The sequence below is a fragment of the Aegilops tauschii genome, chromosome 2 (assembly GCF_002575655.3).
Source record: "Aegilops tauschii subsp. strangulata cultivar AL8/78 chromosome 2, Aet v6.0, whole genome shotgun sequence".
NCBI classification, from domain to species: domain Eukaryota; kingdom Viridiplantae; phylum Streptophyta; class Magnoliopsida; order Poales; family Poaceae; genus Aegilops; species Aegilops tauschii.
Window position 1 is genome coordinate 362,925,324 of NC_053036.3, and position 72,089 is coordinate 362,997,412.

The following is a 72,089-nucleotide window of genomic DNA, read 5'->3' on the forward strand; positions in this document are numbered from 1 at the left end:
CTCCTCATTGTCGGAGATATCGATGACGATTGGCTCCTTGGACATGGAAGAGGGCGAGGCCTCCGCATCATGGGTGCCCTGTTGTAGTGGTGAGTTGCCTGAGCCGCTCCGGGCACCAACCTGTTGGCTCTCGAAATGAGGTAAGCACGTGCACGCTGAGAAAACACCTCGTAGTCTTCGTCGAAGGCACCGACGCTGGCCTCGAGAAAACGCCACGAACTATTGTTTAAAGCAGCCAACCGCATCACAGCGTCGGTGCGCGAGGCGTCAACGGTGGCCTCGACGGCGAGGTGCTCCTTCAAGATCTGGGGGTCAGCATGAATGGCAGCCATCGCGACCTCATCCGCGCGTGTGGCCGCGATTTGCTTCTCCGCTGCCAAATGCTCCTTGAGGTCCTGGCTATACTGTGTGCACCATGGCTTAAGCTGGCGCTTATTTGGTGGAGGGGTCGGTGATTTGGGTGGAAGGTGTCGCGCTCGCGCCGGCGGTCGGGGCATGTGGGATGTGGAAGGAGGAGGAGGATGGGGGTCGGGTGTGGATTACCTGGCTGGATAGGCGAGGCCGAGCAGCGTGAAGGAGGGTCGCCGACGAGGAGGCGGCGACGCTGCAAGCAAGGAGTGAAGGTTTCAACTTGGAAAGGAAGGCGAAAAGGGGGGAAATGTGGCTTTTGGTAAGGGGAGGGGGCGGGGAGGTAGATATTTCCACGGAAGCCGAAAATTTAGAATCGCTTCAGACAGAAAACTGGCGCGCAAAGTGTCATCAGACACGGTCCCTTATTCAGACACGGTCCGAAGATATTTTGTGCTGCATCTCACACAGTTAGTTATAATAAACTGTGTGGGATCTATTTGATTTTTGGTCTTGCTTTGAATTACATAATGGGGTCACAGCGGCCATGGACGGTGTTTGAATTGCTAGACCTTTTATCTGAAGTGATCATAAAAGAATTGGAATTATTCAGGGTTTGTTTTGACATTTTTATGCATTAAGTGAGTTTTCAATGCATTTATGTGCATAATTCAAATTTGAACTACATGCACATGCTCCAGTGCATATAAATTCGTTGAAAAATCAAATCTTTGTCCTTGGGTGCATGCTTAGGTCCCATGCAAGAAATGGGAATGAATGTCCAACACCCTGCCACCGTCAGTCGGCTGCAAACATTGAGATACCTGGTTCTTAAATTCTAGTAAATCCAAAACTCGTCTGAAATTCATGAAACTTGGCATGCTATCATGGAGCGGCATCAACATGTCGTGGTAAAGTTTTTGTCCCATTTGGGGAAGGTTTGGGTATATGCTTCTCACAGACCAGAGCTTCTCACAACAAGCATGATGGTTTCGGTAGGGAACCCCCCACCTTTGGGGACGAAATGACATCCATTGCCTCTTATTGCTTTCAATTTTTTTTCTTATGTCAACATAGTACAACAGGAGTGTTGTGTTATTTTTTGTGATTTTTCGGGGTTCGTTTGGACATTTTTATGCATTAAGTGAGTTTTCAATGCATTTATGTGCGTAATTCAAATTTGAACTACATGCACATGCTCGAGTGCATGTAAATTGGTTGAAAAATCAAATATTTGTCCTTGGTTTCATGCTTAGGTCCCATGCAAGAAATGGGAATGAATGTCCAACACTCTGCCACCGTCACTCGGCCGCAAACATTGAGATACCTGATTTTTAAATTCTAGTAAACCCAAAACTCGTCTGAAATTCATGAAACTGGCATGCTATCATGGAGTGGCATCAACATGCCGTGGTAATTTTTTTGTCCCATTTGGGGCAGGTTTTGGTATATGCTTCGCACAAACCAGAGCTTCTCACAACAAGCATGATGGTTTCGGTAGGGAATGCCCCACCTTTGGGGACGAAACGACATCCATTGCCTCTTATTGCTTTTAAAATTTTTCTCGTGTCAACATAGAACAACAGGAGTGTTGTGTTATTTTTTGTGATTTTTCGGGGTTCGTTTGGACATTTTTATGCATTGAGTGAGTTTTCAATGCATTTATGTGCATAATTCAAATTTGAACTACATGCACATGCTCCAGTGCATATAAATTGGCTGAAAAATCAAATCTTTATCCTTGGGTGCATGCTTAGGTCCCATGCAAGAAATGGGAATGAATGTCAAACACCCTGCCACCGTCACTCGGCCGCAAACATTGAGATACCTGGTTTTTAAATTCTAGTAAATCCAAAACTCGTCTGAAATTCATGAAACTTGGCATGCTATCATGGAGCAGCATCAACATGCCTTGGTAATTTTTTTGTCCCATTTGGCTGTGCCAGATGGTCCACGACGCTGGCCTGCGGCATGGCACCATGGATCGTCTGCACACAGTGTTGGTGACCGGCTGGTGGATGGCCGCCGTCGACGCCAACTACGACTCTCAGTACGACTAGATGATTGTTGCACCACCTATAGGTTCACCATCGTCAAGAAGCTCGCGGACGACATCGCTGTACTCCTCCAGCCCGCGCACCCGGGATCCTCATTGCCTGCCACCCTAATCGGCCTCCATGGTCGGAACCTCTTTCAAGCACTGGTGGCCCTGCGACTGCTCGCCGACGCCACGAATAATGTCCACCTAGAGGTTGCGCTCACCGCGAGGCGCCTCGCTCTGCAAGAAACCGTCGACCTACACATCCATGTGTACGAGCGAATCATGTACATAGGTATCTACAAGGCCAGTGAGGACTCTACGACGTTGGCCTTCTTCAACCGGCTGGAAGCCTTGGATGCCTTTGCTGAGAAGCACCTTGACCTCGCCACAAAGGCCGCCGCCCCTTAGCCGTCGGTCGGTGGCCCGGCGCACTGAGTTGAGGAGGAGGTCGTACGTTGATGGACACATCTTTCTTCTTGCCTCCTGTAACCACCACTGCGATCGCATCATCATGGCCTTAATTCTTATTGTGCTATTGCATTCTCGTTCTAGTCAATACAGACATGTGCGATCCCTTTGCTTAATTATATGCATCACTGTAACTATTACTCCATCCGTCAATTTATAAGTTGTGCTACCAGTGTTTGGGGCTGGCGCATGATCACACACGTTCGTGTGCATGCAGTTGCGCCGGGCACGGCGCGACGATACAGTTACCCGCTGCAAAAACTGCCATGCGGGGGACGTGGCATTGACCATTGGGCGGCAACAGTCGGTCATCCGGGTGCCCAATAAAGGATGTAAAGAGGGATCCTACAATAGCAAGGACCAGCTTCGCTACCGATACCTCATCTAACAGAACTCCCAAGTTAAGTGTGCTGAGGCTGGAGTAGTCATCAGATGGGTGACCGGATGGGAAGTGGCCTCGATGTTAAATTAACTGATGTGATGGGTCACTGCAAACATTTAATTGCGTTGAATGTATATAGTGCTCCATCATATTAGTTGAATTAACCTCGAGGTCCTTGTGTCGAGGTGGGCGCACGGCAGATGCCAAGGGATGCTTAAAGAGAGGAGGAGGCTCGATGGCACTGGTGGGCTCCAGAGGTGAGGTCGGCATGAGCGAGCGAGGGACGCAAGACAAACCCAGGTTCGGGGCTCTCCGGAGAGATAACACCCCTAGTCCTGCCGAGTGTGGTTTATATGTAACAATACATAGTTGCTCCTAGAGCTGTATGGAGGAAGAAGGAAGGCCGGCCAAGGCTTAGGCAGCTTCCTCTCCTTGGGTGCTGCCTGCTAGGTGAATGTGTGTGATCGCCTGTGCGAGTGATGAGGTTCCTGTGTGAGTTCTCGAGTTCGCCCGTATGCATGAGGGCTCCTAGGGGGTTTTATAGGTCAACCCCCCAGGGGTACAATGGTAATGTTACAAGGTTGTAGGGCCCGGTCATCAGTGTCCGGGAACCCGATGCTGGGATCCGCCAGGTACCAGGACTCGCCAGGTTCCTCGGGCGTGGGACCCGCCGGGTACAGGGGCATTGTTGGCCATCTTGTCGATCGTCAGGGAGTGGCCGGATTGAGTTGGCTACAGTGGCGCTCCGTCAGGTTGCCGCTTGCCGGCGTCATGGGTGACGACGATTGCTCCGAGGCCGCACCAGCCCTGGTCAGCGGGTAGTTGGTGTCGGCGTTCTGGGAACGTGGGTCCCCAGACTTGCCTTCCTGCGGCCCACGGCGTGGCTTTGCTAGCAGGCCCATACGACCCATCTTCATCAACAAGGCATCCAAGACCCTCGCGAGGGGCCAAGCCTCGTGAGGCGGATGACGCAAGACCTCCTCAGGAGCGGCCTCGTCAGGCAGGCTCGCGAGGGGCGGAGAGATCAAGGCAAGGCAAACCTCGCGAGGTTCTCGTGACGTGAGCCATGATGATCGAGACCAGGCGGGCGCCAGCGCGTGCAGCGTCCTTGTTTTCTCTTTGGTGCAAAGGAGGCAAGCGTAGGCGTGGAGTACCGAGGCATCAAGCAAGGGTTTCCATATCAGTGCAACGAGACCAAGACCAGCAGGGCGGCAAGTTGGAGGTCACCATGGAGCCCAAGGCGGCGTCACCACCAGAGCCTTTCGCAGGCGAAGACTACTTTTGTCAGGATAAGCTGTACTAGCTGTCCCCTTTCAAATTGGCTGTTGTTGGCTCCCTTCCCGCTCAATATTTGGGGAGAGGACCAGGGCCTCTATAAATAGGACTAGCCACCATAATAGGAAGCAACTCATCTGAACTGAGCCTGAGCTGATCGAATCCTCACCCACACAAGTTTGCCAAGCACAAGAACACCTCAACCTTAGGAGGCTGTTCTTCCCCCTTGTACTGTTCATCCTCAGCCCAAGAGGCAATCCACCACCACCACACTGGAGTAGGATATTACACCACAACGGTGGCCCGAACCAGTATAAATCTTGTGTCCCTTGTGTTATGAGTTCATCGAGTTAGACCGTAACATCTTAGCAAACCTAGGACGTGGATCGGTAGGGGGGAAATCTTCATGCGCACCCCAGTGTTCGAACCTTGAGGGTTTTGCCGAAACCTGTGATCCGACATTTGGTGCGCCAGGTAGGGGTGTGCCGAAGCCTCCCTCCCTTCGATCTGCGCTCCGTTGCTTCATCGTCTCCATGGCGGACGCTCGCCGTGCTCGCGCAGAGCGCCGGGCTGCCCTCGCCGCCCGTGTTGCCACTCGGTCGTTCTCCGTCGCCTGCCGCCAACGCCGCCACCGGCCCGATGGGGAACGAGCAGCAAGCATCCTCGCTACACCCCTCGGCGCGGCGGGACGGCCGCACCGCCACTCCATTGCTGACCCCGGCCGGTTCGTCATCCCATGCTCATCGCGCTCCCGTGGATGCGCAGGCTGCTTTGTGCATGGCGCGCGAGCTCCTGCGCTACTGCCCCACCGACGACCTCTAAGAGGACTGGCTCGACCGCATCGCCGAGCTTGTCAGCGCCGCAGGGGGCTCCCCTGCGCCGTCCCTCTCGCTGCCTCGTCCTCCGTCAGCCATGGGCGGCGTGGCCCACGGAGCGCCTCCGCCACCTCTGCCCCAAGACGGAGTCTTGGCACCAAGGCGAGTGGCCCCACGGCGCGACCTGCCTCGTCCGGCGCCCGTGCAAGAAGAAAAAAGCTGCCAAGAGGTCCCACGGACACGAGAAAATGCCCCCGCGCTCCCTGCACCACCACGGCAAGACCGCGCGCCACCTGCGGTGGTGGTGCGCGGACCCCATCAAGAACAAGTTCTCCACCAGCGTCGAGTCCCTATGACCACGGCAGGTTGCCGCGCCTTCACCCCTGAGCTGTGTAGCATCGCCTGGCCCGGCAAGTTCAAGCCGGACCTGCCTCCTCGCTACGATGGCACCCCCGACCCCGCGGAGTTCCTGCAGCTCTACGAGCTGAGCATTGAGGCGGCCAACGGCGACAAGAAAGTCATGGCGAACTGGTTCCCCATGGCTCTCAAGGATGGCGCCCGCTCCTGGCTCTTGAACCTGCCTCCAGGCTCGATCTCCTCCTGGGACGAGATGCGCAACCGTTTTGTTGCTAACTTCCAGGGCACTCGCGACCGCCCGCCGGCCGCGGGTGACCTGCGCCGCGTCAAGCAACAACCGGGAGAGACCCTCCAGAAATACATCCAGCGCTTCAACAACGTTCGCCTCAAGATTCCCAAGGTGACGGACGAGGCCATCATCTCCGCGTTCTCTGATGGCGTCCGTGACGTCAAGATGAAAGAGGAGCTCACCATCCACGAGGAGCTGTGCACATCTCTGGAGCTGTTCAACCTAGCGACCAAGTGCGCAAGAGATGAGGAGGGGCACCTCTCCCTCCTCGAGCTCCCGGCTGTAGACCCGGAGGAGAAGAAAGCCAAGGCCAAGGACGTGAAGCGTAAGGGAGCAGCCGTGCTCGTGGCGGAGCCGGACACGAAGCGCGGCAGGGACCAGCCCGAGTCATCCAAGAGCAGCCGACCATTCTGAGCCTTCCATAACCTGCATAGCCACGACACCAGCGACTGCTAGGAGCTCAGAGCCATTCGAGAAGGACGCTTCGGTCGATGCCCCGAGCGCAACGACCGGGGCTACGGCCGAGGAGGAGGACGTGGAGGCAGACGCTGGGATGACCGCGGCCCGCGCCAGAAATGGCGCGACCGACCTCATGAGGACCATTGGCAGGATCAGCCTCGCGAGGGCTCCTGGAGGGATCAGCCGCGTGAGGATCGTCCCCAGGGCAACGCCGGTCTTCCTCCGCTACCACCACCACCAAGAAGGAATGCCGACCTCCATCAAGATGAGGGGGCTGGGGCTTTCAGGAGCCACGTGCTATCGCCGGCATCTTGGGCGGAGCTCAAGCCCCAGCCTCGCAGCGTATCTTCAAGCAGTTTGCTCATGAAGTGAATGCAGTCCTCCCCAAGCTCGAGGCCACATGCCCGCTCAGATGGTCGAGTGCCCCATCACCTTCAGTTCGGCAGATCAGCTCAAGTGCGCAGCTACTGCAGGCGTCCTCCTAATGCTTTGTTCACCAGTCATCAGCAACGTGCAAGTCACCAAGACCCTCATCAACAGCGGCGCAGGGCTCAACGTCCTGTCCGTCGACACGTTCGACAACCTCCAAGTGACGTATGACCAGCTTCAGCCTACCAAGCCTTTCTCAGGAGTGACCGACGGTTCCACCACACCGATAGGGCAGGTCCGCCTCCCTGTCACCTTCGGAGAATGCAACAACTACCGCACCGAGCTCATCGACTTCGACGTCGCCTACATCCGCCTGCCATATAATGCGATCCTCGGGTACCCAGCCCGGGCCAAGTTCATGGCGGTGACCCATCACGGCTACAATGTCCTCAAGATGCCGGGAAGCGGCGGAATCATCACAGTCCCGTGCGAAGAAAGAGATGCGGTGTGCTCCCTCGAGCGTGCCTTCCAAGCTGCAGCAATCGACGACCCCGACAGCAAGGGCGAGCGCCCTCCTGAGGCCACCCCCAAGAAAAAGAAGCAGCTGCACCGTGCAGGACCTCAGGCAAGCGGCGCCTCATCAGGATCGGCGCCCGCACATGGGGGCCTCCCTCCATCGCATAGGAAAGCGCGCTCGACGCCCCTCTCGGGCAGGGCTCGGGGGCTCTCTTTTGGAGGGCCTCAAACTTTGCCAACATCACGAGGGAGGCGCTTGGGCACCACTTGGAGGCGTGCTTCACGGCACATTTCCCTCAGGAGGACACAGGGCGAGGAGCGCCCACCGCTCAGGAGTTCATCACCAAGACCACTCAGGAACTGCAAGACGCAAGGGCCATGCGCGGCGGCCGCCGCTCACCAGGCGCAGCTCCCCATCCAGGCGAGGATGCCAGGCTGCGCGTCTGCATCGACGTCCCAGGGCTCAACAAGGCCGCATCTCAGGAGCTTTTCTGTCCTTCGCGCATGGGACGCTACGAGGGCCCACCTCACAGCTACATTCGCATGCCTTTTGGCCTGCCGAGCGTGGCGTCCGCCTATCAGCGCAACCTGCGGAGCATCCTGGCGGCCCAGGAGGCCAGACATCATGCCGTCCTGACAGAGATGGAGACGGTCCTCAAGGAACCACCGGGACCCCCAGAGCCTCCCGAGGCTCAGGGCCCCGGTGGCTTATGAGGAGCAACCCCTTCGCCGCGTAGCTTCAGCTGCCCCAACTCTCCTTCATCAACAGAACCAGGTGACAATTTCCAAGTTTATTTAGCTGGGAGCGCCCCCAGGGCTGCATCATTCCCAGGCCGCGTGGGTCCGTCCCTGTGGCGTGTATCCCTTTTATGTCTTTAGCTTACCTCGCTGGGAGCGCCCCTCGGGCTGCATCATCCCCAAGCCGCTCGGGCTTGACCCAGTGGCACGTATCTTCCCTGCATTTACTTGAACTAGTTTGCTTTCCATGCTTAACCTACCTATGACTATCGCTTGTTCAATCGTCACCCACCACGGGGGCTACTCACGCTGGCACGACGGTTGTGCACGGGTCTGTCCCTGCAACGTTGACAAACCTGAGCGGCTGAGCTCTGGCTCGCGGCGCGCCCCGCGCACGTCACCTCACCAGGCCCTCAGTGCCGTTATTCCCTTGCGGAGCAACCGGCGGCCGACCGACAACCATGATGGCAAACTGTGTTTCTCCTTGTGCTGGCTTGCAGGAATCTCGTGAGAATGATAGCAGGCGGCACCGCGAGCTCCCTCTTCTCACGTGCAATCCGCTTGCGCGTTAAAAGGGGGGCTCCTGAGCATCGTGACTCAGGAGCTCCTACTGGCTCTCCAGCCCTCACCCCCTAACCTTGACCAACGCACGCGACTGGCATACTAGCGGTGGCTGAGCTCGCTCGAGGGCCGGGACCTGAGGACGTAGAGCATGAAGGAGAGCATGGGGAAGAGTGGGAGGCTCGTATGGGCCTGACCTGGCTACTCTGTGGACGCCTACGCACGAACCTGGTGCATCGCGAAGAATTAACCCCGACTTGTCAAGATAAGTCCCGCGCTCAGACCGGCCAATCGTTGGAGTCTGGGGGTCATGCTTGCCGCAGTCCTGTTGCGGCAACGCGGCCTCCCTTTCTTACTTTACCACGGCTGCTTGAGCGCTAAAGGGGAACCCCTAAGCATCGCGCCTCAGGAGCTCTTACTGGACCTCGGGCCGCTCACCTCCTGGCCTTGACCACGGCACGCGACCTGGCATACCAGCGACGGCTGCAGCTCGCCTGGGGACCGGGACCTGTCAGCGCAAAGCAACAAGCCGTCGCGAGGTTGGAAAGGGCAGACCGAGCCTAAACAGGACATGCGTTCACAAATTTCAATAATAAGGATAATATCAACAAAAGGCATTACAGACCCTTTACGCGCCCTCACGGGGTACTACTTGATTCCTCGCAGGGAACAAAAGACGAGAACTTAGGGGAATCCTATCTACACGCCCCCGCGGCCGACGTCATGATCAACAGTGGGCCACGGGAGGCCGGTGCCAACCCCATCCAGATCAGCGACGGCGGCGGCTGGACGCTGCAGCCTTGCTCTGGGCACGACGAGAGCTCGGGGGCACGTAGCTGTCGTCGCTCATCTCCGGAGTCTCGTAGAGCTCAGGAGAACCGCTGGACTCCCAAGAAGTGCTGCTGCTGGAGGGCTGCTGGCGGGGCGCGCATCGTCCTGGCGCTCCCCACCAGGGCAGCACTCCAGGCGGTGGCCCTCCGCATTGAAGACCTTGAAGGACAGCGTGGAGGCGCCGTCATAATCGAAGTGGATCGCGAGGGCGCCCTTAGCGCGGCAAACCCACGTGACCTCACCCCAGCCGCGGGTCATGAAGACTTTGCCGGAGGAGACCGCTTCAACCTCTGCTCCGGTCACCGGAGCGTCGCAGTCGGCGTGCTGCAACCAAAGCTCGAGGGGTCCCCTTGACGACATCACGTCGGAGAAGAACCGCAGGAGGCGGATCCAAGTGCTCGGGGGCATCGCCGCCCACAACAACAAGCTCACGCGAGGAGTCCATGGCGTGGGCAGCGACCCGCGCCGCGGCGGCACGTCGACCTTGGCCAAGGCACGCGCGCCGACGCTCGTCGCCTCTCCCTCCTCAGCCCTCGGCTTGGGCGTACAGGGGTAACGGATACCCAGGAGGACGCCGCTCACACCAAGGCCTCGTCACCACCTGCATCGCCGCTGTGTCGCGGCGGTGAACCGGCCTCTTCTTCGGCGGGGGCGGCGCCGGCCCGTCGAGGGGAGTCTTTCCTTTCTCCGCAGCAAAAAACCTTCGGATGGGCGCCATCGATGTCAGCGGTGAAGCAGAGGAGGAAGAAGCAAGAGGAATGGGAAGAAATGGTGATGGGGGCTCTGCCCCCTCCTCATTTTTAGTAGGAGAAGGCCAACCAGCGCCCCCACGATCACAGGTAATGATGGTTTTCCTTGCATGTCGCAGGGACTTATCAAATTGGGCAGTTGCCGAGGCAGCATGGGGAAGCGGAAACGCCAACATCCAATCAACCGCCACGCGTCGACCAAGGCCGCAGGCTATTGGGGCCCGCGATGCTCCATACTTGACCTTTGGCTTTGCCTCGAAGCCAAGCCCGAGCGCGCCTTGGGCCCGGGGGCTACTGTCGGCGTTCTGGGAACGGGGGTCCCTAGACTTGCCTTCTTGCGGCCCACAACATGGCTTTGCTAGCAGGCCCGTACGGCCCATCTTCATCAACAAGGCATCCAAGACCCTCGCGAGGCGGACGATGCAAGACCTCCTCAGGAGCAGCCTCGTCAGGCAGGATCACGAGTGGCGGAGAGATCAAGGCAAGGAAAACCTCGCGAGGTTCTCGTGACGTGAGCCATGATGATCGAGACCAGGCGGGCGCCAGCGCGCGCAGCGTCCTTGTTTCCTCTTTGGTGCAAAGGAGGCAAGCGCAGGCGCGGAGTACCGAGGCATCAAGCAAAGGTTTCCATATCAGTGCAACGAGACCAAGACCAGCAGGACGGCAAGACGGAGGTCACCATGGAGCCCAAGGCGGCGTCACCACCAGAGCCTTTTGCAGGCGAAGACTACTTTTGTCAGGATAAGCTGTACTAGTTGTCCCCTTTCAAATTGGCCGTTGTTGGCTCCCTTCCCGCTCAATATTTGGGGAGAGGAACAGGGCCTCTATAAATAGGACTAGCCACCATAGTAGGAAGCAACTCATCTGAATCCTCACCCACACAAGTTCGCCAAGCACAAGAACACCTCAACCTTAGGAGGCTGTTCTTCCCCCTTGTACTGTTCATCCTCAGCCCAAGAGGCAATCCACCACCACCACACTGGAGTAGGGTATTACACCACAACGGTGGCCCGAACCAGTATAAATCTTGTGTCCCTTGTGTTATGAGTTCATCGAGTTAGACCGTAACATCTTAGCAAACCTAGGACGTGGATCGGTAGGGGGGAAATCTTCGTGCGCACCCCAGTGTTCGAACCTTGAGGGTTTTGCCGGAACCCGTGATCCGACATTTGGCGCGCTAGGTAGGGGTGCGCCGAAGCCTCCCTCCCTTCGATTTGCGCTCCATTGCTTCATCGTCTCTATGGAGGACGCTCGCCGTGCTCGCGCAGAGCGCCGGGCTGCCCTCACCGCCCGTGTTGCTCAGGCGGCTCCCGTCAGCGGGCCACCCGGTCGTTCTCCGTCGCCTGCCGCCAACACCGCCACCGGCCCGATGGGGAACGAGCAGCAAGCATCCTCGCTGCACCCCTCGGTGCGGCGGGACGGCCGCACCGCCCCTCCATTGCTGACCCCGGCCGGTTCGTCATCCCATGCTCATCGCGCTCCCGTGGATGCGCAGGCTGCTCTGTGCATGGCGCGCGAGCTCCTGCGCTACCACCCCGTCGACGACCTCTACGAGGACTGGCTCGACCGCATCGCCGAGGTTGTCAGCGCCGCAGGGGGCTCCCCTGCACCGTCCCTCTCGCTGCCTCGTCCTGCGTCAGCCATGGGCGGCGTGGCCCACGGAGCGCCTCCGCCACCTCTGCCGTAAGAACCGGTATAAATCTTGTGTCCCTTGTGTTGTGAGTTCATCGAGTTAGACCGTAAGATCTTAGCAAACCTAGGACGTGGATCGGTAGGGGGGAAATCTTCGTACGCACCCCAGTGTTCAAACCTTGAGGGTTTTGCCGAAACCCGTGATCCGACAGTTGGGGGGCACTGTTGCCACGCCCGGCTGACCAGAGGCATGGGCAGGGCACTGTTGCTTTGATCATCAGTTGGTGGAGACTCGTCCCATCGTACGGCTGGGATGGGATGGCCGCTGACCCTTGGCCGGGTTAGAGAACACGCCAGGGGCGGAGCTAGCTTGTTGGTGATGTCTTGGTGCGCCGAGCTTGGCTGTCTTGAGCTGGTTGTTGGGGCCGAGTCGAGGAGTCCGGCCGGGTAGAGAGGCTTGGCCAGGTTGGGCAACCCGGCCAAGCGCGAGCCGGCTTGAGGGGCGATGCTGGCCCCGTCGTTTTTGAAAAGAATCCGGGTTCCGTTGCCTGCCCGGGATTCATCCCCCCGACACCTTGTTTTGTAATTTGTTACATTTTTTGTTTTTGTACACATGTTGATTGGCTTGAAGAAGGTCTATCTTGTTACTTTTTTATAATTTTTGTTTTTTGAACACATATTGATTGGCTTGAATGAAGGTCTATCCCGTTAGTTTATGACATGTTTCCAAACCATGGACCTCGAGGTTAATTCAACTAATAGGACGGAGCATTATATACATTCAACGCAATTAAATGTTTTCCAAAAAAAGTGATATGATTTCTATGAAACTTATAAGTCATGTATGTCAAATTAACCTCTGTGTACTTGTTCTCGAATTAACCTCCGGGCCTTTTTGTCGCGTATCACACACATCTTGTTAAGTTGCACCATTTATGTTCTCTTCTCTAATCGAAAACAGTTCATTCGACTGAACCGTATGCCGTATATCACACACACCTTGATCTGGCTGACCGTTTCTATTGATTTCCCTAATAGAAAACAGTTCATCGGAGCGAACCGTATGCCATATATCGCACACGCATTGATATGGCTGCCCGTTACTGTTGTTCTGTCTAATCGCAAACAGTTCGTCTGGATCAACATTATGCCCTGCTTCACACACCCAACTAAAATTTAAACCGTGTTTGATGCATTTGTCATCGCAAATGTTGTGCACCTTTTTTGATGGTTTTTTACACCACCATTTGCGATTATGGCATGTCACACCGTTTTGTCGAAGGGTCTCTGATCGTAGTGTCGCGTTAGCAGCATCTTGCAGTAGTGAGTGAATACGTTTCGCCCACAAGGGGAACACGTTTCCCTATCGGAACCACGAGGCTTCTTTGAGAGAAGCTCCGGTTTGTAAGAGGTTTGTAATAAAGCTTGGCCCAGATTGGACAATGTTTTTACCACGACATATATGAGCCATGAGTGACACCATGCCACCTTTGATGACTTTCCGGTGAGTTTAGGATTTACGGGGATTTAAAAACCGAGCTTCCAAGTGTTTGAGGATGAGCCACGACGCGGGTACGGTTGTAATGCGTTCCCATTCCTGGCATGGGAACTAAACATGCACCCAATGACACATGTATAAATTTCTAGCCATTTGGTGAATTGGAGCATCTATTTGAAGTTCAAATTTGCATTATGGACATTAAATGTCTAGGAAACTCAATTAGTGTATAAAAAGGCCAAACGAACCCTGAATAAGTTTAAATTTCAGCACGGATATCCTGTCGTTCCATGTTGCCCGTAGAAGAAAATACAAGGCGAAAAGAGGCAGTGATTACGCTTCGCCCACAAGGGGGACACGTTTCCTTATCGGAACCACCAGGAGTCTTAAGCTCCGGTTTCTAAGAGGCTTGTAATAAAACTTGCGCCAAAATGGACGAAAAAAATTCCTCGACATATATGTGCCATGTCGTGATACCATGCCAGGTTTCACGATTTTCGGGTTGGTTTTGGATTTACGGGGATTTAAAAACTGAGATTCTTCTCACGAAATGCTTTCAGATAGCACACGGTTCACTCACGAAAGCTGTGTGCCTACCAAACCGTGGCCGATGCCCTCCTCCCCCTGCTGCGCGCATGATCTGAGTCGTGCGTTCTGATTGGCCAGAACCCAAACCCCACGGATCGTACGTGTGCACCATTGGATGCTCCCAGATCGAACGGCAACCCTGAGCCCTTTCGACAGCACATGCATTCTTTCCTGAGCACGTGCGTTCTGACTGTGCACATGCGTCATGCTGCTCACGCTTCCTTCTCTACTAGGTTTTCTAAACATGCTACCATTTCTCGCCACTCCTCTCATCGGTTTCCCACCTCTTCTCAAATCATTTTCCCGCTACCATTGTCAGTGCTCATTGAACGCTAGCGGCGACACACCGGCCATGTAAATATCCCACACAGTTTCTAAAAGCACAAATGTGTGTGATAGGAGGGAGTAGGTCCCATAGGGTGACCAGCGTGAAACGCCTTAATGGCAAGGAGGAAATTCTTATCAGCAGGGGGCGGCTTGCCGTCCGCTAGTCTAGTCGAATAGAACAAAGAAGTTAAGCGTGCTGGGGCTGGAGTAGTCCAAGGATGGGTGACCCGATGGGAAGTTGCATATCTCAAGCTTCATTTACTATGTTTTTATGGGTTACTTTTTGCTCTAAAAAAATTAAAGAATGATTGACTTGATTTGTCATGGCGATTATATAAACCTACTACATTTTTATGGGTTATTTTTTGCTCTAAAAAATTAAAGAATGATTGACTTGACCTTTCATAGCGATTATATAAACCTTTTTCAGGTTGCATGGAGAGTATTGGGGGCAGGGTATTCTTCTCGAGCATGTCTCCCTTGTCCGGCTTATAGACGCGGCACATATCTGTGGGCTCCCCGTGGTATATATACTTTCCTTTACCGACAATTAGGGGGCCCCACACAATCTATCCCTTTGACCCAACAACGAGAAGGGTTTGACCATGTTAGTTTCCTATTGATAATAGTAAGGTACATGTGCATTGCACGCATGAGATTTGGTAACCAAATTATGAATAAATACCACACTATAGCATGTAAGCTTTGAGTCATATATGCATGATGTAGATGTTCATTTAATTCTTATAGTTCATCTCATCCAAAATCAATTAGTTTTATAATAAAAAAAATCTATTTTAAGATTCATGGAATTGTGCATTGCAAAGCATAAAGTAAAAACAAAAAGTGACAATTCATTTAGAAAAAAAAGTTTGGGCAATTAAGATATGGAAGATTCTAGAGAACAAAGGAGAAGTGCTTGTGTTTTGAGGTTTGTGCATTATGTTTAAGTTCAACCATGGAGTCTTCTAGATTGTATATGTGGCAGAATCTGGTGGAATGTAGAGACAACGGCCAGTAGTGCTCGGATTTGCCATCTTTGTACCGTCGGATTGGCTTCATCCAATGACCAACTTTCAAAGTTTTTCGCACACTATATAGGGGTATAGATATAGATGTGTCCCATGCTAGACCAAATAAAGTTTGAGCGCATGCGTGGGACGACCCCCCTGCCGCTGCCGCCTCGAAGTTGGGAAACTGACATCGTACGTACTGAACCAGGCTTGGAGTCGGGTACGGTGTTCGGTTTGTAATGTAGTTGGTGGCCCATCGAAGTTGTGCATTTGGGATTTAAACACATCGCACACTACCGTACCCATACATATTTTCGGGCCGCATGCAGTGTATACGGGGTCTTCTGATCGACCACGTCTCCCTTGTGCGGTTTTTGTGACGACATGCATATCTGTGGGCTCTCTGAGTGTGTATATATCATCCCTTTGACCGATAACGAGGGGTACGTGTTGGCCATGAATGGATTCCTCCTAGTTCGTGTTAGGGCCGGTCACCGTCACATGTCGCTCAACCAAAGCTCGAGCTCATGCGTTGTCAGGATTCCCTCCCACATGCTCAGATTGCTGGGTTCGACCTACATCATACCTTGTGTATCTCGTCCTTAACTACCTTGCCTTCATGGTTGTTGTCTGTATCGAGAGGTAGGCACCACATCTGAATTGTACATTATTTTATATTGAAAACACACATCACCCCTTGCCAACGTACACTATTTTGGGCTGCATGCAAGTGGTGCTGGTTTTGTGGTCCCTCTCGTGCGATTTTTATGATGGTTCAATCTATTCGCCCAAGCGGTTTATCGACAACAACAGCTGTCGTTTGGCCAAACGATAGATTCATTGGTCCGTCTTATGGTAGGTCATGGGGACATGCATGTATGAACAAAGTATCGATCATTACGTGCATCCGCCCCGCTGACACGAAGTGGGAGGTGGTGGGCCAAGCATCCTAGCTAGTTATGACATTATGTCATTATCTCTCTCTATGTATATATGCATTGTGTATTTAAAATTTTAAACATCCCCAATATTCCTACATATATTTGGCCACTTCCAGGTGGTTCTTGACTTCTAGCCCCTCTCATCGATCTTCGGCGATGCGCCCAACCGTGGACCCGCGCGGTCAAAGTTGTGCATTGGAATTTTGAACATCACATACCACCCTTTTCACTCATATATATTTGGGCCACATGCTGGTGTGGCTGTCTTCTGACCCTCTCTAACGCTATTTTTTGCTACAAAGACTCTGATGACGCTCAACGGACACGGGTATAATATCTTAACCGTGTGCGATACAAGTGCGTTGTGAATCACCACGCCTGCGCAAGCGCGAGCAAATTAAGGTGGATGTACTGGCTCAACCGTGTGCGATGCAAGTGCGCTATAAAATCACCACGACCGCGCATGCGCGAGTAAAGGGTGGACGTGCTGGCTTAACCGTGTGCGATGCAAGTGCGCTGTAAACCACCACCTGTGCAAGCTAAAGGCGGGTAAGTTTATTTGGAAATTAGGACAAACTGTGTGCGATAGACCAGCTAGCTAGAAATATAAAACAAACTACCCGCCTTGAGCGTTGCAAAAATCGGCGGTTCCGCACCACTTTTCCTTATTATCATACACGCATATTGTTATTGGACCGTCCGCGATCTTGGGCACTCCCGCCTCGCATCAATTCCTTTACCCAAATTTTAGTAGCCGCCGTACTTCAACCGTCGCCCACACTCCTCCAGCACCGACCTTATAGTAAAATTGCAGTAGCCGAGGCATTTGAACCGTCGCCCTCCCTCGTCCACGACCATCTCCACCCACCATTACTAAAAGGGCTTCAGGCTTCCCGCGAGCGGCTTCTTCCGCGACTTCCTGGAGTTCTTCGGGCTCCAGCCCCATCATCTGGGCGTCGGCGCCATCGTGCAACTGTCGGGCTGCGTCACCCTTTGCGAGGGGTACCTGGGGGTCGAGCCTTCGATCGACCTCTGGGTGCGCTTCTTCTCCCTGAAGTAGCAGGGGCCGAGGGCCGGGGAGATGTCCGAGTGCGGGGCCGCCATCATCTCCAAGCGGTCGGGCGCTGACTGCCCGAAGATTCCGCTGGAGGATTCTGCCAAGAAGTGGCAGAATTCCTTATTCTACGACCGCATCCTCGGCGCGGACCGCATCAGCTTGCCGCCCTTCGTCAATTCGCCGACGAGGGAGAAGCAGAACTGGGGGTACTACCCCAAGAACCCGTCGCAGGAGGTGCTCAACCTGTGCGAGCGGGTGTCGGTGATGAAGGAGTAGGAGGGGCTCACCGGCACCGACCTCATCACCGCCTTCATCGTCCGCCGGGTGCTGCCACTGCAGTAGCGTAGCCATCTCATCGGCCAGATGACCGGCCTCCAGGACCCCAACCGCATGGCGGACTTGCGGCTGGGGGCGGACCAGGTTGCACGCCGGGTTAACGACATCTCCAAGGGCAACCTGCGGGATGACTGGCAGTTCGGGAAAGCCCCGTACAGCCGCGTGAACCCGACACCGATGGTGAGTCCTAGGTCTCCATATTTCGCTGCTACTTATCTTCTTATTCGTCCCGACGCGACGCGGGAGGTGCTTCTGAACGCCATCCGGCATCCTTACGACCGGGCGTGGGTGCAGGTGGTGTGCGTCGCCTCGAAGGAGCCCGAGGCCCACGGCGAAGAGGAGGAGGTGACCGCCGACGTGGGCGTAGGGCGTCGAGTCGCTAAGTCTCGTGTTTTCTTCTTGAGTTGCCGGTCGGGTTATGGCGTTGGGGGTGCTGACGTGGGCCGTTGATGTAGCGGCGCCGGGTGGAGGAGGAGGCGGCGTGGCCGGAGCCGGGTCGTCTCGGGGGCGCTGGCGGCGAGGCGATCGCATGGGAAGGACAGCGTCACGCCGCGAGCTCCGGTCGCGAAGCGCGCGGCGGACCCGGCCGGGGTGGTGAAGCCCCCCACCTAGAGGAAACGCGCCGTGCCGCAGGAGAGGGCGGCGAGGCCCACCGTCCCGGTGGTGCCATGGTGAGTTTCACTTTTGGCTTGGACCGAGTTGCCGAGTGACTCTGCTTGGCCTGTTATTCAGTTTTTCTTGTGTTTTAGGTCGCCGATCTCACTGGCGCTAGCGGCGGCGGACGTGGCGTCCATCGAGGGCGCCGTGTTCCGAAGGAGCCGGTCCGGCACCGTCGACCGGGACGAGGAGGAGGAGGAGCGGGTGGACCCAGACCTTGGTCTGGACCCGACCGACGCGGAGGGCTTGGCCTGGCGGGACTGGAACCAGGCCGAGGCGGAGCTAGAGGCGGCGTCGACCCAGGCCTGGTTTAGCGTCGCGGCGACGTGGGCGGGAGCCAGCGAGGAGCCGACGTGGTCGGAGATGCCGGCGGGGACGGTGGTGGCGGTTACGGTCTTCGTGCTGTCGTCGGAGGGGGAGCACGGCCAAGGCAGCCGTGCGGACGCGATGGACCTCGACCGGGAGGTCGTGATCGTTGGGGACGACACCCTGCCGTGAACCAACGTGGTCGAGCGAGCGGGGGCCAACGGAGGTGGCGATGACGCCATTTTGGGGGAGGCGTCGCGGACGGCGCCAGAGGGGGCGGCTCGGACGCATACGAGCGAGGCGCCGCCGATGGTGGAGCCGCAGGTCGCTTCGCCCACCGAGCCGGCGTCGATGCCGGAGAGGGCGCCGGCGGAAGCGCCGGCCTCGGGGGAGGCGGCCAACGGGGAGTACACCTGGTGCTTAGGTCGGGAGGTCGTCGGTCCGCCGGGTCGCAGCCGACGTGGAGCGGGACCGGCGAGGTCTTCTTTGGGCCTCCAACCCAGGAGGAGGCGGCGATGGCCGCCGTGACCCGGCACCTTTGAGGGCGGGCGGACCGGATCCAGGCCTTCGCCCAGGCCAAGGTCGAGGCGACGCAGGAGCTGGAGCATGCCGTGTTTGTAAGTTTTCCATTGCCTTCTGCTTTGTGGGGGTGCGCCAGTGCACCCACTGGGTGTAGCCCCCGAGATTCGGGCCAACTGCGTAGCAGTTGGGTCGAATCTTATCTTGTTGTCTTGTATTGATCGTCGCTTTCTGCAGCAACTAGACTCCTACCGGGATTGTCTTCAACCGGCTCCTTGAGACGCACCGACATCTAAGGAAAGGATCGCCGCCAAGGAGGAGGAGCTTCGCACCGCGGCAGGTACTTTTCTTGCATGCTCTTTTTTAGTGGGGGTGCGCTAGCGCACCCACTGGGTGTAGCCCCCGAGATTCGGGCCAACTGCGTAGCAGTTGGGTCGAATCTTAAAGTAGTACTTTGTTTCTGAGTCTCTCTCCTGCAGCAGGTGTTGTCTTGGAGGACCCGGCTAATTTGGGCCGGCCTTCACTACGACCGTCTTGTTGCAGACGTCGGTCGGCTTGGAGCCGAGGTGGAGAAGGCGAGGGCGGAGGCGACGGGAGCCCGGCGGGAGCTCGTTGAAGCCAGCGAGCTGCAGGAGTAGCTGGTGGGCGACAAGAGCCGTCTGGAGGCCGAGGTGGAGCGCCTCAAGGTGGAGGTCGCCAAGGTGGTGGAGGCGCAGCAGGCCCTTGCCAAGGCGGACCAGCAACGCAGCAAGCTGGCCGACGACAAGGGGCTGCTCTAGGCCGAGGTGGAGCGCCTGAAGGCGCTGGTGGCCACAGCGGAGGAGACCCGGCAGGGGGAGACCCGGCACCGCGAGGAGGCCGTAAAGGCGGCCGAGGATAAGGACGCCGAGCTGAAGGCGGCCCTTGCCAAGGTCGCCGATCTTGAGAAGACGCTCGAGGAGCGTGACCGCACCATCGCCCGAGAGCGGCGCGGTACATTGCTCGATGCGCAACAGCTGGAAGAGTCCTTCTCCAGTAAGTGCTTTTCTTTTGGTTTTGCTGTTGCCGGGTTGGGACTCCGGCTTCTTGCTCTCGGTGACTTTTCTTCTGACTTGCTTTTCTTTTCGACAGGGGCCTTCCCGGAGACGCGCCAGCTGGCGGAGGAGGCGGTCCGCTTTCAGCATGACCCGCAGGGGATCGTCGGCTCCGGGTCTGACCCGCGGGTGGCCTGGACCTTCCCGAAGATCGTGGCCGCTGCCGAGGCCCGTCTGCGAGTCTTGAGCGAGCAGATGGGGCGGCTCTCTGAGGCCGGCGCGGCGATGACGGCGGCCCTCTGGCCGGGTGCCGTCGCGCCGACCAGCTTCACGCGGCTGGCGCGGTGGTTGGAGGCGGGCCCGGACCGTCTTCATGAGTGGCGGGTTTCCGCCGCTCATGCCGGCGCCGAGATGGCGCTCAGGTTCGCGGTGTCTTGGCGGACCTGGCGCTGGACGCGCTGATGGGCCATTGACCCGGCTCGGAGAGCCAGTTGCAGGCGGAGGCCAAACGGATCGCCGCCCGGGCCAGCTACATCGTCGGGTTCACCTTCCATGACGAGTTCCAGCCGGAGCGGGCGGAGGATGGCGGAGTCATGCCTGCCGATGACTACGGCCTGCTTCTGGACGACCCGGAGGGCAGCTCTGAGGAGACGGACGTCTACCGCGACACGGACGCCGGGGAGGAGGATACCAGCACCTCAGCGGACCCGGGAGCTGCGCGATCCGGCGGCGGGGATGCCTGATTTTAACTTAGTAAACATTTCTGTTAGGTAGCAGGTCCACCCACCCACTGGGGGTTGACTGGGTGTAATGAATTCTGGCCTTGGGCCTGTTTCTGAATTTTATGATGTATAATCTATGTGGATGTTTGCGCCTTTGCTTTTCGTTTTTTCGAGCCGTTTCCCTGCACTCTCCCCTCCCAGGTTTCTCCCCCGCGAGTCTGACGGCCGAGGCTCCGGTCCGTGACAAGGGGTTCGGCCCTTGAGAGGAGCGTGCAGTACTTAGGCTTTCCAATGTTGAGCGCGAGCGAAACACCCACTGGGCCGGCTGGCGGCAATCCGGCGGAGCCGAGTTGGCGAGTGGCCGGTCGTGCAGTAACTTAAAGTGGCGAGGCCGGGTTGAGCGACCCGGCGGTGTGTAAAAACTTCGTGGATGCCTGCATTCTCGTTTTTTTGTTTCTGGAGCCGTTTTCTCGCAACTTTCCCCCTTTGGTTTCCCCCCGTCGAGTCTGACGGCGGAGGCTCCAGTCCGTGAGCTTTTGGGAGGAGCGTGCGATACTTAGGCTTTTGAAACATTGAGCATGAGCAAAACACCCACTGGGACGGCTGGTGGCAACCCGGCGGGGCCGGGCTGGCGATCAGCTGGTCGTGCAAAAACTTAAAGTGGCGGAGCCGGGTTGGGCGACCCGGCGGTTTCTGACTTAGTGTTCGTGGCATGCTGATGCTTTGGTCTCATGTGCTTGCCAGCCAATATCTGAAGCCGGTTCTGTGGCTTACGGTGAAGTGAGAGGCCGTGGCGATCCAACGCGTCAGGAGCCGCTAAGGAGAACGAAGGGTGGTTAAGCCGGCCAGCCCCCGAGCCCCCGGGTCGAGCTAGTCGATCCGGTGGTCGGGTTGGCTTAAGAGGAAAGTAATGCACAGATGTAGGAGACATAATAGCTTGGTCGCAACAAGGGCAGCCCCCGAGCGTCGTTCGGGGATCCCATAGTTTCCAGATGATTACAAAAGGCAGTGATACATTCGTGCACAGGGCTAACTATAAAACGTGCGAAGGAGCTCTGCATTTCATGGCCGGGTTGTTTCTTCGTCGACGGTGTCCCTCTTGCGCTTTTTGACTTGCGGGCGTCGATGAGGTAGTATGCGTTGCGATTGCACAAGGCCTTGCTGATGACGAAGGGGCCTCCCATGGGGAGGACAGCTTGTGTTGGCCGGTCTGCATTTGGACGAGCCGGAGGACGAGGTCTCCCTCCCGGAAAGCGAGGGGCTTGATCTTCTTGCTGTGGTAGCCTCAGGCCTTGCTGGTAGATGGCTGAAAGACTGAGTGCTAGGATACGTGCTTCTTCGAGCAGGTCGACGCCGTCTTCGCGGGCTTCCTTTGCTTCGGCTTCGGTGTACATCGTGACGCGCGGCGAGTCGAACTCGACGTCGGTCGGGATGATGGCTTCTGCTCCGTAGATGAGGAAGAACGGGGTGAACCCGGTCGACCGATTTGGCATGGTGCGGAGACTCCTGAGGACGGCCGGCAACTCATCGAGCCAACTGCCGGGCGGACGGATGAGCGGCTCGACGAGTCGCGGCTTGATGCCGGATAGGATGAGGCCGTTGACCTGCTCGACCTGGCCGTTGGACTGCGGATGTGCAACGGAAGCCAGGTCGAGGCGGATGCCGCAGACGGAGCAGTACTGCGCTAGCGCGCCCTTGGCGAAGTTGGTGCCGTTGTCCGTGATGATGTCGTTCGGCATGCCGTAGAGCACCGCGATGTCTTTGATGAATCGAACGGCCGTTGGCCCATCCAGCTTCTTGATCGGCCTCGCTTCGATCCATTTGGTGAACTTGTCCACCGCCACCAGCAAATTTGTCATGCCGCCTCAGGCGGTCTTGAAGGGCCCCACCATGTCGAGTCCCCAGATCGCGAAGGGCCAGGCGATCGGGATGGTCCGGAGTGCCGACGCTGGCTAGTGGCTGCGCTTGCTGAAGCGCTGGCATCCTTTGCATTTGAGGACGAGCGACTCTGCATCTTCGAGGGCCGTGGGCCAGTAGAAACCATGGCGAAAAGCCTTGGCCACCAGGGACCGCGAGGCGGCATGGTGCCCGCACTCGCCCTGGTGTATGTCGAGGAGGATCTCAATGCCCTTGTCTTGCTCGATGCAGCGTTGGAATACACCGGTGGAGCTGCGCGTGACGAGCTCGTTGTTGATGATGCTGTAATCGGACGCTCGGCGCTGCACTTGCCGAGTTTCTGTCTCGTCCATGGGGAGGACCCCGTTCTCTAGGAACTCCGAGATGGGCAGGGCCCAGGATGGCGCCGTCACCACGGCGAAGACGGCCACCATTTCGGATTCCGGGGCGGCAGCCCCAGGGCCGGGTTCAGCAGCCCCCGGGTCGGATGAAGCAGTCCCTGGGCCGGGTTGAGGTGCGGCCGGGTCGGATGGAGCAGTCCCCGGGCCGGGTTGAGGCGCGGCCGGGTTGGATGGAGCAGTCCCCGGGCCGGGTTGGGGCGCGGCCGGGTCGGATGGAGCAGTCCGCGGGCCGGGTTGAGGTGTCGCCGGGTTGGATGGAGCAGTCCCTGGGCCGGGTTGGGGCGCGGCCGGGTCGGATGAAGCAGTCCCCGGGCCGGGTTGGGGCGCGGCCGGGTCGGCTGGGACGTAGATGGACTCGGAGTCCGGAGACGGCTTGATGGACGGCTTGTGCAGATGCTCGAGGGAGACGCCGGACGGAACGTGCTGTCGAGATGAGGCGATCTTGGCGAGCGTGTCGGCTGCCTCATTTTCTGCACTGGGGACGTGGAGGAACTCACAGCCCACGAAGAATCCAGATAGCTTCTGGACGAGGAAGCGGTAGCTTGCCATGTTGGAGTCGTGGGCGTCCCACTCACCGGAGCTCTGCTGCACCACCAGGTCCGAGTCGCCGTAGCACAGGATGCGCTGGATGCCGAGTTCCTTGGCAAGCCGGAGGCCGTGCACAAGGGCTTCGTATTCGGCGACGTTGTTGGAGGCGGCGAAGTGGATCTGCAGTGCGTACTTGAGCCGGTCGCCCTTGGGGGAGGATAGCACGATGCTGGCCCCTAGGCCGAGTCGCATCTTCGAGCCGTCGAAGTGCATGCGCCAGTGCGTCGAGTCTGGTGGCGGCGGTAGGTATTGGGTCTCGGTCCAGTCGACGAGGAAGTCAGCCAAAGCTTGGGACTTGATCGTGGTGCGGGGCTCGTAGAGGATGGTGTGGCCGGCTAGCTCGAGCGCCCACTTTCCGACCCGGCCAGAGGCATCCCGGCACCCGATGATTTCGCCGAGAGGGGCCGTGCTGACCACGGTGACGACATGCTCTTGGAAGTACTGCTTCAGCTTCTTGGCGGTGAAGTACACGCCGTAACACATCTTCTGGTAGTGCGAGTAGTTTTGCTTCGAGGTGGAGAGCACCTCGCTCAGGTAGTAGACGGGGCGTTGGACGGCTTGGACCTTGTCCTTCTCTGGTTGCTCGACCACCAGCACCGTGCTGACCGACCGCGAGGTTGCAGCAATGTAGAGCAACAGCGGCTCCTTCTTGGCCGGTGCGGCCATGACTGGTGCGGTGGAGAGCATGCGCTTGAGATCCCGGAAAGCTTCATCCGCCTGGTCGTTCCATTCGAATGGTGTTGTCTTCTTCATCAGCTGATACAGGGGCAGGGCCCTCTCGCCCAGCCAGCTGAGAAACTAGCTGACCGAGGCCAAGCAGCCGGTGAATTTCTGGACATCGCGCAGCCAGGCTGGCTTGCGCATGCGCTCGATGGCCGTGACCTTCTCCGGGTTTGCCTCAGTGCCGCGCTCCGAGACAAGGAAGCTGAGTAGCTTTCTGGCCGGGACGCCGAAAACGCATTTCTCCGGGTTGAGCTTGACCTTGTACTCGCGCAGGTTGGCGAAGGTCTCCTTCAGATCGTCGAGGAGCGTGAGGTGCTGCTTGGTCTTCACCACGATGTCGTCCACATAGACGTGGATATTGCGGCCAAGTTGCGGCAGCAAGCATTTCTGCATGCAGCGCTGGAAGGTGGCGCCGGCGTTCTTCAAGCCGAACGACATGGTGATGTAGCAATACGCCCCGAAGGGCGTGATGAAGGACGTCTTCAGGGCGTCGGTCGGGTCCAGCTTGATCTGATGATAGCCGGAGTAAGCGTCCAGGAAGGATAGGAGCTCACATCCGGCGATGGAATCGATGACTTGGTCGATCCGCGGGAGGGCGAACGGGTCTTTGGGGCAGGTACACACACGCCAGGTCTTGTTCTTCTTCAGGACGAGGACTGGGTTGGCCAGCCACTCGGGGTGAAACACTTCCATGACGAAGCCGGCCGCCAAAAGCTTGGCGACCTCTTCACCGATGGTCCTTCTCTTCTCTTCGGAAAAAACGTCGCAGGGGTTGACGAACAGGCTTGGCGTCCTTGCAGACATGGAGTTTGTGCTCGGCGTACTTCCTCGGGATACCTGGCATGTCCTTTGGGGTCCATGCGAAAATATCCCGATTCTCACGGAGGAAGTCGACGAGCTCGCCTTCCAATTTGCTGTCGAGGCGGGTTCCCACGACAACATACTTGCTGCAGCTGGGGTCCCCCGGGTTCAGCTTCACTTTCTTGGTCTCCTTGGAGGGCTTCAACGAGGCTTCGTCGGCCGGGTCCACGGCCGGGACCGGCGCGGCCGACGCTTCTTGGGCCAACGCGACAATCCGGTCGAGCTGGCGCTGCTCCTCGGCTACGACCAGTGACTCGGCCAGCTTGGCGCTATCTCGGGCGCACTCTATGGACTTACGGTAGTCGCCGGTGACGGTGATGAGGCCCTTCGGACCCGGCAGCTTTATCTTCAGGTAGGCGTAGTGGGGAACCGCCATGAACTTGGCGAGCGCGGGCCGGCCCAGATGCGCGTGGTACGCGCTAGACAGGTCCACCACCTCGAACCAGATCGGCTCGCTTCGGAAGTGGCTGCTGTCGCCGAACAGGACGTCGAGCCGGATCCGGCCAATCAGGGAGCAGGAGAGGCCAGGAACGATGTCGTGGAAGATCGTCCGGGTCGGTTCCAGGTCCTTGGCCTCGAGGCCGAGCTTGGTCATGGTGTCGCGGTAGAGGATGTTGATGCTGCTGCCGCCATCGATGAGAACCCGGGAAAACTTGCACGTGCGCCGAGGCGCGGTGATGGTGGGCTCAAGGACGAGGGCGTAACCACCCAGGTTCGGCATGACGGCCGGGTGGTCCTCCCGGATCCAGGTGACCGGGCGCTCCGACCACTGCATGTATTCCGTCTTGGCTGGGATGACGGTGTTCACCTCCTGCCGAAGGAGGCGCTCGCTGCGCTTGTTATCGCCGAGGCTGGTGAAGACGAAGTAGGCCGCGTTCTGAGCTGGGTAGGCGTCGTCGCGCGTCACGGCGCCAGCCGGTGGCGGCGGAGGGGGTGGAGGTGGCTGCCCCGCTCCTGGAGCCCAGTCCGGAGGAGGCGGGATGTTGTCCCTCAGGATGCGCTTGGTGATGGTGCACTGCCGAAGCGTGTGCGTGGACGGCCTCGCGCCGCTGTGGTGCTTGCAGGGAGCGTCGAGCATCTCCTTGAAACTCATGGCGGGTTGCCACGTCGTCTTGCCGGTCTGCCGGCGCTTGGCTGCCGGGTCGGTCGCAGGCCCCTGCTCAGCGGCCGCGACAAGCCAGTTGTCGTAGCGCCGGGCCGGCTGATCTGCCTTACGCTTGTTGTTCTGCTGGTTGTGCTGTTGCCGGATGCCTTCGCCGACCGGCTTCGGGGGGGGGGGGGAATCGACTTAGCTTTGCTGGCTTTGTCCAGCGCCAGCTGGAACTTCATGGCGGAGTCGGCGTTGGCGTACTTGTCCGCCGTCACCATGAGCGCGGCCATGGTGGCCGACTCGGAGCGCAAGAGCTTGTGCTTGAGGAGGGTGCCGTCCCGGCACCCGTTGACGAAGTATTGGATTACTTGAACTTCATGGACGCCCTCGCAGCTGTTCTGGAGCTCGGTCCAGCGTGCGAGGTACTCATGGCCGGTCTCCGCCGGCCCCTGCACGCACATGGCGATCTGACTGGGGCAACCGGGTCGCTTGTACGTGCCGGTGAAGTTGCTCACGAAGGCTTGCTCGAAGTCGACCCATGCGTTTATGCTGCCTTGCGACAAACTGTTCAACCAGGTGCGGGCCGACCCCTGGAGCCCGAGAGGCGCGTAGAGCACGGCGAGGCGGAGGTTGCCACCGGCGATGCCGATGGTGGTGGTGTAGTCGGTGAGCCAGTCTTCCGGCTTCACGGTGCCATTGTACTTTGGGGTGTCGCGGGGGAGCGTGAACCCTTTGGTAAAGGGCTCACCCCGGATGCGTGGCACGAAGCACGCCGGTCCGATGGGGCCGGTCTCCTCTAGCTCTTGGGAGAGGGCGAGTCGGAGGCGGTGACGGGCGTCGGTGTCGTCAATGGCGCGCGGGCCCAGCCGGTCGGTGACCGCGCCGCGGGGGGCCGGGTCTCCTCCAGTTGGACGTTGGCTGGGCAGGAGCATAGGATCGAGTCGGCGTCGGGCCTCCGAGGGCGGCTCGTCGCCCTGGCCGCCGGCGGTCGTCGGGGCGGGGTTGCGCCAGGTACGGGTGCGGCCGGAGTGCGCCTCGCCAGGTGCCGAGGATGCCGTGTGCTGGAAGTCGCCGGGTCCAGCGACGCGGGCGGAGCCGGATCCGGCCGGCTTGGCGGGTTGGTTGAGGCGGTCCCGCTGCACATTGGCCACAGCGAGGAGGTCGTTCACCCTCTTGAGGCGGTCCTACAGCTCTTCGCCCGCGAGCTGGTCCAGGCCGACCATGGCTGTCTGGGCAGCGCGCATGTTCTTCACGGGAGTCTCGTAGACGGGAGGGACGGTGCCGAAAGCACGCCCGATCGCGCCGCCCCGGGCCCGCATGTCGGTGACCCGGCTCGGCTCGGGCGCGTCCGTGTGAAGCCGTAGGCGGTGTTGCGCTCCAGCTGAGCGGAGTCGAGGAGGCGCTGCGTGGCAACGAGCGTCTCGGTGAGGTCCAGCAGGCGCTGGCAGTCCTCGTCGAGGCGAGTCCGGGTTGGGCGGGCTGGCCCGCTCCGCTGCGGCCCTGGCTTCGGCGGCCTTCCTCGCCGCGCTGGATGAGGAAGCGGCGCCGGTGTCGGTGACGAAAACCTCCACGCAGAGGTCCATCGCCCCGGCGGGAGCACCGCCGCCGAGGGAAAGGGGGGAGTCGGGAAAGTCAAGTACCTCGCTTGGGTACTCGTTGGCCGCAGGCGCGTCGGAGATGCGCAGCACGGCGAAGGAGGTGGCGAGTGCGTCGATGACGTCGTCCGCCAGCGTGACGGGCTCGGCGGAGTCGGAGAGGAGCCCCGTCTGAAGCATGCTCCCGGCCAGGACCTCGAGCTGCCCCACGGTGGGTGCCAACTGTCGTGGTGAGCGCATGGCAGATGCCAAGGGACGGCTTAAGAGAGGAGGAGGCTCGAGGGCACTGGTGGGCTCCAGAGGCGAGGTCGGCATGAGCGAGCGAGGGATGTAAGACATACCGAGGTTCGGGGCTCTCCAGAGAGATAAAACCCATAGTCCTGCTGAGTGTGGTTTATATGTAACAGTACAGAGTTGCTCCTGGAGCTGTATGAGGAAGAAGGAAGGCCGGCCAAGGCTTAGGCAGCTTCCTCTCCTTGGGTGCTGCCTGCTAGGTGAATGTGTGTGATCGCCTGTGCGAGTGATAAGGTTCCTGTGTGAGTTCTCGAGTTCGCCCGTATGCATGAGGGCTCCTGGGGGGTTTTATAGGTCAACCCCCAGTGGTACAATGGTAATGTTACAAGGTTGTAGGGCCTGGTCGTCAGTGTCTGGGAACCCGATGCTGGGACCCGCCGGGTACCAGGACTCGTCGGGTTCCCTGGGCGTGGGACCCGCCGGGTACAGGGGCACTGTTGGCCGTCTTGTCAATCGTCAGGGAGTGGCTGGGTTGAGTTGGCTACAGTGGCGCTCCGTCAGGTCGCCACTTGCTGGCGTCAAGGGTGACGACGATTGCTCCATGGCCACGCCAGCCCTGGTCAACGGGTAGTTGGGGGGCACTGTTGCCACGCCCGGCTGACCAGAGGCGTGGGCGGGGCACTGTTGCTTTGGTCATCAGTTGGTGGAGACTCGTCCCATCGTACGGCAGGGATGGGACAGCCGCTGACCCTTGGCCAGGTTGGAGAACATGCCAGGGGTAGAGCTGGCTTGTTGGAGAAGTCTTGGTGCGTCGGGCTTGGCTGTCTTGAGCTGGTTGTTGGGGCCGAGTCGAGGAGTCCGGCCGGGTAGAGGGGCTTGGCCGGGTTGGGCAACCCGGCCAAGCACGAGCCGGCTTGAGGGGCGATGCTGGCCCCGTCATTTTTGAAAAGAATCCGGGTTCCGTTGCCTGCCCGGGGTTCATCCCCCCGACACCTTGTTTTGTAATTTGTTACATTTTTTGTTTTTTGTACACATGTTGATTGGCTTGAAGAAGGTCTATCTTGTTACTTTTTTATAATTTTTGTTTTTTGAACACATGTTGATTGGCTTGAATGAAGGTCTATCCCGTTACTTTATGACATGTTTCCAAAACATGGACCTCGAGGTTAATTCAAGTAATAGGACGGAGCATTATATACATTCAACGCAATTAAATGTTTTCCAAAAAAAGTGATATGATTTCTATGAAACTTATAAGTCATGTATGTCAAATTAACCGCTGTATACTTGTTCTCGAATTAACCTCCGGGCCTTTTTGTCGCGTATCACACACATCTTGTTATGTTGCACCGTTTATGTTCTCTTCCCTAATTGAAAACAGTTCATTCGACTGAACCGTGTGCCGTATATCACACACACCTTGATCTGGCTGGCCGTTTCTGTTGATTTTCCTAATAGAAAATAGTTCATCGGAGCGAACCGTATGCCGTATATCGCACATGTATTGATATGGCTGCCCATTTCTATTGTTCTGTCTAATCGCAAACAGTTCGTCCGGATCAACAGTATGCCCTGCTACGCACATGCAACTAAAATTTGAACCTTGTTTGATGCATTCGTCATCACAAACATTTTGCACCTTTTTTGACGGTTTTTTACACCACCATTTGCGATTATGGCATCGCACACAGTTTTGTTGAAGGGTCTATGATCGTAGTGTCGCGTTAGCAGCATCCTGCAGTAGTGAGTGAATATGTTTCGCCCACAAGGGGAACATGTTTCCCTATTGGAACCACGAGGCTTCCTTGAGAGAAGCTCCGGTTTGTAAGAGGTTTGTAATAAAGCTTGGCCCAAATTGGACACTGTTTTTACCATGACATATATGTGCCCTGACGTGACAGCATGCCACCTTTGATGACTTTCTGGTGAGTTTAGGATTTACGGGGATTTAAAAACCGAGATTCCAAGTGTTTGAGGATGAGCCACGACGCGGGCACGGTTGTAATTCGTTCCCATTCCTAGCATGGGAACTAAACATGCACCCAAGGACACATGTATAAATTTTCTAGCCATTTTGGTGAATTGGAGCATCTATTTGAAGTTCAGATTTGCATTATGGACATTAAATGCCTAGGAAACTCAATTAGTGTATAAAAAGGCCAAACGAACCCTGAATAAGATTAATTTTCAGCACGGATATCCTGTCATTACATGTTGCCCATAGAAGAAAATACAAGGCGGAAAGAGGCAGTGATTACGTTTCGCCCACAAGTGGGACATGTTTCCCTATCGGAACCACGAGGATTCTTTGAGAGAAGCTCCGGTTTCTAAGAGCCTTGTAATAAAACTTGCACCAAAATGGACGAAAAAAATTCCTCGACATATATGTGCCATGTCGTGACACCATGCCAGGTTTCACGATTTTCGGGTTAGTTTTGGATTTACGGGGATTTAAAAACCGAGATTCTTCTCACAAAATGTTTTCAGATAGCACATGGTTCACTCACGAAAGCCGTGTGCCTACCAAACCGTGGCCGATGCCCCCCTCCCCCCTGCTGCGCGCATGATCTGAGTCATGCGTTCTGATTGGCCAGAACCCAAACCCCATGGATCGTACGTGTGCACTGTTGGATGCTCCCAGATCAAACGGCAACCCTGAGCCCTTTCGACAGCACATGCAGTACATGGGTAAGCACTGTGCGCATGTGTCGTGCTGCTCACGCTTCCTTCTCTACTAGGTTTTCTAAACAGGCTACCGCTTCTCGCCACTCCTCTCATCGGTTTCCTGCCTCTTCTCCCATTGTTTTCCCGCTACCAGTGTCAGTGCTCATTGAAGGCTAGCGGCGACACACTGGCCATGTAAATATCCTACACAGTTTCTAAAAGCACAAATGTGTGTGATAGGAGGGAGTAGGTCCCATTGGGTGACCAGCGTGAAACGCCTTAATGGCAAGGAGGCAATTCTTATCAGCAGGGGGCGGCTTCCCATCCGCTAGTCTAGTCGAATAGAACACAGAAGTTAAGCGTGCTCGGGCTGGAGTAGTCCAAGGATGGGTGACCCGGTGGGAAGTTGCATATCTCAAGCTTCATTTAAATGCCATGACATGGTCATTATGGAGATATATTATATCTCTATAGTGACCTATCATGGCAATTATATAAACCTTGAGATCCTTGTTTTGCTAATTTGTAGACTATGTTTTTATGGGTTACTTTTTGCTCTAAAAAAATTAAAGAATGATTGACTTGATTTGTCATGGCAATTATATAAACCTACTATGTTTTTATTGGTTATTTTTTCTCTAAAAAATTAAAGAATGATTGACTTGACCTATCATGGCGATTATATAAACCTTTTTCTGGTTGCATGCAGGGTATAGGGGGCAGGGTATTCTTCTCGAGCATGTTTCCCTTGTGCGGCTTATAGACGTGGCACATAGGTGTGGGCTCCCCGAGGTATATATACTATCCTTTACCGACAATTAGGGGGGCCCACACAATCTATCCCTTTGACCCAACAACGAGAAGGGTTTGACCATGATAGTTTCCTATTGATAATAGTAAGGTACACGTGCATTGCACGCATGAGATTTGGTAACCAAATTATGAATAAATACCACACTATAGCATGTAAGCTTTGAGTCATATATTCATGATGTAGATGTTCGTTTAATTCTTATAGTTCATCTCATCCAAAATCAATTAGTTTTATAAAAAAAATCTATTTTAAGATTCATGGAATATTGCATTGTAAAGCATAAAGTAAAAACAAAAAGTGACAATTCGTTTAGAAAAAAAAGTTTGGGCAATTAAGATATGGAAGATTCTAGGGAACAAAGGAGAAGTGCTTGTGTTTTGAGGTTTGTGCATTATTCTTAAGTTCAACCATAGAGTCTTCTAGATTGTATATGTGGCAGAATCTGGTGGAATGTAGATGATATCCAACGGCCAGTAGTGCTCAGATTTGCCATCTCTGTACCGTCGGATTGGCTTCATCCAATGACCAACTTCCAAAGTTATTCGCACACTATATAGGGGTATAGATATAGATGTGTCCCATGCTAGACCAAATAAAGTTTGAGCGCATGCGTGGGATGAACCCCCCCTGCCACTGCCGCCTCGAAGTTGGGAAACTGACATCGTACGTACTGAACCAGGCTTGGAGTCGTGTACGGTGTTCGGTTTGTAATGTAGTTGGTGGCCCATCGAAGTTGTGCATTTGGGATTTAAACACATCACACACCACCGTACCCATACATATTTTCGGGCCGCATGCAGTGTATACGGGGTCTTTTGATCGACCACGTCTCCCTTGTGCAGTTTTTGTGACGACATGCATATCTGTGGGCTCTCTGAGTGTATATATATCATCCCTTTGACCAATAATGAGGGGTATGTGTTGGCCATGAATGGATTCCTCCTAGTTCGTGTTAGGGCCGGTCACCGTCACATGTCGCTCAACCAAAGCTCGAGCTCCTGTGTTGTCAGGATTCCCTCCCACATGCTCGGATTGCTGGGTTCGACCTACATCATACCCTATGTATCTCGTCCTGAACTACCTTGCCTTCATGGTTGTTGTCTGTATCGAGAGGTAGGCACCACATCTAAATTGTACATTATTCTATATTGAAAACACACATCACCCCTTCCCAACGCACACTATTTTGGGCTGCATGCAAGTGGTGCTGGTTTTGTGGTCCCTCTCGTGCGATTTTTATGATGGTTCAATCTATTCGCCCAAGCGGTTTATCGACAACAACAGCTGTCGTTTGACCAAACGATAGATTCATTGGTCCGTCTTATGGTAGGTCATGGCGACATGCATGTATGAACAAAGTATCGATCATTACGTGCATCCGCCCCGCTGACACGAAGTGGGAGGTGGTGGGCCAAGCATCCTAGCTAGGTATGACATTGTGTCAATATCTCTCTCTCTCTCTCTATATATATATGTATATTGTGTATTTAAAGTTTTAAACATCCCCAATATTCCTACATATATTTGGCCACTTCCAGGTGGTTCTTGACTTCTAGCCCCTCTCATCGATCTTCGACGATGCGCCCAACCGTGGACCCGCGCGGTCAAAATTGTGCATTGGAATTTTGAACATCACAGACCACCCTTTTCACTCATATATATTTGGGCCACATGCTGGTGTGGCTGTCTTCTGACCCTCTATAACGCTATTTTTTGCTACAAAGACTCTGATGACGCTCAACGGACACGGGTATAATATCTTAACCATGTGCGATACAAGTGCATTGTGAATCACCACGCCTGCTCAAGCGCGAGCAAATTAAGGTGGAGGTACTGGCTCAACCGTGTCCGATGCAAGTGCGCTGTAAAATCACCACGACCGCGCATGCGCGAGCAAAGGGTGGACGTACTGGCTTAACCGTGTGTGATGCAAGTGTGCTGTAAACCACCACCTGTTCAAGCTAAAGGCGGGTAAGTTTATTTGGAAATTAGGACGAACCGTGTGCGATAGACCAGCTAGCTAGAAATATAAAACAAACAACCCGCCTCGAGCGTTGCAAAAATCGGCGGTTCCGCGCCACTTTTCGTTATTATCATACACGCATATTGTTATTGGAGAGTGCGCGATCTTGGGTACTCCCGCCCCGCATCAATTCCTTTACCCAAATTTTAGTAGCCGCCGTGCTTCAACCGTCGCCCACACTCCTCCTGCACTGACCTTATAGTAAAATTGCAGTAGCCGAGGCATTTGAACCGTCGCCCTCCCTCGTCCACCACCATCTCCACCCACCATTACTAAAATTTTCAGTAGCCCCGGCGTATCATCAAACACCCCCCTCCACAGTCCCCCACCCGTCCCCTCCCCCCTCGAACCCTAGCTCACGGCGGCCACCGCCGCCAACCCCTGCCGGTCTGCCAGTTCCTCCTATCTTAGGTAATAAAGTTCTGGTTACCCAGTGATTCCCATACCATCGCCCCACTCCCCTGAGTTTTAAGATGAGGCCTGCGGTGTCCCTCCCTGCTAGATCCACATCCCCTGCTCTAGAATGTCGCAGCCTAAGCTCGACCACGTATCCGGGGGAGCCCGACGAGCTTTCGGCCAAGAAGAGGTTTATGATGGCCTCTTAGGCGGACGTTGGCAAGGTGGCCGCCGTTCCCCCCGACCTGTCGATCCTGGAGAAACACGTCGCCACGGAAGCCGGCGAAGACGTTTACTATGTTGCCATGCCAAAGGCTTCGTGTTAGCGGGCTAGCGTATTGCTGTATCTCGGGAAAGCTGGCTACGACATCAAGCTCGTCCATAGCGACGGGTTCACGCGGGCCATGTCACGGGTTAAGTGGTCCATCCTCAACCCCTCTGTTTCAACCACCGTTGATCTCTTCGATGGCCCTGCCGCTGATCTCCTCCGCCAAGCGGTCAAGGATTTGCGAGCATTATATGCCATCGAGCCCATTTTGTCATTTCCGAAGGACACGTTCTACGGTAGCGGCTTGGGATCCTCAATTGCCAAGTCAAATCTCATCGACCACGACTGAGGGAGTCCGGGATTAGGGGGTCCCCGGGCGTCCGGGCTATGTTATATGGGACGGACTGGTGGGCCGTAAATATACAAGATGGAAGGCCTTCTCCCATGTTCCGATGGGACTCTCCTTGGCGAGGAAGGCAAGCTTGGCGTTCGGATATGAAGAATCCTTTCTCTGTAAACCGACTCTGTACAACCCTAGGCTCCTCCGGTGTCTATATAAACCGGAGGGTTTAGTCCGTAGAGGCAATCTCATACAGGCTAGACATCTAGGGCTTAGCCATTGCGATCTCGAGGTAGATCAACTCTTGTAATCCTCATGTTCATCCAAGTCAATCAAGAAGGAAGTAGGGTATTACCTCCGTTAAGAGGGCCCGAACCTGGGTAAACATCGTGTCCCCTGCCTCCTGTTACCTTCGATCCTCGGACGCACAGTCCGGGACCCCCTACCCGAGATCGGCCGGTTTTGACACCGAAATTGGTGCTTTCATTGAGAGTTCCTCTATGTTGTCGACAGAAGGTTCGATGGCTCGTTCGATCATCTACAATGATGCTGTTTCGGAGGAGACTTTCCTCCCCGGCAAAATCTTCATATTTGGCGGCTTCGCGCTACGTGCCAACTCAATTGGCCACCTCGAGTAGATCGACAGCTACGCCCTGGTCATCGGATCAGTTTCGGGAACCTAAACTATGTCGCTGATATCCGAAGAGATTTGATCTTCGAAGGATTCGCGGCCACAACCGCCGCTTCGGCCTTAGATCCGGAGCGGACCACCGGGTCCGAAGACGGGAAATTAGAGCCCGCCGGACTCTCTACAGTTATGGAACTCGCTACCGGAGATCCGGTGGGGACGGCGTCATTAGCAAACCCAAAAGCGAACCGAACTCCCCTTGTCACTACAGCGCCAGACTCTCCCTCGGACCCTCCCTCGGACTCTAAATCCAAACTCTTGAGGTCCTCCATAAGCGGGCACGGCCAGGAGGCCCTCACCCTGGGCGGCCCCGCAGGCCCTCTCCTCTCTGTCCAAACCTCGCACCTAAACAAGGCCCTGGACTTAATGCGATCCCTCGCCATCACAGAGGAATCGCCTTCGAATTACGCCCAGCCCGGACTAGGGGCTGAGTGCGGAGAATTTTACGTCCCACCCACCACCCACTTCATAGCCACCGTTGAGGATCTAACCGACATGCTAGATTATGCCTCCGAAGACATCGACGGTATGGACGATGATGCTGGAGATGATCAAGGCCAAAACCCTCCATTTACCGGACGGTGGACGGCCACCTCCACATGGTGGATACACCCAAAGAGGATGACAATGACGGCAAGAAGGATCCGACTAAGGACAAGCCTGCCGAAGAACCTCGAAAGCGTCGACATCAGCGGCGCCGCTCAAAGTTGCGTCGCGAAAAAGACAGCAATACCGGCACCGAAGACTATAACACTCCGGAGAACGCCGAAGACCTAGATGCCCCTGCCGAGCCAACATCCAAACCGGATGATATGGAAGCTGGGCAAGTTAACCCCGATGATCCAATCGGGAACGAGGACTCGGAGGATAGTAACTACCTACTGATCTCCGAAGAGGATGTGAGCCTCGGCGACGAAGACTTCATCGTGCTGGAGGAGCCCCTCGAGCAAGAGTGCTTTAAGCGCAGGCTAATCGCTACTGTGAGAAGCCTGAAAAAGAAGCAGTAGCAGCTTCAAGCTGAACAGGATATACTCAATGACAGATGGACAATGTCTTGGCAGCCGAGGAATACGGCCTCGGGCGCCCAACCAAGAGTTACCCGAAGCGTAAGCTACTACCTCAATTTGACGACGAGGCCCTTGAGCCAATACCGCCAAAGCATAAGAACGCCGACGAGCCCAACCGCCCACCGCGCGGACGGGGCAGACCGGCTACCCACGCCGAACACCAGCCCGCGCCACCATGCCAATGAGGCAGGGAGGTAGCGGCCCCGGGCTATACAAATGACTTATGCAAGGACCTGGACAGTAGAGCTGGTCTGACAAGATCAATCTATGGGTCAAGGGGACGTGCTCCGACATGAGAGGACGACCATTAGGACTGGCGTGACAGGCACAACCTCACTCGACCCGAGAACCGCATTCGGACTTCATCCGAACTGCACCGCGACATCGCTCGATACAGAGGCGGCACGCACCCCTTGTGCTTCACCGATGAAGTTATGGAGCACCAGTTCCCCGTAGGATTTAAACCCGTGAACATCGAATCATACGATGGTACGACGGACCCCGGCAGTATGGATCGAAGATTTTCTTCTCCACATCCACATGGCTCGTGGTGATGACCTCCATGCCATCAAGTACCTGCCCCTAAAACTCAAGGGGCCAGCACGGCATTGGCTGAACAGCCTCCCAGAAAACTCTATTCGAAGCTGGGAAGACTTGGACGACGCCTTTAGAGACAACTTTCAAGGTACCTAGGTTCGGCCTCTAGACGCCGATGACCTTAGCCAAATAGTCCAACAGCCTGCAGAATCAGCCTGGAAACTTTGGACCAGGTTCTGGATTAAAAAGAACCAAATTGTGGATTGTCCGGACGCCAAAGCCCTCGCGGTCTTTAAACACAGCGTCCGAGACGAGTGGCTCGCCCGACACCTCGGCCAAGAAAAGCCGAAGTCCATGGCAGCCCTTACCGCACTCATGACCTGCTTTTGCGTGGGAGAAGATAGCTGGCTGGCTCGTAGAAGCAACAGCACCAGCGACCCCGACACTTCCGAAGACAGGGATGGCAATGGCAAGCCATGGCGCAATAAACACAAGCGTTGAAGCAATAACCAAGATACCGAAGACATAATGGTCAATGCTGGATTCAGTGGCTCCAAACCCGCTCAACGGAAGAAGCCATTCAAAGGAAACAGAGATGGTCCATCTAGTTTGGACACAATACTCGATCGGCCTTGCCAGATTCATGGCACCCCCGACAAGCCTGCCAATCATACCAACATAAATTGTTGGGTCTTTAAACAGGCCGGCAAGCTCAACGCCGAACACAAGGGGAAGGGGCCGCCCAGTGAGGACGGCGATGAAGTGCCTCGCCCACAGAACACAGGGGGACAGAAGAAATTTCCCCTGGGGTCAAAACAGTGAACATGATCTACGTCACTCATATCCCCAAGCGGGAGCGCAAGTGCACGTTAAGGGACGTCTATGCCTTAGAGCCAGTAGCCCCAAAGTTTAATCCGTGGTTAGCCTGTCCGATCACCTTCGACCGCACAGACCATCCGACCAGTATTCGTCATGGAGGTTCGGCTGCATTAGTCCTCGATCCAATTATTGACGGATTCCACCTCACGCGAGTCCTCATGGACGGCGGCAGCAGCCTCAATCTGCTCTATCAGGACACCGTCCGTGAAATGGGCATTGATCCATGAAGAATCAAGCCCACTAAAACCACCTTTAAAGGGGTAATACCCAGTGTAGAAGCCTGTTGCACAGGATCCATAACGTTGGAAGTCGTCTTCGGCTCACCGGTTAACTTCCGGAGCGAAGACTTGATCTTCGACATTGTCCCGTTATGAAGTGGCTATCACGCACTACTCGGACGAACTGCTTTCGCCCGTTTCAATGCAGTCCCGCACTACGCTTATCTTAAGCTTAAGATGAGTGGACCACGTGGAGTTATCACAGTCAACGGAAACATGGAGCGCTCCCTTCGTACAGAGGAGCATACCGCGTCCCTCACGGCCGAGGTGCAGGGTGGCTTCGCTAAACCGAAGACCACAGTGACAGCCAAGCTCCCAGACACTGTTAAACGAGTATGGTCTACCTTGCAGAGCGACAGTACGGCTCATATAGAGCTAGATTAGCAATCCGGCCTCCGCCAACGCCCTAGCCTGATAGCGGCATACGTACCGCGCGTGCATAACTACATGTTAAAAATACCATGGCAAGGACGGAGGCATACTAAACATAGGGTCCACGATACGGCTTGACCCTATCCGAATCTGCATATTGCTCCACCTTTTTTGTCTTGTTTTCATTTTTCAGGTTCTTTACAAGACCGCATCAATTCCCGGAGCTAAGAAGGGCCCCCCCTTCTTAGCCCTTCTACAAACTTGATCGTCGATCCTCTCAAAGGATTATACGCCAAGGTGAAAAGCGGCGCAGACGTGCGGCGGAACGCCCGAAGGATCTTCTAGATCATCTTTCCAAATTTAGGACATGTATACAACTTTCCCTTGTCCTCGGCATGTAAAGTAGCCGTGATGCTTATTGCATCCTCTGTAAAAATACGTTTTGACATACCAATCAGATTATAATGAAAACAGTTTTGCCCAGCCTTGTTCGGTATAGGCCCGTTTCCCTGTTTTCCCACCTTATGTCCAAATTGGCATATACACCATGGTACGACTTAAATCGCCAGGGGCTCTACTCGAGCTATATACATATCTTCAACGATAGAAAGTCCAAACACTCTCAGATTTTACTTCGGCGTCCCGAATACTGCATTATATGCATCGGCTCCGAATCACGTCTTTGCTCAATAGTTGGGTTGCCCGGCTCTTGTGCTTGCCACCTTATGTTCCGTTTTTCGGCTAAGGTAGCAAAGGGAGAACTAGCGATTGTGTCTCCGGCTACCCCGGTCAAACACTTCAGGAGAGAAAGCTGAAAACTGACTGTCGTGGTGCGGCGAGAGCTGGTCAGCAATTCAACGACTTATTAAATCTCTAGCGATTTCTCCCGTATTACACAAAGGGTTGGCCGTGTTCAGTCATGCGTTTAAAGGCATCTAAGTTTGGTGGCCTGCATACGGACCAGGGGCTATCTTATGTCCCCACTGTAAAACTCCTACGGCTAAATGAGAGTGGTAAAGCCACATGGTCCGGTTGCCTCATTCGCCACACTAACACCTCCTTTACGGACCAAGACGTTGGGTCAAGAGTGATTATGTGTTATCCCGGACACCCTCGTAATACCTACGTGGGGGCTGAAGCTGACGACTGGCAAATTCTTAAAGATATAAACGGCCGCACCAAAGAAAAAGTAATTCGATGATAACAGGCATAAATACATTATAAAGGCCTCGGTTTATAATACAATGTCTAGGTAGCTCGGATACAGTCGCTCGGACACAGCTACTCGAACATAATATCCTTTGAGCATTGGCCCTCTATCAAATGGGCACCCTCAAGGACATCTTCGAAGTAGCGCTCCGGCTTGCGGTGAGCCTTGTCGTCGGGCGGACCTTCAACGGCTACGTTGGCGGCCTTCATTTTGGCCCAGTGCATTTTGACACGGGCAAAGGCCTTCCGCGCGCCCTCAATGCATGTCGAGTGCTTCACCGCCTCTATTCTGGGTAAGGCGTCGCCTAGTTGCTTGACTAGGCCGAAGTAGCTGCTTGGAATGGGTCTGGCGGGCCACAACCGGACTATGATGTCCTTCATGGCCGCAACGGACATCCTATGTAGCTCCGCCAGCTGCATCATTTGATTGTTCAGCAGCGCTGGTCGCTCCGGCGCCAAATACTGCGACCAGAAGAGCTTCTCCGTCGCGTTCCCGTCTTGGGCCCGGAAATATTGGGCGGCATCAACAACACTCCTCAAGAGATCTGCGAAAGCGTCTGGAGCACTCCATAGTCGATTTAGCAAAGCATATCTTCGACCGCCGAATATACTCTGTAAAATAAAAGGCTTACCAGCCGCTATCTGTCCGGCTTGCTTGATTTCCTCGCGAGCAGCCTGGGACTCGGACCGCGCCTCCTTCGCAGCCTGAAGAGCCTTGGTGAGATCGGCCGCTTGGGCCTTGTCCTTCTCCTCCAAGGACTCGCATTTGGTGGCAGCCTCCTGGAGAGCTTGTTCTACTTTGGTCACCCTCTCCTCATAATTAAGGCGGGAGGCCTTTTTGGCCTCCACATCCTTAGCTGCCGTGTCTACGGCTGCTTTGCTTGCCCTCGCCTCCTCCTTGGCTTCAGCAAGCGCACTCTTGAGGTCCTCGACCTCGGTCGCATTGCCTACAATCATTCACATAGCAGCACACGAGCTTAAACACTGAGTTGGTTCTATAATTTAGGCTTTTACGGGGTCTTTTAAAAAAAGCATACCTTGGGCCTCATCGAACCGCTTGTTAATGTGGTCGATCTCATCGTCAGCCAGCTTCAGTTTCCGCTGGAGTTCGGAAACTTCCGTGTCCTTGGCTGAAGCTGCTAGTAGTGAAGCGTGTTCATCAAAACAGACAAGTATGTTATCTGTGGAATACTTGATCCTCTGTCCGACCCCTTTTTGAAAAAAGCCAAACAGAGTCTCAGGGGATACTATCTATACACAGGCAATATTTTTACACATGCAAAGTTGGCTAAGAATATTGAGTCGCATACCTCAAAGCCTGTTAGCAGGCTGGTAAAAGCTTCATTCAGCCCAGTTTTTGCGGACTGAACCTTCTCAACCACCGTACCCATTAGGGTACGGTGCTCTTCCATGACGGAAGCACGTCGAAGTGCTTCCCTCAATGTATCCGGCGCCTTCGGATTGATGGAGGTCGTCAGTGGAGTCGGCACTCCCCCCTCCTTAGAAGAGGGCTGCTCGCTCGGATCCGGAGCCATGTGGGACTCCGGAATAGTATTCGGCTGGGGGCCGGACTGGTCAAGGCCCCCGCCATCAGTCCCCATGGGGATCACGCCCCCACATTTTTGGCAGCAGAGGCATTACCCTCTGGCGCCGTTTCTGCAGCCTTCCGCACGTCTCCCTGGCCTGGAGAGGTCCTTTGGGACAACACCTCGGCGTCGTCCGTGGCATGAGGAGGGGAGGCTCGCGGAGGCATTTCACTCTCCATCATCTCCGGCGCCAAAGAATTCCCCGAAGACGATGATTGTTGGGGGAGGTCACCGGCCGGATTGAAATACATAGATGATATGTTACCCTGCAATTTATAAAAGCCGGATATATGAGGTATCTTTGAATACTTACGATTCGGCCGGGGGCTTCAGCCTGGGGTTCCATTCGTGGACGGCTTCAACCTCCGATTCTGATTCATCCGGAAGGGAGAGTTTCCCCTCCTTGGACGCCTCCGCTTCTAGGTCTACGGACACCCCTCTCTTCTTCCCCCCCTTGAGGGGAGAATTGCTCTCCTCCTCATCTTCTTCATCTTCATCTCCCTCGGGGGAGGAGAGAACTTCGGTATCTTCGGACGCTATGTCCGAAGTACCCTTACGGCGGAGGCCACTTCTGGTCTCCTTCCCCTTCTTCTTGGACTTCTTCTCCGGCGCCACGTACGGCGCCGGAACTAGCACCTTTGTCAGCAAAGGGATAGGTGGGTCTTCGGGCATTGGAGCCGGACAGTTAATCCGCTCTGCTTTCTTTGTCCAGACCTGAAGAAGAGAAGGAAGGCTTAGCATACTCCTCGAATCTCTGAGTAGAGGTTATATTTGGAAATCCGAAACTTACCAGAGTGGCCGGATGAGCGTAGTCGAGGACGAGGTCTTCGGTCATGTCCGTCCATGACTTCTGGGACTTGAAAAGCAGCTTCCAGATTTCTTTGTGCATTGTGCCGAAGAATAGTTGCAGGGTCCGAGGGCTGGCCGGATTAAACTCCCATATATGGAGAGTCCGGCGATGGCAGGGGAGGATCCGATGAAAAAGCATCACCTGGATCACGTCAACGAGGCTGGTGTTCTTCTCTATCATGCCCTTGACGCGCTTCTGCAGCGTCATCACCTCGTCGGACGATGCCCAGTCCAGGCCCTTCTTGACCCACGATGTGAGCCGCATTGGAGGCCCGGATTTGAATTCACGGGTGGCGTGCCACGCGGCGTCGCGGGGCTCTGCGACATAGAACCACTCATGTTGCCACCCTTTCACGGTTTCAAGAAAGGACCCCTTGGGCCAGGTGACGTTAGGGAGCTTTCTCACCATGGCGCCGCCACACTCTGCGTGTTGACCCTCGACCACTTTTGGCTTCACGTTGAAGACCTTGAGCCACAGGCCGAAGTGGGGGGATGCGGAGGAACGCCTTGCACACGACGATGAATGCTGAGATGTTGAGAAAGGAATTTTGGGCTAGATCATGGAAATCTAACCCGTAATAGTACATGAGCCTGCGGACGAAGGGGTGGAAAGGAAACCCTAGCCCACGAAGAAAGTGGGGGATGAATACTACCCTCTCGTTGGGCTTCGGGGTGGGGATGATCTGCTTCTCAGCAGGGAGCCGATGGGTGATTTCTTTGGCCAAGTACCCCGCTTCCCGGAGTTCCTGGATGTTCCCCTCCGTGACGGAGGAGGCCTTCCACTTGCCCTGCGCTCCAGATCCAGACATGGCTGGAGTAGCTGGTAGCGAGGGGAAGGTTTGAGACTTGGGCGGTGGAGCTCGAGGACAGATGGGCTGGGGAGGAAGAAGGCGTGAGGTAAAAAGGTGGATCCCAATCTTCTTATACAGGCTATGAATATCGAGCGTCCCCCTCCCCCACGAGCCTTAAACCTCGCCTATTTCCCAGGGGTCGTGCAAACGACATGGTAGGATTACCCAAACCCGTATTGATGAGAACCCCATAATAAGGGGACACGATCTCTGCTTTGACACGACGTGTCGATGAAACCCGCGCCTCGAAACGCGAAGCGGGAGGCTGAAAAATAGTTCAAAATAATAATAGAGCCAGAACACAACACCTCGCCGAAAAAGCTGTCAGAAGATATGACCCATTTTTCTGTTTAAGTATTTTTGCCCTTGTGGTTCAGGGTTGTAACTATTGTACAGAGCCGGATATAGTTCTTTTGATCAACTACTTTGGAGTATTCGGAGGAGGAACCCGCCTTGCAATGCCGAAGACAATCTGTGCACCGGACACATCGTCATTGAAGCCTGGTTCAGGGGCTACTGAGGGAGTCCTGGATTAGGGGGTCCCCGGGCGTCCGGGCTATGTGATATGGGACGGACTGGTGGGCTGTAAATATACAAGATGGAAGGCCTTCTCCTGTGTCCCGATCAGACTCTCCTTGGCATGGAAGGAAAGTTTGGCGTTCAGATATGAAGATTCCTTTCTGTGTAAACCGACTCTGTACAACCCTAGGCTCCTCCGGTGTCTATATAAACCGGAGGGTTTAGTCCGTAGAGGCAATCATAATCATACAGGCTAGACATCTAGGGCTTAGCCATTACGATCTTGAGGTAGATCAACTCTTGTAATCCTCATATTCATCCAAGTCAATCAAGTAGAAAGTAGGGTATTACCTCCATTAAGAGGGCCCGAACCTGGGTAAACATTGTGTCCCCTGCCTCCTGTTATCTTCGATCCTCAGACGCACAGTTCGGGACCCCCTACCCGAGATCGGCTGGTTATGACACCGACAACGAGCACGACCACGAGGAGGGCACCCACGAAGGTTCTTCCAAGGTGAAATAGCCCATCTGTGACATCAGAGAGTGCACCATGGGTTTGTGCTCTTCCAACTAGAAGGATCCCGTCCATGAAATGTGCGGCAACATTCTATCAGCAAATCTTACCTTTTCTAGCTTTCCAACCCGTACCCTTTGTTGTAGTAGCATTTGTCGTGCGGTGCTTTAACTGTGACGTGTTTAATTATTTCAGTTATGCAAAAATGTATTGTTTAATAGGGCTATGTGATGTTTAAGTATGAATTGTCCACTTTAGTTTCACGAATGGCTATATTTGGTTGTTTATAGTGAGTAGATGCCTTGTTTATCTATATTTGGTTGTTAGGTTGGTTGGAGTGAGCATTTTTCTAGTTATTGAGCAGATGCCTTGTTTACATGTATTTGGTTCTTAGTTTGGTTGCAGTGAGCATTTGTCCAGTTATCAAGCAGATGCCTTGTTTATCTGTATCTGCTTGTTAGGTTGGTTGCAGTGAGCATTTGTCCAGTTTTCAAGCATATGCCATGTTTATCTGTATTTGCTCGTTAGGTCGGTTGCAGTGAGACTCTGTCCAGTTCTCAATGGCTATATTTGGTTGTTATACTGGTCATTTATGCCTTGTTTATTTCAGTCATTCACAATGTGTTGCTCATTATGTGCAAGTCGGAACTGTGCCGCTCGACTACATCAATACCAGTTTGAACGGCTATATTTGGTTCCAGTTATTCCTGGTGTAGTTAACACATGCCCTTTATTTCAGTTTTGCACATTTATCCAGTGTGATGTTTAAGCATTACCTACGTTCTATGCATTTTCAACAATACCAGTTTGAATTGCAATATTTGATGGCTGTTAAGCCTGCTGTCAGTAACATTGCCTTCCATTTTATATATGCTTTAACGACATGCTGAAACCAACACATTCAAGCTATCATTTGGAGATGATGTTGTTTACCTTTGCTATATTTGTTTGATGTTAAGGTTGCTGTACTTATCATGCCTTTCCGCTACTTATGCAGGACAACAACGGGAGTGGCCACCATTTTCTGCCGAGGTTAGCTTCATCCCTCGGCTTGCACTCCCCCCGTCGTTCCATAATGTAGTGCATATAGATCCAGGCCTGGACACTTGTTAGCTTCTAATATTTACTTGTTGCTTGTAGGTACATAAGCCCTTGGCAAGGATCCACGCATCGACCCTTTTTGCGTATGGGGCAATGAGATATTCATGAACAAGCATCAAGTGAGGAAACTGATAAGGATTATTAGCAAAAAGATACGAATGGTGGCAAGCAAATTATTTGTTTATGCTCTATCCAACACAACAGTGAGCTGTAGGATGGTAACTAAAAACTCTCCAGCCTTCTCTTTTTACTGCCCATAATGAGTTGTTAGACAACAATGTCTGAATATTTTTCGTTTGCAGTGGTTCTCGAAGCAGTTCACGCAAGATTATCTCGCAAAGTACATGATTGGTGGACACGCAATGAAGGTTAAAGTATTTCATCCAGACTACAATGAGCATCAAGAAGTTGTAATGAAGACAGTGAAGGATGGACGGGCAGCCATCACAAGGGGTTGGCCTAGAGTGCGCGCATTACGCATGGAGGAGGGCACAATATGGGCATTCCGCTTCCCTTCTCCAGAAACCAGAATGTCTTTCGCCACTCTCTTTACAGTCTTTAGTACAACTGTGGTTCATCATTCTTTACTTGGTGCTTGTGTAGTTCTTCATTATTTGTACCCGTGCATTGGTGGTTGAACCTATATTCGTAATAAACATGGTTGGATATGAAATAAGTGATTGCCTACTTTCAAATTCAAAACATGTGATTTTTAAATTAGGGATTAATTAGGATTAACTAGGGATTAATTAAGGATTACACTGCACACGGTTTGTGAAAGCGAAACGACTGCGATAGACGTGGAGATCAGAAACGTTTCTAGGATCCACTACGTGTGCGATCAATCTCCACTGCACACACGAGATCCTCTTGAAAACTGTTTTCGTTAGGCCACCTTGCGCAAACGTTTCCCACATACAAATTGTGTGTGATGGACAGCCTTTGCCACACAGTTTCTTCTACGCACCGTGTGTGATGCATTCAATAACGCAAATGATAAAATTGTTAATATCGTGTGCAATGGCAACGCTATCACAAATGATTTAATGGGGAAAATTGTGTTTGATGTACCTATGAACGGAAACGTTTTCCTTGGAGCGACTATGTGGGATGTACATATGAACGGAAACGTTTAGCGGGGACTGACTGTGTGGGATGTACTTGCGACTGAAAACAATTTCACCTATACAATTGTATTTTTTAGCTCTACTATATGTATTTCCGTATTTGAGCGCTCGCAGGTCGCATGCGAACTCATTTTGGCGAGCGTGTGTGCCAGGAGGGCATATCCCCGACGGTTTCTGGGTCATGTGGGAAGGGCCCCCATATCGCCGTCACTCACTAGGCGACGGTTCCAAATGCCATCGCGGAAAGGGGTTAAAAACAATTTGTATAGCACCAACTTAGGGATTCCTGGATTAAGGGGTCCTCGGGCGTCCGACCTATGTGACGTGGGCCGGACTGATGGGCCGTGAAGATACAAGATAGAAGACTTCCTCCCGTGTCCGGATGGGACTCTCTTTTGCGTGGATGGCAAGCTTGGCCTTCGGATATGAAGATTCCTTCCTCTGTAAACTGACTCTGTACAACCCTAGGCCCCTCCGTTGTCTATATAAACCGGAGGGTTTAGTTCGTAGAGGCATTCACAATCATACAGGCTAGACATCTAGGGTTTAGCCATTACGATCTCGTGGTAGATCAACTCTTGTAATCCTCCTATTCATCAATATCAATCGAGCAGGAAGTAGGGTATTACCTCCATCAAGAGGGCCCGAACCTGGGTAAACATCGTGTCCCCCGTCTCCTGTTACCATCGACTTTGACGCACAGTTCGGGACCCCCTACCTGAGATCCGCCGGTTTTGACACCGACATTGGTGCTTTCGTTGAGAGTTCTGCTATGACATCGAAGACAGGATTGATGGCGCGTCTTGTCATCAAGGACAGTATCACCGCCGGAGCCCTGGCCTCTAGCCAAACCCTCCGGCTGAGCGTCTTTACCATGACCGCCCGTTCGGCCGTCAAGCCGATGATGACTTCTCATGTCATCGAAAATCGTCTTCGTGTTGACTCCGAATACTCAAAATGGATGGATCCGGCAGAGTTGTCGTCTTTAAACGAACTCCTGGATTGCATCGCCACCATGGGGGTCGCTACAGACTACGATCAGATTGGGCTTAAACCTGATCAGAGAGAAATCAAATCTCCACCGATCACCCATTAGATAGCGGTCCTAGAGGAGCAAAAGAACAACTCTTCCCCTATGTTGAGGACGAGCTATGTTCGGATTTCCGAGCTCGTAGAGCCGGATACCTGTCTGCGGGACGACACTCCCCGTCCTCCGAACCTAGAATCGGGCGTCGAGCCTGGAAAACCATTTAACATCCCGGAGCCCGAACTAATGAGCTCGGATGTTTTTCATGCTCCGGACTCCAAATTGGGTCGGGGATCGGATTTAAAGCCACCCACCCACCACAAGCAATATTCGCCAAGCAATTCCGGCCCTCCGGATATATATGACCTCATGTACGTATGACAGCTGTCTCAGGAAACGGTTCATCACTTTTGGGCCAGGTTCCTCCTTGTCAAAGACAAGATTAAAGATTGCCGCGACGAGGACGCGATTTCACTATTCTGCAATAATTGCACGGACGAAGGAATCCTCAACGCCATCAACCGCCGTCACGTATTACACTTCACTGACTTGGCAACCATAGTACAGAAGTACTGCACAATGGAAACTGCCTGGAAAATTCAGACAGCTCGCTGGGCACCACCGGTCTCCACTCAACCCCTCTGGTGAGCAAAAAGGATGCACCCTCGCGGGGCACCCGACCCCATAGTGAAGAAAACTAAGCCCATTACGGGACGCGGAACCGTTCTGGAGGGATGGCTCGATAGGCCATGCAAAATACACATGACACCGGATACCGTACCAACCCACAACCTTAGAGCATGTTGGATACTCCGTCAAGTGGCCAAGAGCGGCGAGGATATCCTCACCAAAAACACCTCAGTGCAACGCCCCTTGGAAGACGATGACCTCAGAGTATTGACAGTCTTCGAGACTTCCGCTTCAAACAATCGGCCCAAGAGGGCACTCCGCGACCTCGCCGAAGTCTGCCAAGTCACGGCAATAAACCCCTGGAATGACATGGCCATAACTTTCAATGCCAGTGACGAACCAAAATTCCGGTCAGTCCGGGCACCAGTCGTCTTGGTCCTTAGTCCAATTGTGGATGGCTTATGGCTCACTAAAGTGCTCGTGGATGGCGGTAGCGAACTAAACCACATCTACGAGGACACACTCAATAAAATGGAAATAGACAGGAGCCGCATCGAGCAAAGTAATACGACCTTCCGAGGAATCATTCCCAGCCGGGAGGCGCGATGCGTGGGGAAAATTACACTTAACGTGGTATTCGGCACACCGGAGAACTATCGGTCCGAAGAGATAACCTTCCAAGTGGCCCCTTTCAACAGTGGATATCACGCCCTGTTGGGGCGAGATGCATTCACACGCTTTCAAGCTATACCTCATTACGGGTATATGAAGCTCAAGATGCCCGGGCCCAATGGTATTATCACTCCTGCCAGTGATCCGGACATAGCACTCCGCGCCGAAAACAAAACCGCATTCCTGGCCCTCAAGGCACTTTCCGAGGTCCTCGCGGCCGAAGATTTAACCGCACTATGCTCCACGGTGGATAGGGACGACGTAATCCTTGATAAGCGGCCCAAATCCACCTCCTTCAAACCAGTAGGCGAAATAGTTAAATTTCAAGTCCACCCAATGGACCCCAAGAAGACAGCTTCCATCAGGGCACAGCTGGACCCAACGGTTGACGCCGCACTATGAGCGTTCCTCCGCGAGAACTGGGACATATTCGCCTGGCACCCTTTTGATATGCCAGGTATCCCATGCAGCTTGGCCGAACACAGCCTCAATATATTGAAGGGATATAAGCCGGTCAAGCAAACACTGCGGCGCTTTTCCGAACCCAAACGACAAGCTATGGGGGAGGAGCTAGCCAAGTTAATCGAGGCCGGATTCATCAGAGAAATAAAACACCCGGACTGGCTAGCAAACCTGGTTATGGTACCAAAGAAGGATAAATCCTGGCGCCTGTGCGTCGATTTCAAAGACCTCAACAAGGCATGCCCTAAGGATCCCTTCTCCCTCCCCCGCATCGATCAGATTATTGATGCTACTACAGGACACGACTCACTGTGTTTCCTCGACGCATACTCCGGATACCATCAAATCAAAATGAAGGAGTCCGATCAAGCCGCAACGGCATTCATTACCCCATACAGGCCTTTCTGCTTCAACACTATGCCCTTTGGGCTTAAAAACGCCAGTGCCACCTACCAACGCATGATTCAAACATGCTTGGAGAAACAAATCGGCAAGACAGTTGAAGCATATGTGGATGACATCGTCATCAAGACTAGACACATCGAGTCATTAATAGACGACCTGCGTCTCACATTCGACAACCTCCGTACATATGACATCAAGCTCAACCCGGAAAAGTGTGTTTTCGGTGTTCCCGCTGGAAAACTGGTGGGCTTCATCGTTTCCAATAGAGGAATTGAGGCAAATCCAGCCAAAATCCGAGCTTTGTCACAATTGGCTACACCAAAAGACCTTAAACAGGTCCAAAAACTAGTCGGATGCGTGGCAGCTTTAAGCTGCTTTATCTCCAGACTAGGAGAAAAAGCATTGCCACTTTATCGCCTTGTTCGAAGCACCGACCACTTCGAGTGGACGGATGCGGCAACGGCCGGACTGGAAGAAAAAAAGGCTCTTTTAGTGAGCAACCCAATCCTGGCCGCACCGTACGTCGGCGAACCGATGTTATTATACATCTCTGCAACACACCAGGTGGTGAGCGCGGTGCTCGTCGTTGAACGAGAGGAGGACGGACACAAATTCCCACTCCAAAACCGGTATACTACGTATCCACTGTCCTCACACCATGCAAATCCCGGTACCCTCATTACCAAAAGATAGCATATGCGGTCTTCATGGCATCCCGGAAGCTACGACACTACTTCCAAGAGTGTTCGATCACGGTGGCTTCCGAAGTACCACTCAATGACATAATAAACAACTACGACGCTATGGGCCGGATTGCCAAGTGGGCCATTGAGCTCCTGCCATTTGAAATTTACAAACCACGCTGAGCCGTTAAATCCCAAGTATTGGCCGACTTCGTCACCGAATGGACAGAGGCCAAACTACCTAAAGAGTACGGTACATATTCCAACTGGGTCATGCACTTCGATGGCTCTAAAATGCTGTCCGACTTAGGAGCGGGCGTCGTCTTAACGTCCCCCACTGGAGACACAGTCCAGTACGTATTCCAAATATTATACACAGACTCCAACAATGCAGCCGAATACGAGGCCTTATTGCACGGTCTTCGGATGGCTGCCTCCATGGGCGTACAACGCCTGGAGGAGCGCGGGGACTCAAATCTCAAAATATCCCAAATAAATGGAGACTTCGACGCCAAAGATCCGAAGATGGCGGCCTATCGTAACGCCATACTTAAAATATTAGCTCAGTTCGAGGGACTCGAGAAAGTAATGAAGCGGCGGATGTCCTTGCTCGCATGGGCGCCAAGCGTGACCCCGTCCCGCCTAACATCTTTCTAGAAAGGCTCTTCAAGCCATCCGTGGTGTGGCAGGGTGAGAGCAGCAACACCAGTCCGGATCCGATTATACCCCCAGATTCCAAACACAATACCGATATCATCAGGGGCTCAGCCACCGAAATAACACCATCGGCCCATCTAATAATGGCAGTAATTTCCCCATGGACCAAACCCTTCTTGGCGTACCTTAATAGGCGAGAGCTCCCTGAGGATCAGAATGAGGCTCGCTGCATTGTTCGGCGCTCGAAAGCCTACAAGGTCCATGACGGAGAGCTCTACAAGAAAAGTGCTACTGGAGTCCTTCAAAGATGTATCTCCGAAGAAGAGGGACGACAGCTCTTGGCCGAAATCCAAGCTGGTCTCGGCAGTCACCACGCTGCGGCTGGGGCCCTCGTAAGTAAAGCCTTCCGTACAGGTTTCTTTTGGCCGACGGCCCAAGCAGATGCACAGGCCCTTGTCCAACGTTTTGTTGGATGCCAGCTTTTCGCCAATCAAAGCCATATGCCGCCTACCGCTCTACAAACAATCCCCATTACTTGGCCTTTCGTGGTCTGGGGCCTTGATATGGTCGGACCCCTCAAAGGAGGAAGCCATAAGAAAAAATATCTGCTGGTCATGGTAGATAAATTCACCAAGTGGATAGAGGCCAAACCAGTTAAAATGGCTGAAGCCGGACCAGTGATAGACTTTATATCCGGTGTCGTGCACCGTTATGGTGTCCCACATAGCATCATCACCGATAACGGCTCCAATTTTACAGCCGATGAAGTGAAAACCTGGTGTGCTAACCTGGGCATTAAGCTCGATTACACCTCCGTCTATCACCCGAAAACAAACGATCAAGTCGAACGAGCTAATGGTCTTATCATGAGCGGCATTAAACCTAGACTAGTGCGGTCTTTGGAAGAATCAGACAAGCACTGGGTTGAGGGCTCGATTCCGTACTCTGGGGGCTGCGGACCACGCCCAATCGCACTATCGGATACACACCATTCTTCATGGTGTACGGCGCAGAGGCCGTTTTGCCCTGCGACATCATTCATGACTCACCTCGAGTGCGCATGTATGGAGAGAGAGAGAGACCGAGCTTGATCGGCAGGGTAGTCTAGATACCTTGGAGGAGGAGCGCGATGTTGCAAAAGCCCGTTCTGCATTCTATCAACAACAGGCTCGCAGATACCAAAGCAGAGAAGTGCGGGCCAAGACTTATAATGTTGGTGAACTCGTTCTACGCTTGCTAGAAAAGAAAAAGGACAAACTCAAGCCCAAGTGGGAGGGTCCCTTCATCATAGATGAAGTTCTCACTGGAGGAGCGTACCGCCTGCGTGATGCATCGGACAATCGCTTAGAGCCGAACCCGTGGAATGCCGCCAGACTCCGAAGATTCTACGCCTAGAGCCGTACTCTTTGTTCGTCTTCTTCTCCCTTTGTTTCAATTTTTTCTCTCTTTAATTTTTTCTCCAGCTCTATAGCTCTTGTGCGGCCAAACCGCACACCTATGACGTACAGATCCTTAAATGTATACGCTCCTAATACCTGGGGGCTTCTTTTATAGAAGCTTCTTATTATTATTTTCCGAGCATCAAGCTCACCACATATGTGTCCTTTCCTCATATGTACCTTTTCTTCGCCATTATATGCACCATTATGACTTAAGTTTTTGCCAAGCTGGGTTGCCTGGCTCATGTGCTTATGCCCTAGATTCCCGTTTGTTCGGCTAGGGGCATAAAGGGAGCACCTCTGCGATTGTTACAGCCGGGTCATCCAGACTTGTACCTCAGACTGGGTGAAGCCGAAAGCTAGCGTTCTTAATGGAATACTCGGTCAGTGGACTAAATACGTTATACCCTAATTACATTGTGAACCCCTAGATGTTACGTATACTATGATTTTTCAATCACAGTTCGGGCATGCATACTAATGCATGTTCACCCAGGGAAAGGAACCCTCAACGGAAATATTATCCCTGGAAGATGTTTCTTACAATCAACAAGTAATATAATATAGCTAGCCGGATACAACTTGTCTGTTCAAGCAACTATGACCCCTACACCTGGTTCCCACGCATACCCCGGTATATATTGCCGCTCCAGTATTCGGAAACACTCCGCACCTTCGGGTCCAGAGGTCGAAGCGAAAAGGTCCGCCATGACAATCGTTTTACAATCCGGCTAGGGACAAATTTGTCAGTTGAAGTACATAGTCACTTGGACTCAAAAACGTCTTCCTTTATGCCGTATAACAGGCTTTCTAGCTTACAATCCTGTTGGGAAAACTTGGCGGCTATCTTTACTTGGTCATATACCAAACTCACTGGAATTTCTTGTCAATCTGACCCCCGGGGTCTGACCCGGGCCATATGATTCGGATCAAGCTTGGTGTACCGTGTTTTTACCATGGCCCAGGCCTCTCGGGCACCTTCTCGGTAGGCCGATGTCTTCCATAATCGAAAGCACCGCCGGGCTCCCTGGAATAGCTTCACAAGCTCCTCCATACTTCCTGGAGGGGAGGCGCATGGACACAAAGCCTTGGCAACGCTCCGCATTGCTTGCCGAGCTCGCTCGTGCACTTGGGACAGCTCTTGCAGCAGATTGCCTTGAGATCCGGACATTTCCTCTTCGGGACGGCCAGTTAGCATACCTGTAGACATAAATCTGTCAGCTCATTTTTTCGCTGAATTACACGGAGGTAAGTTCAAAAGCATACTGAATATGCCGCCTCGTAGCCTCCTATTTTCCTTTACGGCGTCAGCTACCTGGGCTCGTACATCTTTTAGCTCTTCGCCCAGCAGGGTGTTGGAATCCTACAACTTGTTCTTATCATCCCTGACTCGTGTCAGCACACGTTCGCCTGCGGCCAGTTGCCTTTCGCCCTCTTGTTTACCCGCCTGCGCGACTTTCAGTTCCTCTTTCAGTTGATCTGCTGATCCTGTCATCGGAAATGCAACAGTATTCACATTACTAGTACATGATTATACTCTTTCTGGATGGAGGGGAACATTACCAGGCGGTGCCTCCTTGGACTTCTCCTGTTCAGCGGTAACAACAGCTAGATGAGTCCGGCACTTTTCCAGCTCATGAGACAACATGTTATTCTTCTATGTGAGTACATGATTATACAATGATCCTTAAATCAGTTGTTTCAACTGTTTCAAGTCTCAGGGGCTACTGGTACATGATTACCAGATCTGTACAATGCATACTTACCCGCATATCTTTCAAATGCTGGTCAGTGGCTCTGACAAGCCCGTCCCAAGCAGCTCGGATGTACGCATCAGCCGAGCTGAAGGCATTGAACACCTCTTTAGTAAAGCCAGGGTCGCGAAGAGCGGCCCTCCGGCGCCGATGATTCATGGCGCTCTCCACTTCAGAGTTCGTGACGGATACATTATCCGAATCCTTTGAAGGAGGACAATCTGGCGTCGCTCCTGTGTCAGCCCCCGCCCTAGAGGCAGGGTCTAGAACATGACTGATGGAGGCGCGACCGGCAGGATCCCCGGACATAGTCCGGCGAACACTCTTCCTGATAAAACACAGTGGACAATGTCACGGTTTGATGTTACTGCCAGGGGGCATATTTAAAGCCATACCTCTTTGATGAAGGCTCGGCCGTGTTGTGATTTGCCTTCTTCTTTGAAGACCCGCCCGGCGTAGGCGCCGCTCTCTTATGAGACGCCTATGGTGCGGCATGACGTGCCGAGCGCCTCCCCTTTGGAGCACGAGACAGTGCGGTGGGTGAGGCATAATGAGGAAGCTCTTTCGGAGGAGATGTCTCCTGGCTACTTACATGTTAGGCAGGAAGGAGGCCAGGATAATCGGCCATGATGGCTACTTCTGTGCCATCATATCTCGCCTGGTAGAAGACTCCCTCTTTGAGTTCTACAAGTATGTCTGGATCCTCTTCGAATCCGGGATTGAGGTCCCGGTTATGGTCCTCCGGCTGTGGAGCGGGGCTATAAATCCCCGCGATAGCCTTCCGCCATTCCTATTAAAAATGGATGGGTAAATGTCAATGAAACGTGACTCGGGGAAAGGATCGAGTAAGGAGGTGGGATTAAAACTCACCCAGCTAGGGGGATTGTACATGGAGAATCCCTCTTGGCGCTTAAGACGAGTAAACTCCTCTTTCTCCCCTTTATACAGATCGGCCAATATTGTGGCTAGGGCGGCAGGGGTGTCCGGATCCTTCCGTCCGCAGCGTGAGGCGTCATCTTCCCCATTGTAGTGCCACATAGGGAGCCCTCTGAATTGGAGTGGCTGAACACCTCTCACTATGGAAGTTGCCATTACCTCGATTATTGATAATCCGGACTGGGCTAGTGTCCTTATCTTGCCCATTAATTGTTGAACTTCTGCGCTATCTTCCTCCTCGAGGCTCCGAGGACGCCAGGTGTGGCGTTTCCTCAACGAAGCACTGGAAAATTCGGGAAGGCCCATTCGGACTAGGTCGGGGAGAGCGACATCTTCAATATAAAACCACTCCGAGGGCCACTCTTCGGATGCCTTCTTCGGCGTACCGGACAAGTATCCGGTCTCGGCTATGCGCCATATCTCGGCGCCGCCCACCTCGAATACGGATCCCTTTTGGGTACGAGGGACGAGGCACAAAAGTTTCCTCCATAAATCAAAGTGGGCCTCGCAGCCCAGGAATAGCTCGCAAAGAGCGACAAAACCCGCGATATGCAGGATGGAGGCTGGAGTGAGGTTGTGCAGTTGGAGGCCGTAGTACTCCAGTAGACCTCGGAGGAAAGGGTTGATTGGAAACCCGATGCCTCTTATTAAGAAGGATATGAAGCACACTCGCTCCCCCCAGGTTGGATGTAACATCCTAAATTTTCAATTTGGAATGTTATACATTAGAGCATCATTGCATATCATATTTTATTTGCATTTTGATTTTGATCCTAGAAATTCTACGCAACTCAAGGACCCACGGAGAGAGTTGGGGATTTCGTTATTTTCATATTTGGGTTTCCTCAAATTTTTTAAAAGAGGATCATTTGATTTTATTTATTTTATCTTCAATTATTTCATTTATAAAAATAAGAGAGAGGGAATAAAATGAGTTTCCCAAAAATAAGAAATACTGAGGATTTAATAAAAAAAATCAAATAAGATTTTATTTTGGAGTTTTTCGCTATTTTATTCGAATTTAGGAAAAATTGAACGTTTTTCAAATTGCATTTTAGGGCCAAGAAAATGTTCATCTTGTTCTAAATATTTTATTTAGACCGTGAAAATTTGTTTTGGCATTTTTAGATTTTTATTTATTTTTCTAGGATTTATTTTCTGTTCGGCGGAATTGTTAAAAAAAATGTCCAGCGCCCGACTGGGCCGAGGCCCAGCCGAGCCGGCCCAGCTCCCCCGCGCCGCCGTCTCCCTCCAGGAGACCGCGGCCGCCGATGCCGTCGCCGAGTCCGAGCCGGACTCCGCCTCCCCGCCGCCTTGCCCCCTCCTCCAAGCCGCCCCTCCCCCCTCTTAAAAGCCGCCCCCGCCCCGCCGTCTCACCCCGTCCCGCCAAGCCGCTGAAGCCGCCCCACCGCCCGAAGCCCGCCGCTGCCGACGCCGACGCCCGAAGACGCTGCCCATCCCGCGCCCCACCCTGCCGCCTCACCCCGCCCGCCGGAGCCGCCCCGCCTCGCCGGAGCCTCGCCTGAGGTATACGCCGCTGCCCCGCCGTCGTTCGTTTTTTTGAACCGATCCGGTTTAAAAAAAAAACCTAGTTTACGTTTTTTAGAATAGATCGGTTTTTATTTTTTCCCCCAGTTTAGTTTAGTTAGCGAATGTTCGTCCGTACGTTCGTTTTAACGAACGGTTTTCGTCGTTTAGCCGCAGACAACGAACGTTCGTTCGTTAGCCTGTTCGTCCGTTTTCTTCTTCTTGCGATTATTTCTGATCGCGATTTTCGATCTGTTTTTCGTCTTCGTTTTTCTTTTCGCTCGTGTGTCGGAATCAGGCGATTCAAGCGCCTAGAGTTTCGACTCGAAGCCCTCTTTCCGTTTAACCAACTCAAACAAGTTTTTGCTTCTGTAAAATTTGACTTAGGTCCAGATTAGTAAATGAAGCTTGTTTCTTTCGCCGTTTGACTTTTGTTGCTTCGTTTGATTTGATTCTTTTTGAAAACCGGAGTTCTTAAGTTGACCTTCTGGTTAGATCTCTTATTCGAGTTTTACCTGTGCATTAGATGAGTACTTATTGTATGCTTGTTTGTTTGCGATAGAGTACCCGGAGTGCGCCGCTTGCTACTTCGAATCCCTAGGTTTCACGGATCATCAGCAAGGCAAGTAACACTTTGATCATACTTTTCATTACCCAGTTTTATTGCATTAGATCAATCCTCAAACACTGCATGATTAGGATCTGATTAAATTGTGGGTTTTGGGAAGTAGATGAGGTAGTACCTATTACCTGTTTTGTATTCAAACCCTTGGGAGTTACTGTTACGTTTGCTTATATTGCTATGCTATGCTAGTAGACGTGGATTGGGTTTGAGTGTATCCATGACAGATGTGAGTTTGTTAATTAATGGTTCAACTTAAGGTGGCAACTTAAATACACATCTGGGTGGATTGAGGCACCTGGGTATTCCAGCGATTGCCTGTTTTTTTATGGACCGCCACCCAGGCTCAAAGGGATCATAAGATTATTCATGCTAGAAACTTCCGTGTGCAGCCGCAAGCTATTATGGGCTCTAGCATAGTTGATTAAGTTGTGTGAACTCTTACAGTGGTAGACTAGCAGATGTAGGGGAAGTAGGTGTAACTGTCTACCCGACCGTAAGGTGCTAACGCTTCTGAAAGACTATGTCTCGGTCATCCGTTTCTCAAACACCATGTAGTGCGAGAATCCCAACGGAGGAGATCGAGTCTTGCGGGGAAAAGTGCGCAAACCTCTGCAGAGTGTACAATCTAATCATGGTTAGCCGTGTCCCCGGTTATGGACATCTTGAGTATCTAGTACTTGGATTATCATGTGAATCTCATCATGTTACTTTAATTAATTTTGTTGGGATTAATGTTGAAACTTAATTGGGATTGAGATGGTGTCACCCAATTCTCAGTGTTTAACAACCACCATGATAGTTAAATAAAATCTATTCCTTTGCAGTAGGGAAAAATTGGCTTTTCGCAAAATTGTAACCATAGAGCTTTCCACCAGCCATATATGCATGTAGTATAGCATTATCCTGTTCATTACTCTCTATGTGTTACATTGCCAGCATATTCCATGTGCTGACCCGTTTTCGGGCTGCAACGTTTCATGTTGCAGACTTTTCAGACGACGAGTAAGGTGCCTTAGGTCATGGTCTTATACTCAGTGATGCCGTTGGAGTTGATGGACTCGCTTATCTTCCAAGCCTTCTGCTGTTATCGTTTTTAGATGGCCTTAAGCCATATTTATTGTATTAAGTTCTCTTTTGAGACATTCGATGTAATAAGTGTGTGATTGCTACTCTGTTATAAATCCTTCGAGTATTGTGCATGTCAACATTACTGATCCAGGGATGACACTGATGCATAGAGACTTGACCGTCTGAGGTCTGGTCGCTACAAGATGGTATCAGAGCACACGCTGACTGTAGGACACGACCACTAAGCTTAAACCCTAGATCACTATTCTCTTCTCATTTCTGACTCCTCTCCATTTTCCACTCTTTTAGGATGGCGGATGCCAGGAACAAGTTCATGCAACCAGATGAAGATACACCCTTTGGACGCCACTTGAAGGAAGTCACTAGATACCTGAACATCGGAATACCAAGCTTCACCGGAACCTACAACGCCACACTACCAGAAGAGGAGCGTTGGATGATTCAAGTTCAAGTTCCAGGAAGGACGTTCATGCCCGTCACCGAGCCCATAGAGTTTTCCATTGATGCACCAACTTGGAGTCTAGGAAAGAGCATGGCAGCCCACATCACCATGGGACACATTGGAGAAGTTTACCACAAGGAGCTTAAGGATACCATTTACCAGATTTGTGGGCGCCGAGATGAGCAATGGGAGATGATCAGTACCAAGAAGGATAGATCAATTGCAGCTTTCATCCAGGAGCAAAACCAACACATTCGTCGCCAGGAGAACCAAATGTGCACAGGCATGATAGATCTGAAGAAGGCATTGACCAAGATCACAGGTTGGAGGAAGAACTCTAGTCTACGCACGATGGATATGAGGAGGAGATCGCCACGTTGTTAGAGAAGAATGACAACCTGATAAAGAAGATCGGAGTATTCATGGGAGACCCAGCACCAGGAGGAGAAGACGATGATTGCGCTTGCCCGGATAACTACATCATCATCGACGACACCGACTCGGACCCCAGTGAAGATGACTTTGTTGATGAAGCTGGAGCAGATATCATGGAGTCTTTGACCGATCAAAATTTCTAGTAGACCACCATAATCAGTAGTAGTATTCCCCCATGTATATAGTATAGTCCGAGCACTTTGTGATGATAGTTAGATCGATTGTATGCATTGTTTGAATTGATTTGAGTGATATTGATTGTGTTTGTCTCATGTGCATATGGGTAGTGTTTTATCTCTAGACCTCATTCTATTCTAAATTCTCATCTTTTCTAAACCCATCAGATGCCTCCGAGACGCGACACCGGATTTGTTTTCCCACCGGAGATCACTCAGTTGATTCAGCAGCAGAATGTCTTGATGCAAGCACTAGTACAGAACCAAGGCAACAACAACAACCCACCACCACCACCACCACCTGTTGATCACTTAACCCGTTTCTTGAGACTGAATCCGCCGGTGTATTCCAGTAGCACCGAGCCGATTGTTGCAGATGATTGGCTCCGCAAAGTTGGAAGGGAGTTGACCACTTCAGGATGCACAGATGCAGAAAGAGTGCGTTTTGCCGCACATCAGCTTGATGGACCCGCAGCATCATGGTTGGAGAATTACACAGCCACACACCCTATAGACACTGTCACATGGGACCAGTTCCAGCAAGCTTTTTGTACTGCCCATGTTTCAGCAGGAGCTATGGCCATGAAGAAGCGTGAATTTCGCAACCTACGCCAAGGAGGACGCACCGTAGGCCAGTATGTGGAGGATTTTAGTAAACTAGCACGTTATGCCCCAGATGACGTTGCTACTGATGCAGCCAAGCAGGAGAAGTTTTTGGAAGGACTGAATGATGAGCTGAGCATGCAGTTGATGGTAGCAACCTTCAACAACTACCAGGAGTTGGTAGATAGAGCTCTCATGATTGAAGGGAAGCTGCAGCAGATTGAAAACCGCAAGAGGAAGTATGGACAAGGGAAGTACAATTCTGGAGCTCAGCAGAAGCCACGTTTTACCCCGAAATCGGGAGGACATTTTCCGCATACCCATGGAGGAGGTAGTTCGCACAATCATAATGGCCCCAAGAATGGTAACGGGAATGGAGGAAGCAACGGCCAGAACCGTACCAACCCATCCACCCCAGCCAAGAGAGACATGAGCCAAGTCACTTGCTATAAGTGTCAGAAGACTGGACATTATGCCAATGAATGTCCTGAAGCCCAGATTGGAAATGGCAATGGAAGCTCTGGGAAGAAGCCGAACCCTTTCAATAAAGGACATGTGAACCACGTTAACGTGGAGGAGGTTGAAGCCCAGCCAGATGCAGTAATAGGTAAGTTTTTGGTTAAGTCATTTACTGCACTCGTTCTTTTTGATACTGGTGCATCGCATTGATACATATCAAGGGGATTCGTGGATAAGTATAAACTGCCCACCGAAGTTCTTAGAACACCTATGTTAGTGAGTTCACCAGGAGTAGAGTATATGGCAAGCCAAGGATGTTTTCAGATGCCATTGGCCATAGGTAGGCATGTTTTCCCTCAGACTTAATAATCTTGGAGTCGCAAGGTTTGGATGTGATTTTGGGTATGGATTGGCTGTTGATGTACGGAGGAAACATCGATTGCGCCAGTAAGACGATTTTAATTACCACCCCAGAAGGAAGAAGGATTAAGTATGTATCCCGGCATGTGCCGAAGAGGACTCAGGTGAATTCCTTATCAGGAGTTGTACAGGAGGAAGTACCAGTGGTGAAGGATTTCCCTGACGTATTTCCAGAGGAGTTGCCAGGCATGCCACCGAATAGAGACATTGAGTTTTTGATTGAGCTTTTGCCAGGCACAGGACCAATATCTAAGAGACCGTACAGGATGCCCGCAAAAGATTTGGAGGAGATTAAGAAGCAGATTAAGGAGTTACTGGATAAAGGCTATATTTGCCCAAGTTCTTCACCCTGGGGATCGCCAGTACTTCTAGTGGAGAAGAAGGATGGATCGTTAAGGATGGTTGTTGATTATCGAGGACTGAATGAAGTGACCATCAAAAAGAAGTACCCACTGCCGATGATCAATGATCTGTTTGACCGCTTACAAGGAGCTAAGGTATTTTCCAAGATCGATCTGCGGTCAGGATACCATCAGTTGAAGATTCGAGAGCAGGATATACCTAAGACGGCTTTTACCACTAGGTATGGGCTGTACGAGTATACTGTTATGTCATTTGGTCTGACTAACGCACCTGCCTATTTCATGAACCTGATGAACAAGGTGTTTATGGAGTTTTTGGATAAGTTCGTCATGGTGTTCATTGATGATATTTTGGTCTACTCCAAGAATGAAGAGGAGCATAAGGAACATTTGCGTTTGGTACTTGAGAAGCTCAGAGAACATCAGTTATACGCCAAGTTCAGCAAATGTGAGTTTTGGTTGAAGGAAGTTGGATTCCTCGGACATGTTATATCCGGAGAAGGAATAGCAGTAGACCCCACCAAAGTTGACACTGTAACAAACTGGGAATCACCCACATCAGTTGGAGAGATCCGAAGTTTTCTTGGACTCGCAGGATACTACCGAATATTCATTGAGAATTTCTCGAGGATTGCAAAGCCCATGACGGAGCTGTTGAAGAAGGACACCAAGTTCTATTGGACTGAGGAATGTGAAGCTAGTTTCCAGGAGTTGAAGAAACGTTTGGTTACATCACCAGTGTTGATTCTGCCAGATCAGCGCAAGGATTATGAAGTATACTGCGATGCTTCTCGTCGAGGACTTGGAGCAGTGCTTATGCAGGAAGGAAGAGTTGTTTCATATGCCTCACGACAGCTTAAGCCCCATGAGTTGAATTATGCTACGCATGATTTGGAGTTAGCAGCCGTAGTACATGCGTTGAAGACACGGAGACACTTTCTCATTGGAAACCACTGCGAGGTGTACACGGATCATAAGAGTTTGAAATACATCTTCACGCAGAAAGAGTTGAATCTCAGGCAAAGGAGATGGTTGGAGCTCATAAAGGATTATGATATGAGATTGCATTATCACCCCAGAAAGGCTAACGTAGTAGCAGATGCGTTGAGCCGCAAGAGCCATGTCAAGACACTCATGACCGGAGAGTTACCAAAGGAATTAGCCGAGGATCTTCGCGAGCTATGTTTGGAGATAGTTCCGAGAGGCTATGTTGCCGCAATTGAAATACAGTCTACTTTGATGGATAAGATCAGAGAAGCTCAGAAGACTGACAAGGAGATTGCCAAAATTAAGGAAAGGATGCGCAAAGGAAAAGCCAAGGGATTTCGTGAGGACGAGCACGATACCTTATGGTTTGAGGACCGTGTTTATGTGCCTAATGATCAGGAGATCAAGTAGTTGATTCTGCAAGAGGCCCATGATTCGCCGTATTCGATTCACCCAGGAAATACCAAGATGTATTTGGATTTAAAGGATACTTTCTGGTGGACCGGAATGAAGAAGGATATTGCCTAGTATGTAGCAGTTTGTGATGTATGTCAGAGAGTGAAGGCAGAGCATCAGAAGCCAGCAGGATTGCTACAACCATTGCCAATACCCGAATGGAAGTGGGATAAGCTAGGCATGGATTTTATCATGGGATTGCCCAGGACTCGTTCAGGCTATGACTCGATATGGGTTGTAGTCGATCATTTGATGAAGGTAGCTCATTTCATCCCAGTGAAGACCACTTACACCAGTGCTAAGTTGGCAAAGATATACATGACCAGGATCGTATGTCTGCATGGAGTTCCGAGGACCATTGTATCAGATAGAGGAACCCAGTTTACTTCAAAGTTTTGGAATCAGTTGCACAAAACTTTGGGTACCAGGCTAGAGTTCAGTACAGCCTTTCATCCACAGACAGATGGACAGACCAAGAGAGTCAATCAGATTTTGGAGGACATGCTGAGAGCTTGTGCGCTTGATTATGGATCTAGTTGGATGACAATTTGACTTATGTAGAGTTCTCTTATAACAACAGTTATCAAGCCAGTTTGAAGATGGCCCCTTTCGAAGCGTTGTACGGAAGAAGGTGCAGAACACCGTTGTTGTGGGACGAAGTTGGAGACCGACAGTTGTTTGGACCAGATTTGATTAAGGAATCTGAACAGAAGGTGAAGTAGATTCGCGATAGGCTCAAGGTAGCCCAATCCAGGCAGAAGAGCTATGCGGATTCTAAACGCAAGGAGACTATTTATGAAGTCGGAGACAGAGTTTATCTTCGTGTATCCCCACTTCGAGGAGTTAAGCGCTTTGGAGTTAAGGGAAAGTTAGCGCCATGATTTGTAGGACCATACAAAGTTTTGGAGCGTATGGGAGAAGTTGCTTACAAGTTGGAATTACCCGAAGGATTGTCAGGAGTTCACGATGTGTTCCACGTTTCCCAGCTGAAGAAGTGCCACGCAGAAATGGCTGATATACCATTGAGAGATACAATGCCACTGGAAGCAATTCAGTTGGATAGTGATTTGACCTATGAGGAGAAACCAGTCAAGATTCTCGAATATGCCAGTCGAGTCACGCGTAGCAAGGTTATCAAGTTTTGCAAAGTTCAGTGGAGCCACCATACCGAGGATGAAGCCACCTGGGAGCGAGAGGAAGATCTACGGAAGGACCACCCTCACCTATTTTCTAGCCAACCCGAATCTCGAGGGCGAGATTCATCTTAAGGGGGTAGGTTTGTAACATCCCAAATTTTCAATTTGGAATGTTATACATTAGAGCATCATTGCATATCATATTTTATTTGCATTTTGATTTTGATCCTAGAAATTCTACGCAACTCAAGGACCCACGGAGAGAGTTGGGGATTTCGTTATTTTCATATTTGGGTTTCCTCAAATTTTTGAAAAGAGGATCATTTGATTTTATTTATTTTATCTTCAATTATTTCATTTATAAAAATAAGAGAGAGGGAATAAAATGACTTTCCCAAAAATAAGAAATATTGAGGATTTAATAAAAAAATCAAATAAGATTTTATTTTGGAGTTTTTTGCTATTTTATTCGAATTTAGGAAAAATTGCACGTTTTTCAAATTGCATTTTAGGGCCAAGAAAATGTTCATCTCGTTCAAAATATTTTATTTAGACCGTGAAAATTTGTTTTGGCATTTTTAGATTTTTATTTATTTTTCTAGGATTTATTTTCTGTTCGGCGGAATTGTTTAAAAAAAACGTCCAGCGCCCGACTGGGCCGAGGCCCAGCCGAGCCGGCCTAGCTCCCCCGCGCCGCCGTCTCCCTCCAGGAGACCGCGACCGCCGCCGCCGTCGCCGAGTTCGAGCCGGACTCCGCCTCCCCGCCGCCTTGCCCCCTCCTCCAAGCCGCCCCTCCACCCTCTTAAAAGCCGCCCCCGCCCCGCCGCCTCACCCCGTCCCGCCAAGCCGCCGAAGCCGCCTCGCCGCCCGAAGCCCGCCGCCGCCGACGCCCGAAGCCGCCGCCCGTCCCGCGCCCCACCCCGCCGCCTCACCCCGCCCGCCGGAACCGCCCCGCCTCGCCGGAGCCTCGCCTGAGGTATACGCCGCCGCCGCCCCGCCGTCGTTCGGTTTTTTTGAACCGATCCGTTTTAAAAAAAACCCTAGTGTACGTTTTTTTCGAATAGATCGTTTTTTTTCCGGTTTAGTTTAGTAGCGGACGTTCGTCCGTATGTTCGTTTTAACAAACGGTTTTCGTCATTTAGCCGCAGACAACGAACGTTCGTTCGTTAGCCTGTTCGTCCGTTTTCTTTTTCTCGGATTTTCCGTGATTATTTCTCATCGCGATATCCGATCTGTTTTTCGTTTTTGTTTTTCTTTTCGCTCGTTTGTCGGAATCAGGCGATTCAAGCGCCTAGAGTTTCTTCTCGAAGCCCTCTTTCCGTTTAACCAACTCAAACAAGTTTTTGCTTCTATAAAATTTGACTTAGGTCCAGATTAGTAAACGAAGCTTGTTTCTTTCGCCGTTTGACTTTCGTTGCTTCGTTTGATTTGATTCTTTTTGCAAACCGGAGCTTAAGTTGAACTTTCTGGTTAGATCTCTTATTCGAGTTTTACCTGTGCATTAGATGAGTACTTATTGTATGCTTTTTTGTTTGCGATAGAGTACCCGGAGTGCGCCGCTTGCTACTTCGAATCCCTAGGTTTCACGGATCATCAGCAAGGCAAGTAACACTTTGATCATACTTTTCATTACCCAGTTTTATTGCATTAGATCAATCCTCAAACACTGCATGATTAGGATCTGATTAAATTGTGGGTTTTGGGAAGTAGATGAGGTAGTACCTATTACCTGTTTTGTATTCAAACCCTTGGGAGTTACTGCTACGTTTGCTTATATTGCTATGCTATGCTAGTAGACGTGGATTGGGTTTGAGTGTATCCATGACAGATGTGAGTTTGTTAATTAATGGTTCAACTTAAGGTGGCAACTTAAATACACATCTGGGTGGATTGAGGCACCTGGGTATTCCAGCGATTGCCTGTTTTTTTATGGACCGCCACCCAGGCTCAAAGGGATCATAAGATTATTCATGCTAGAAACTTCCGTGTGCAGCCGCAAGCTATTATGGGCTCTAGCATAGTTGATTAAGTTGTGTGAACTCTTACAGTGGTAGACTAGCAGATGTAGGGGAAGTAGGTGTAACTGTCTACCCGACCGTAAGGTGCTAACGCTTCTGAAAGACTATGTCTCGGTCATCCGTTTCTCAAACACCATGTAGTGCGAGAATCCCAACGGAGGAGATCGAGTCTTGCGGGGAAAAGTGCGCAAACCTCTGCAGAGTGTACAATCTAATCATGGTTAGCCGTGTCCCCGGTTATGGACATCTTGAGTATCTAGTACTTGGATTATCATGTGAATCTCATCATGTTACTTTAATTAAATTTGTTGGGATTAATGTTGAAACTTAATTGGGATTGAGATGGTGTCACCCAATTCTCAATGTTTAACAACCACCATGATAGTTAAATATAATTTATTCCTTTGCAGTAGGGAAAAATTGGCTTTTCACAAAACTGTAACCATAGAGCTTTCCACCAGCCATATATGCATGTAGTATAGCATTATCCTGTTCATTACTCTCTATGTGTTACATTGCCAGCATATTCCATGTCCTGACCCGTTTTCGGGCTGCAACGTTTCATGTTGCAGACTTTTTAGACGACGAGTAAGGTGCGTTAGGTCGTGGTCTTATACTCAGTGATGCCGTTGGAGTTGATGGACTCGCTTATCTTCCAAGCCTTCCGCTGTTATCGTTTTTAGATGGCCTTAAGCCATATTTATTGTATTAAGTTCTCTTTTGAGACATTCGATGTAATAAGTGTGTGATTGCTACTCTGTTACAAATCCTTCGAGTACTGTGCGTGTCAGCATTACTGATCCAGGGATGACACTGATGCACAGAGACTTGACCGTCTGAGGTCTGGTCGCTACATTGGATTAGGGAAATTTTCCGCCAGGGCCTCGCCTGTAAAGGAGGTTAATCCTGCCCGAACGGGGACTAGATCCGCGGGGGGAAGGAATCCCTATGTTTGAGCTTACTCAGCTGGTCATGGGATACTGAACATTTCTCCCAATCGCCTTTTTCGGAGCCATGGGGGCGGGAGGAAGAACTGGGAACGCTAGCCATGCTGGAATGGTTTCTCCTAGCAAGCTCTAAGGATTTTCCACCTGGTGTGAGATGGCATCTGAGATCCAATCCACTTAAATATACGCCTTTATTACATGGACAGGGTGTTATGTGCAAAAATACTCTGACCTTTCGTGTTCGTTCGACACGTGGAAGCCGAAGCAATGGAGGCGCAGAAGCCAATGGTTACGACATTAAATGGAAAGCCGAGTATAACTCTTCGGATCAGACGCTTTGAAGAATTCGGAGGAAGAACCCGTCTTGCAATGCCAAAGACTATCAGCGCGTCGGACACATCGTCATTGAAGCCTGGTTCGGGGGCTACTGAGGGAGTCCTGGATTAAGGGGCCCTCGGGCGTCCGGCCTATGTGACGTGGGCCAGACTGATGGGCCGTGTAGATACAGGATAGAAGACTTCCTCCCGTGTCCGGATGGGACTCTCCTTTGTGTGGAAGGCAAGCTTGGCGTTTGGATATGAAGATTCCTTCCTCTGTAAACCGACTCTATACAACCCTCAGCCCCTCCGGTGTCTATATAAACCGGAGGGTTTAGTTCGTAGAGGCAATCACAATCATACAGGCTAGACGTATGGGGTTTAGCCATTATGATCTCATGGTAGATCAACTCTTGTAATCCTCATATTCATCAAGATCAATCAAGCAGGAAGTAGTGTATTACCTCCATCAAGAGGGGCCAAACCTGGGTAAACATCGTGTCCCCTGTCTCCTGTTACCATCGACCTTAGACGCACAGTTCGGGACCCCCTAGCCGAGATCTGCCAGTTTTGACACCGACACCGACGCGTACCAGTGGTATGTACCAGTACCTATGTGTTTGATCTCTCTGTCTCTCTCTCGTGTTCTTGATTTGGCACGATCTTGATGTACCGCGAGCTTTGCTATTATAGTTGGATCTTATGATGTTTCTCCCCCTCTACCTTCTTGTAATGGATTGAGTTTTCCCTTTGAAGTTATCTTATCGGATTGAGTCTTTAAGGATTTGAGAACACTTGATGTATGTCTTGCATGTGCTTATCTGTTGTGACAATGGGATATTCATGTGATCTACTTGATGTATGTTTTGGTGATCAACTTGCGGGTTCTGCGACCTTGTGAACTTATGCATAGGGGATGACACACGTTTTCGTCTTGACTCTCTGGTAGAAACTTTGGGGCACTCTTTGAAGTTCTTTGTGTTGGTTTGAATAGATGAATCTGAGATTGTGTGATGCATATTGTATAATCAAACCCGCGGATACTTGTGGTGAAATTGGAGTATCTAGGTGACATTAGGGTTTTGGTTGATGTGTATCTTAAGGTGTTAACTCAGTACGAACTCTAGGGCTGTTTGTGACACTTATAGGAATGGCCCAATAGATCGATAAAAAAGAATAACTTTGAGGTGGTTTAGTACCCTACAATAATCTCTTCGTTTGTTCTCCGATATTAGTGACTTTGGAGTGACTCTTTGTTGTATGTTGAGGGATTGTTATATGATCTAATTATGTTATCATTATTGAGAGAACTTGCACTAGTGAAAGAATGAACCCTAGGCCTTGTTTCAAAGCATTGCAATACCGTTTTCGCTCACTTTTACCACTTGCTACCTTGCTGTTTTTATATTTTCAGATTAGAAAAACCTATATCTACCATCCATATTACACTTGTATCACCATCTCTTTGCCGAACTAGTGCACCTATACAATTTACTATTGTATTGGGTGTGTTGGCGACACAAGAGACCCTTTGTTAATTGGTTGCAGGGTTGTTTGAGAGAGACCATCTTCATCCTACGCCTCCCACGGATTCATAAACCTTAGGTCATTCACTTGAGGGAAATTTGCTACTGTCCTACAAAACTTTGCGCTTGGAGGCCCAACACGAGTCTACGGGAAGAACGTTGTGTAGTAGACATCCTTCCTACCGTAAAAGAAGGATCATCCTTGTTGGTCAAATTAACCTCTGTGGTTGTAGGTCAAAGTGATGGACGACGACCTCGTGGGCCCACAGAAAGCGTCACACACGAGTGAGTGTCCTAGGGCAATCACCGAATGCATGTGGCCCAAACATGTATGTATGAAAGGGTTGTGTAATGTTTTAAATAACCAATTAATGACTTTGATGTGGCGCCTTCCTCAAAAAAGGTCAATCCCACATGGTGGCTCATGACTCGTAGTGTACTGCCAGACACCCCTCCACCCTAGACACACACACACATGCACACACCACACTTCCACCACTAGTACGAGGCATGTTAAAATTTTCCGCGGTGAACATATGTGACCAAAGGAGGGTCGTGTTAAAATTGAGAAAAACATCAGAGATCATTCAGATGTTTTTGTACATTAATTGATTTCCTAGGGATATAATATGCAAAATCAAATTTGAGCTACATGCACACGTGATAGTGCACCAAAATGGATTGGAAAATCATATATGTGTCCCTGGGTGCATGTTTAGTCCCCATGCAAGAAATTTCAAACATTGAGAATCTTGATTTTTAAAATCTAGAAAATCCAAAACTTAGTTGAAATTCATGAAACTTATCGTGGTGTCATATGGACACAAATATACTGTAGTATTGTACTTTTTTTTCAAATTTGAGACAAGTTTTGTTGTAATCTTCTTACAAATGGGAGATTATTAATAATTGGGAACCAATATAGGAAATAGATTATTTTGTCCGAACTGTGGGCTTTAGACCAACAATGTACGTGCCATGCTTCGGTTAAGTAATATAAAGCGGCAGAATTAATCATCAAAAAAGAATAACAACATATGTGTCGCCACGCGTCCCATGTGCCGTGCGAGCATGCTTGAGTTGATTGGACGTATGCGAGCAATCTGCCGCGCAGGCAGACCGGGAGGCGTGCGTGCAGGTGTGTGAATTGACGGGAGGCGTGCGAGTAGCTGTGTGAATTGACGGTAGGCATGCCAGCAGTCTGCTGCGCAAGCTCACCTGGAGGTGAGCTAGCCCTTTGACCGCCGCCCGCCGCGCTCCCACTGCTCCATACTAATGGCGTGCCCGAGCCGTGCTACTTCTTGAGCTTAGTTTTTCCTCTTGAAGAGGAAATGGTGATGCAACAAAGTAGAGATAAGTATTTCCCTCAGTTTGAGAACCAAGGTATTAATCCAGTAGGAGGTACACACAAGTCTCCAATCTATGCACCTGTACAAACAATCAAACACTTGCACCCAACGCGATAAAGGGGTTGTCAATCCCTTCACGGTCACTTGCGACAATGAGATCTGATAGAGATAGATATAAAAGATTACTAAAACGTAAAACAAAGTAAAAACAAATAAATTGCAACAAGGTATTTTTGGGTTTTTTGGTTTATAGATATGAAAATATATGATGGAAAATAGAGCTGGGGGCCATAGGTTTCACTAGAGGCTTCTCTCTTGAAAGAAAATAATACGATGGGTGAACAAATTACTGTCGAGCAACTGATAGAAAAGCGCAAAGTTAGGACGCTATCCAAGGCAATGGTTATGAATATATGCATCACTTCCATGTCATGTAGACCGACTCCTGCCTGCATCTACTACTATTACTCCACACATCAACCCCTATCCAGCATGCATCTAGAGTATTAAGTTCATAAGAACAGAGTAATGCCTTACGTAAGATGACATGATGTAGAGGATAAACTCAAGAAATATGATGAAAACCCCATATTTTTACCCATGATGGAAACAACACAATACGTGCCTCGCTACCCCTACTTTGTCACTGGGTGAGGACACCGCAAGATTGAACCCAAAACTAAGCACCTCTCCCATTGCAAGAAGAATCAATCTAGTTGGACAAACCAAACCGATAATTCGAAGAGAAATACAAAGATATTTAATCATGCATATAAGAATTTAGAGAAGATTCAAATAATATTCATAGATAATCTGATAATAAATCCCCAATTCATCAGATCTCGACAAACACACCGCAAAAGAAGATTACATCTGATAGAACTCCAAGAACATCGAGGAGAACATTGTATTGAAGATCAAAGAGAGAGAAGAAGCCATCTAGCTACTGGCTATGGACCTGTAGGTCTATGGTAAACTACTCACGCTTCATCGAAAGGGTAATAGTGTTGATGTAGAAGCCCTTCGCGATCGAATCCCCCTCTGGCAGGATGCCAGAAAAGGCCCCATGACGGGATCACACAGGTACAGAAGGTTGCGGTGGCGGAAAAGTATTTTGGTGGACGCTTCTAGTCGTTTGGGAATATTTCTGAATTTAAAGGCCAAGAACTAGGGTTAGAGGAGCTCCGAGGGGCCCACAAGCCCTCAGGGCGCCCCCCTAGGGTGCGCCCCTGAGGCTTCTGACCACCTCGAGACTCCTCTTGCTTCATCTCCAAGTCATGTGTGTGTCTTCTGGTCCAAGAAAATTCATCGCGAAAGTTTTATTCCGTTTGGACTCCATTTGGTATTCCTTTTCTCTAAAACTCAAAAACAAGGAAAAACAAAAACTAACAATGGGCTCTAGGTTAATAAGTTAGTCCCAAAAATAATATAAAATAGCATATAAATGCATATAAAACATCCAAACTACGATGACGATGGAGAACCGGTTAGTCATCTATACGCATATGTGTCAAATATATCCTAGGGTTTCTCTAGTTAATCCCGCCTCCCCCTTTTTGGAATAGAAATCCTATGGTTATGTTATCTCAATCCATGAAATCCGAGTAAGTTTTTTAGATCCGTGTAGTGTATTGATTGTTTAATAGTACAAATGATAAGTGATTAATTGTTTCATCTGTACAAATGATTTCTGTTAATAATCTGACTAGGGTTAGTGTTCATGCTAATACTTCCAAGCCAGACCTTGACAATTGATTTTAAATGCCCTACATATATGTTTGTGCAAGTTTTTTTTTCAAGATTGGTATCTACATAGATGATTGTGTTAAAATTATCGAACCATAATCTTTGGACATGTCTTAAAAATAGCCATAAAATCCTTATCCTACTTTATGACATGTAAAAATTGATTTGATGTCAAATTTTAGCAACTGCCAAATGTTCGCTACAGATTAGTTTCTATTCCGTTGTTCATTTGCCAATCTCACAAAAGGTTGCCAAGTGTTGCAACTTTTGATTTTGCCAAATGTTGGTCGAATCAAACTCTTAATTATGTTGCAGTAAGTTGTGTGCTCTCTATTAATGCATTTCTTTCATCAAGATCACTTCATGATTTAGGGTTCACACTGTCACAGGATATATTATGTTTCATAAACTCTGCCTGCTAAATTCTCATTATTATAAAATATATTGATGCCACAATTTTTACTATATGTATAGGTGCTATCTGACGATGTCGACAGCGAGGATGAAGATGGCCATAGGAGGTGCAA